The sequence below is a fragment of the Silene latifolia genome, chromosome X, assembly GCF_048544455.1.
Source record: "Silene latifolia isolate original U9 population chromosome X, ASM4854445v1, whole genome shotgun sequence".
Classification (NCBI taxonomy): domain Eukaryota; kingdom Viridiplantae; phylum Streptophyta; class Magnoliopsida; order Caryophyllales; family Caryophyllaceae; genus Silene; species Silene latifolia.
The window spans coordinates 56,829,169-56,901,257 of record NC_133537.1 but is presented as its reverse complement, the minus strand read 5'-3'; the positions used below and the strand labels follow the sequence as shown (position 1 = coordinate 56,901,257).

Below are 72,089 nucleotides of genomic sequence, written 5' to 3'. Positions count from 1 at the left end.
TGTATGACTTGAGTCATATATATACAAATAATAATGGCATGTGTGTATATTTATGAATTAGTGTTTTTGAAGCAAAAAGAAGATTATGTCCACCTGGGAAATATGAAAGCAACACCGATCCCAATTTTATCACGCCATTAGTGAGTGTATTCTTAATAATTAGTCGTATCATTTAATTTATTTTTATGTGAGAGGTTGATTATGTAATTCAGGTGATTTGTGTGTGATTTATATAATAGTCTCCTAAAGCACCAGACGACAAACAATGCGCCTTTTACGTTTGTCTGTCCATGTGGGAGGTTATCAACGGAAATTATTCTACCTTCCGATACGGGTTAGTGTGATTTAAAAACTATTTCAGACGTAAATTGAGTTCAATTCTGCATACTTCCATGTATTATATCTATTTTGATTATGTATATTTTGAATTGTTGTTTCCACTAATACTGAACAAAGCCCCAGAATATTCGCCAGAGGACATCACCCAAGTGAGAAATATGTGAGCCAGTTATGTTATTTCATTGGCAGAGTCTCAATAGTTTGCTCATGCTTTATGTACGTGTTTATATGTAACACCCGCGAATTTTCCATTTTTGACATTTATAATTTAATTAACCATTCTATTGTCTTATTCATATTTTAAATTATTTAATTTAACTAATTTCATTTTTAAGCATGATTTTTAATTAATTCTATTTTAAAGCTTAACTTATATAAAAATATACTTTTAGTCGGATAGTAATAATAATGATAATAATATCCGTCTTAAGTTTGTAGTAGGTTTGAGACGCATTTTAGTGTATATCGACTCAATTTTACATTTTGGGCCTAGTATGACTATTGGGCTCACATACTACTCTTTCCTCCTCATAAAAATCATGAAGGAAACTCTAACTACATCTTCTTCCTCAAAATTTCAGCACACCATCTTCAACAACCATCGCCATTTTTACACATTTCTCTTACAAATCTTCAAAACACCATAACTTGCTCAATTCTCATCCGAATCAAGTGATTTTTGCGTCTATTTCTTCCCCTCATCGCCCTCCATCTTTCTAGGTAAGAAAGGAACCGAATTTCCTCCATACATAGGGCTGCCGACCCATAATATACATGTTACTCTTTTTCTAGTTTCGATTCTTAGTCTTAATTTGTGTTTTCTCATGTTTAGGAGAAAGATTAGTTGACCCGGAAGTGGATTCTTGCAAGTAAGACGATTTCATTAGAGATTAAGAGCTAAAAGGTAACGGTGATGGGTTACTCGACATTATGTCAAATTTGTGTGTTTATATGTTGTAGTTTGTTCATATGTATGTTAAAGTTTGAATCTTTTCTTGTTTCACATGTTTGTTGTTGAATGAGTTTGTATGAGAAACCATCTCATGGTTGGTTGAAGAAATTTCCAATCTTTTGGGTTACATGAGTGTTTACATGGATGAATTAGTAAAGAAACCGTCTTATTCATGCTTAATAATTGTGTTTAATTATGTCATGAAGTTGTTAGTTTGGAATTGTTTGAATTTAAATCGAATCTTGTGTTTTAATCCCTCTTTTATGCTTTGATTTCACCCTTAATACTTGTATAAAGTTACTTGGGTAATATATGGTGCAATTGGGATGGTAATATTATGATAAAAATTGATTTGAGGATGAAGATGAACTTGTTGTGTCGTGCAAATCAGTGATTTGCGCAGGCTGCGCATCTCGGCGCAGGCTGCGCATCTCGGCGCAGGCTGCGCCATAGCTTGGACCAGTCTTCGTAAAATAGCCATACCTTCTTCGTTACTTGTTTGGTTGAGGATTATGACCTACCATTAGAACCGTAAGAGGATAAGCTATCACCACCAATTGTTTTCACCTCATTCTCATATATAGAACTCAAGCTATGACCGTTTGAAGTTGACCCTTGTTGTAGTCGAGTACTAAACTTGTTGTTATAGATTGGGTTTTATGTTTCTTGTTGGGTATGCATCTTAACCTTGGTTCTAATGATTTTGTATGGTGTGGTGACACTCTTTTATCATGGGAGCACCTAATATTTGTCATACTCTCGTACTTATACATGCTTCACATGAATTGTTTACGTTATGATTGTGCAATCATTCTTACACTTAATTGTGACCCAAGTGTGACATTTTAAATTGTGTGACTACTTTACATTCCTTATTTCCTCTTTCGGACCTTTGGTTACGGATATGTGTGCCATGTTTCCGGATTAGGATACCCTTCCACCCCTTTCGGACCTTTGGTTACGGATATGTGTGCCATGTTTCCGGATTAGGTTATCCTTCCACCTTTTATCGGACCTTTGGTTACGGATATGTGTGCCATGTTTCCGATGTGAGGTTACTCGACCTTTGGTTACGGATATGTGTGCCATGTTTTGAGTCTTGGATATGATTAGTATATCATTTGTCGAATCGGGTGACGTCCATCCCGAGAGTCTGGATCCAGGTTTAGACTAGGACCGTATTATGATCGTCGTCCTACCAAGAGGTTGGAGTCTAGGTTGGCTGTCTTGTTTAAGTCTATACTTTGTATATGTCTTTCAGGGCAAGAGTAGTGCCTTGTATTATTCGGTTATGAGAGTCTTGGTCCTATCGGATACTAGAGGTGAGATGCAAGCTTCTAGTTGCGATATGATCGCCGGGATCGATGTTCCCATCCGTTCTTATGGTGAGATGCAAGACATAAGTATGAATGCGACATTAGTAGCCACGTCCCGTGCAATGTTTGTTAAGAGGTTTTTAAAGTAATGGCTATGGTTTCCATCCATGTATTTTCTATTTAATTGACCCGTTATTTATCTTCTTCATATGATTCGATGCGTAATCTCATATCTATGTTATATTGCCTTGAAATTCGTGCTTTTGTCCAAACGTATTCGTGTCTTCCATATTATTTTAATTATCTCACATGAATAGTTGAGTTGAGTTAATATGAAATTGGTTGACTTAGTTATTCTACTCCCTTGAATGCATATTTAATATAATGTACCGTGCCTATCTCATTATGAATGTAATATGCCTATCTCATTATGATTACCGTTTATATCCCCTTGTTCATTATTATTCAAGTATGATGTATGATCAATATGTTTAATTAAGTTCTTGCTTACTTGCATTTTGACATATTGTGGCTGGGAGAACCCTGAGTTACTCCCCACTGACTGTGGCGTTCATGTTTACATGAATGACAGGTTCGTGATGCAGATTATATGGGGAAGGCGTGTGAGCTAGCGAGAACGTTGACCCTTGGACTTTAGTTATCATTTTCATAAACTCACCTATCTTTAGATTTGTGCTTATTCGTGGGATATCTTTTCCCCAACGCACTTTGTTTTTAATTATAAAACTTAATTATATTACTTTTCATTTCCGTTTGATTACTTATGGTGGATTTCGCACTTTAAAATTTAAAAAGTTTTAAAAATCTCGTACTTTCCGCTTAGATTTATTAATTCTCTTTTGATGCCCTATCGAGGGGTGTCACAGTTGGTATCAGAGCCTATGTTGCTCCCGACGCAAACACGTGTACCCCGAATTTAATTTTGAACTTCACCTTAAATAATAAATGAGAGATGGGTAGAAATAAGGGCCTAAGTTGGTAGTCTCTTAGTGTATGCTTCATGGTAGGTTCTAACATGTTTGTTGATTGTCAATTATTTCTGTACCCTTAGATCAATGACCGTGAGCTTACCTATGTGGAGATCAAGACTTGGTGCCTATTGCCGGAATTGAAGATTTATTCAACTTTTGAAGAATGCTTCTATTTCCTCGAAGATATTTCTCATTCTTTGTGTAACTTGCCTCATTCGTTTACTTCTTGATGCTTATTTCCTCTTCTAAACTTTCTTTTCTTTTTCCTTGGAAGTTACTCTTGTACCCTCCCAACTTGTCCTTTGTTCCTAGCTTATCCTCCTGCTTTAACGCCTTTTTATAGTTCTCTTTCTTTTGTGGGATGTTAACCTTGGTTGGATATTTTGGCTTTGTGGAGTTTGTTTGTGGTTGACCAATAACCCTGGTTTTGAGGCGTTGTGATGTTAGAAAGACTTAGGTTGTGTGATGAGGCATACTTAGTAATTCTTATACCTAGTTCCTTGATAAAGTGAGTATGGTTGATTAGTGGGATTATTTGTGTTGTCAAGTGTGAGTTGCATTTGTTACTAAGGTTATGAAACTTGGCTTTGTTGTTTATGTTTGGGTTTGGAAAGGCTTGGGAAGTGTAGTGAGACGTGTCTTGGGATACTAGTGCCTAGTACTTGACTTAGAATGGGTGAAATTGAATGGTGGAATTGAAGAGGTAAGATTGACTGAGTAAGTCGAGTTTATGATTGAATTTCGTAATCACTTTGGATATGAGGGTTTGATAATGTACATGTGAACATATGAGAAATGTTAATTGTGGGAGTATTAGTTTGTCTAAGTGAGTGATCTTGATTACTACTTGAGGTATGGTATGAGAGTGAGACCAAGCTACATTGTTGGGGAGTGTTAGCACTTGTTTTAGGAGCTAGAAAGGATAATGGTATGGTTGACGCCAAATGTTAAGTTAAAGAACATAGTTTCAATTTATTGAGTTAGAATGTGGAAATATGAAGTGGTAAAGTGTGGTTACAACTAATACCTTGTTTCTTGGGAACTCGATGGTAAGTAAAGTTCCATGATATCGGATTTGAAAGAAAATACATGGGGATGTTGATGACCGTAACGGATTGGTGATGTTATTTGATATTAGTTGGCTCATAAGAGTTCTTTAGTTGCGAGAGACTTAATATTGAGAAGTATTTGTTAACCCTATGGTTTTATAAACTTTGAGGTTGTATTGAGTACTTGAGATAATGGGATGATGTTGTAGATGAGTGTAGTTCTGCTTTTGCGAATCCGTAATAAGTAAAAGGATAGAAGGACTCGAGATCCTATTGATTTTTCAAGCTTGGGTGATTATGTATCTTTCTCAAAAGAATGTAGAAGAGTGGACTTTCATGAAAGGAGTTTTTGGATTGGCATGTTAGTACCTTGTTTTGAAATAAGAACCTTGTGGAACATTTGAGGAACCTTTTCTGGGAATTTAGAGCTCGGAAGGAAACACCTATAGGACGTTGTTGGCCATTGGTGATGAAAGTGTTACTTGGAAGTTTGAGTTAAGCTTGAGGTTAGCATAGTCGGTATACTTTTGTGAGTATTGTGATGATTACATAAGAACCATGTTAGGCGAGAGTTGTTTCTAGTCTTGGAATCTCATTTGGGTATCCACTTTGCGGTAATGAGGATTAGTAGCCAGAGTTCTTGAGATGTGATTATAAGTTGGGATCGATAGATGTTGAGCTGGGATGAGTTAGATGTTTTGGGTGGTTGTCTCGTAAGTTGGAGAATGTCACCATCTATGCTTTAGGTTTCGAGGGTATAACAAGATCTCTTTGGGATGATAGAATGTGCAAAAGAACTTTTGAATTTGGTTTTTTGATTGAAGGTTTTACCATTCTGAGAATCTCATAGTTGACACTAGTTGGATATGAGTATAGCTTTGTTAGAAGCTTTGACCTTGACCTCATGGAGGTTGTTTGTAGATGTTTGAGAATTTGGAGTGGTGAAATCACACGTATAGTGAACTACCTCGTTTCATGGAATAGCTTAGGATGAAGTAACATAAGTGTTTTGAGAAAATCTTTGGGAGTGATGTGGTTATGAGTTTTGTTGTTAGGAAATTTTCGGAACCGCTTAGAATGATGTGGTTATTGAGATTTGGGTATCTGGCATTTCCTTGTTGTCTAATCTCCCTTTTTCTTTGACCATAAGTGTTACCGTTCATACCTCTCTTCCTCGCTTCGTCGTACTCCTCCTTTAAGTTTGATACTCATAATCTATGAAACTCTATCTTTGACATCCTTGTTGACCTTACTTCAACTCTTACCCTTAGGAAGTTCATCATAGCTCTTTTGTTGGTTAAGTTTGGATTCTCTTAGCGTACTTTGTATTTTGATGTTTGAGATACTTTTCAATTCGTACAATTTCTAAAAAATTCAAGCTACCATTTTTGATTCATTGTTAAGAGTTTATGCTACTTTCACAAAATTTTAACTATTTTAAAGGTTTGAAAATGAAAATTTGATTTAGTCTCCCTTTTGTTCTTTGAGTATAGACTTCCTTATCATGATCTTTGATTGCTAAACTCGAGATTGCTTTAATTTCGCTCAATTTCTAACTAACTTTAATGATTTCTTTATCAAAGTTTGAAGTTATATTTTAAAGGACTTGACTCCTTTTTTAGTTTAAAAATGAAACTCTTATTTTTGTTTTGGCTTTTGCAAAAGAAAATTTGAGTGGATTATCATTTTCATTTGGTTTTAACGTTGATGGGATGTTAGGACTCGTTATTAAAGGCGTCTAATAACTTGCCCTATGCTTAACGATGAATGATTTTTTGTTTTAAATTGTCTTTGACTTGGAAAGTTAGCGCTCTTGTGTGCACGACAAGAGCAATTTTGTTCCATCAAGGAGACTTATACTTTTGAAAACTCTCCATAAATATTTTTGGAAGTATTTTGATTTTGGATTTTTGCAAATGATTCCATTTTTGGCCTTGTCTTTGATTTGGAATGTGATGTTCTTGAATGCGCAACGAGAACACTTCCGTTCCTTTGACGAGAATCTGATACTGTTGGAAAATTCTACTTGAAACTTTTGAAAGGATTTTAATTATTGCAATAAGTAACCTTTAATGTTTTGGTTGCCGATTTCAAAAGTCCGACTTTGTCTTTATAACCTTTCATCTTCTACTTTCAAGTTTCGAGGACGAAACTTTTTAAAAGGTGGGGTGATTGTAACACCCGCGAATTTTCCATTTTTGACATTTATAATTTAACTAACCATTTTATTGTCTTATTCACATTTTAAATTATTAAATTTAATTAATTTCATTTTTAAGCATGATTTTTAATTAATTATATTTTAAAGCTTAACTTATATAAAAATATACTTTTAGTCGGATAGTAATAATAATGATAATAATATCCGTCTTAAGTTTGTAGTAGGTTTGAGACACATTTTAGTGTATATCGACTCAACTTTACATTTTGGGCCTAGTATGAGTATTGGGCTCACATACTACTCTTTCCTCCTCATAAAAATCATGAAGGATCTTAACCAAAAAAAAAAAAATCATGAAGGAAACCCTAACTACATCTTCTTCCTCAAAATTTCAGCACACCATACACTACTACAAATCCAGGCAACTACAACGCCCCTCTAACAACGGTTATCCACGAAAATCACCATAAGACGTTGTAGAACGGATGGCGCGAATTTTACTAAAACTAATTACAACGGTTATGGTTCCATAACCGTTGTTATAGGTCTTAACAACGGGTCAAACATGCACAACTGTTGTTAATAATTTGGCGCAAAATTGGCGCAAAGTTAGTGAAAAATAATTACAACGGTTATTTATAAACCCGTTGTTAATACTTTTCAACAACGGTTTACTATGGACCCGTTGTTAATATTTTCTGTAATGACAACGGGTTTTTGTTTAACAACCATTGTCAATACTTTCCATACTATAAACCAAACAAACACAGATCAGCTACAGCCACACCACACAAACACAATAAACATACACAAACACAAACACACTTTCTCATCGTCTCTTTCTCTCTTCCTCATCGTCGCTTTATCATCTGGCCGTCACTGTTGGTTTCATCGTCTCTTACTTTCTCTAATTATCAGGTAAATATGCATGATTTAATTTAGGTTTTGTCATCTCAGTCATTATTTTCTTTCTCTAATTATTTCATTTGCATGTGTTTTTATCGATCATTATGTTCTTTCTCTAAGTATTATTCACTTAATTAGTTTTGTCACTGTTGTTTTTCTGCGTTTATTAGTTTGTAAAACAAATTAAATAAAATAAAACAAAGAAGAAGCAAGATGATAGAGAGGAATGCATGATAAACTTAATTAATCAATTAATATATATATATATATATATATATATATATATATATATATATATATATATATATATATATATATATATATATATATATATTAAAAAAACAATTACATTGATAAAAATGAAATTCTTAGATATGCATAGAGTCTCATTCTCTTCTATGATATCCATCCTCTCCTCCTTAGCTATTTGGAGGTTTCGTTCGTGCGATTGCTATATCGTCATATAGTCTGCAACAACTTGCTCTGTCAAGCCATTTTTTTGGCGTCCTTGAGTGCGGTTCGAGCGTCCTTAAGGTAGCTCATGTACCTGTCCTCGATGTCCAGCAACCGGCGGATGAAACTCTTGTTATGCTCGGTCATAGTAACAGTCTTACGGATGGTATCATTCATTGTTGATGAAGTTTGGAGTTTGTTTGAAAGATTTAGGGTTTGGAGTTTGTTTTAGCAGTTAGGGTTTGGAGATATATAGTGAGATAATGGAATGGTGGTTGAGATAATGCATGTATTTATACTAAGTAATGTGTCTTTTGAGTTGTTTTTTAATTAATATATGTTTAGGAAGTTGTGCCATCATATCTCTTCTTCAAATCTTATAACCCTTCTCATTCCATATATTGTCCATTCATATGCAGGGATTGGCTGTAATAATGCATGCATCGGAATTATAACTGGCCGCCGTAATAATGCATGCATCTAGTAATATTTAATTTAATTTTTTTTTGGAGGTAAATAAACAACAACGGTTATTTAAAAAAAAAACATGTTGTCTTTAGTTATAACAACGGTTTTTTATACTGTAACCGTTGTTATAACTTTCCCACCAAAATTTAGTCACCCTTTCCACAACGGTTTTTTCTACTTTAAACCGTTGTCAATAGTTTTCACAACGGGTTTCTTAGAAAAACCAACCGTTGTTAAAACCTACTACAACGGACGCTTTAAAAACGTCCGCTTTTTTATATAACAACGGTTTTTAACCGTTGTTATAGCCTGTATCTGTAGTAGTGATAACTTGCTCAATTCTCATCCGAATCAAGTGATTTTCGCGTCTATTTCTTCCTTTCATCGCCCTCCATCTTTCTAGGTAAGAAAGGAACCAACTTTCCTCAATATATAGGGCTGCCTACCCATAATATACACAGTACCCTTTTTCTAGTTTCGATTCTTAATTTTAATTTGTGTTTTCTCATGTTTAGGAAAAATATTAGTTGACGCGGAAGTGGATTCTTGCAAGTAAGACGATTCCATTAGAGATTAAGAGATAAAAGGTAACGGTGATGGGTTACTCGACATTATGTCAAATTTGTGTGTTTATATGTTGTAGTTTGTTCATATGTATGTTAAAGTTTGAATCTTTTCTTGTTTCACATGTTTGTTGTTGAATGTGTTTGTATGAGAAACCATCTCATGGTTGGTTGAAGAAATTTCCAATCTTTTGGGTTACATGAGTATTTACATGGATGAATTAGTAACAAAACCGTCTTATTCATGCTTAATAATTGTGTTTAATTATGTCATGAAGTTGTTAGTTTGGAATTGTTTGAATTTGAATCGAATCTTGTGTTTTAATCCCTCTTTTATGCTTTGATTTCACCCTTAATACTTGTATGAAGTTACTTGGGTAATATATGGTGTAATTGGGATGGTAATGGTATGATAAAAATTGATTTGGGGATGAAGATGAACTTGATGTGTCGTGCAAATCAGTGATTTGCGCAGGCTGCGCTACAGCCTGGACCAGGCTTCGTAAAATAGCCATAACATCTTCAATACTTGTTTGTTTGAGGCTTATGACCCACCGTTAGAACCATAAGAGGATTAGATATCACCTCCAATTGATTTCATCTCATTCTCATCTCTGGAACTCAAGTTATGATCGTTTGAAGTTGACCCTTGTTGTAGTCGAGTACTAAACTTGTTGTTATAGATTGAGTTTTATGTTTCTTGTTGGGTATGCATCTTAACCTTGGTTCTAATGCTTTTTTATGGTGTGTTAACACTCTTTTATCATGGGAGCACCTGATATTTGTCATACTCTCGTACTTATACATGCTTCACATGAATTGTTTACGTTATGTTTGTGCAATCATTCTTACTCTTAATTGTGACCCAAGTGTGACGTTTTACATTGTGTGACTACTTGACATTCCTTATTTCCTCTTTCGAAGCTTTGGTTACGGATATGTGTGCCATGTTTCCGGATTAGGATACCCTTCCACCCCTTTCGAATCTTTGGTTACGGATATGTGTGCCATGTTTCCGGATTGGGTTATCCTTCCGCCTTTCATCGGACCTTTGGTTACGGATATGTGTGCCATGTTTTGAGTCTTGGATACGATTAGTATATCATTTATCGAATCGGGTGACATCAATCCTGAGAGTCTGGATCCACGTTTAGACTAGGACCGTATTATGATCGTTGTCCTACCAAGAGGTTGGAGTCTGGGTTGGTTGTCTTGTTTGAGTCTATAATTTGTATATGTCTTTTAGGGCAAGAGTCGTGCCTTATATTGTTCGGTTGTGAGAGTCTTGGTCCTATCGGATACTAGAAGTGAGATGCAAGCTTCTAGTTACGATATGATCGTCGGGATCGATGTTCTCATCCGTTCTTATGGTGAGATGCAAGCCATAAGTATGAATGCGACATTAGTAGCCACGTCCCGTGCAATATTTGTTAAGAGGAGTTTAAAGTAATGGCTATGGTTTCCATCTATGTATTTTCTATTGAATTGACCCATTATTTATCTTCTTCATATGATTCAATGCATAATCTCATATCTATGTTATATTTCCTTGAAATGCGTGCATTTTCCTAAACGACCGTATTCGTGTCTTCCATATTATTTTAATTATCTCACATGAATAGTTGAGTTGAGTTAATGTGAAATTGGTTGACTTAGTTATTCTACTCCCTTGAATGCATATTTAATATAATGTACCATGCCTATCTCATTATGAATGTAATATGTCTATCTCATTATGATTACCGTTTATATCCCCTTGTTCATTATTATTCAAATATGATGTATAATCAATATGTTTAATTAAGTTCTTGCTTACTTGCATTTTGACATATTGTGGCTGGGAGAACCCTGAGTTACTCCCCACTGACTGTGGCGTTCAGGTTTAGATGAATGACAGGTTCGTGATGCATATTATATGGGAAGGCGTGTGAGCTAGCGAGAACGTTGACCCTTGGACTTCAGTTATCGTATTCATAGACTCACCTATCTTTAGACTTGTGCTTATTCGTGGGATATATTTTCCCCAACGCACTTTGTTTTTAATTGTAAAACTTAATTATATTACTTTTCATTTCCGTTTGATCACTTATGGTGGATTTCGCACTATAAACTTTAAAAAGTTTTAAAAATCTCGTATTTTCCGCTTAGATTTATTAGTTCTCTTTTGATGCCCTATCGAGGGGTGTCACGGTATATATAGAGTGATTGTGTATTGGCTTCTTTTGTTTTTTTGAGGAAGTTGTGTTTTGGCTTTTGATCATCCTGTTTGTACTGTTTTTAAACTGGGTTTAATTGATCATGGGGTATAATATTTTGATGCAAGATTGAATTTTTGCAGTGCACAGCTGCTGGAATGCTATTTTTCAGCAGCTGCTAGAACGCTGCTGAAAAAATAGCATTTCAATAGCTGCTAGAATAAGCTAGAATCATTTTTTTTTAAACAATAATTAAAAACGATAACGGTTAAAAACAACCCGTTGCAAACAATTATTTGACAACGGTTTTATTTAGATAAATAACCGTTGACATATTTTCCCTCCCATTCAAACCGGCAAAAATATAAGATAACGAATGATAACCGTTGTCGAATTCAAAACTTTTACAACGGTTTATTTAAGCAGAACCGTTGTAAAAGTTTTATCAATAAAAATAGATAACGGTTACATACCGTTGTCAATAGATAAATATAACAACGGTTTTGCATGCAATAAAGCCGTTGTTAAATTTTGACATTCAAGTAAATAAGATAACGAAATGAACCGTTATCATATAGTATAATATTTAACAACGGTTTTGAAACGATAAAACATTGTCAATAGTAAACTACGACAACGGATTTGAAACCGTTATTAAGATTTAATAACGGTTTCTTAAAAGTATACCTGTTGCCATAAACTTATTTAACAACAGTTTTATAACGGTTCTTGAGTTGTGATAATGGTATTATAGATCCGTTATAGATGTTATATAATGGTCGCGTGTTTGTACAACCGTGGTATATATTTAACAACCATCGTTGCAATAACGGTCCCTTATTTCCATTTAAAAACGTTAATTGCATTATATGACCGTTATTGAAGGTCTTATTTGGCTTAGTGAGGGTTTATGTGATTGGCTTTCATGAATTGTTTACGTTTGACCATAGTACTTAGTGTGTTATTATTGCTTGTAATGTTATGTTATTATTTAAAATGTCATTAATCGAGGTATATTTAATTAACCAATAGCAACGTGACGTGACTACATGGACAACGAAAGCATGAGATAATCTATGTCACATGTAATGGTTCAATGACTTTATAGTGAGCGACATTGTGAATTTCATTATAGTTGCTTGTACACCAACGAATCCTGTGATGGATATAGACGGAATACTTACATAAAGTACAAATAGACACAAATACGTGTGAGATCATGTGATACATCTGACGTGATATATGTGTCACATGAGGATAGTAAGTGAGTTATACTAGAATACGCAACCTATTACGTGGTGCCCGTCATTTCGTTCCTTGTTATATGTTCGTAGGTAGTTTATGAGTTTATCCATGTGTTCGAGCATTGAACTTCGGGACGAAGTTATCTTTTAGGGGGCTTGAATGTAACAATAAAAAGTTAAAGAAAGAGTTAAAGAAAGAAACTAAGCGTTACAAGAATGACAATGTCAAGGGAACCTTGAGTCGGGAAGCGATTGTATGTAAGAGAGTAAATATGGTAAAGGCTTGGGAAAGAGAGGATACTAGCACTACTACATTTAGATTCTATAGCAACACTTTGCTATTGTTGCATAATGTCATATAAATGTTGCAATAGAGTTTATGCAACACTTAATCAAGTGCTACATCAGGTCTTGTTGCATTAGGTCATTGCAACGCTTAATGCAACACTTTTTAATCTGAAGCAACACTTTTGAAAAGTGTTGCATTGGTCATGTTTATGCAACGCTTTTTCAATTGCAAAGGCAACATTTTTTATCTTCTAATGCAACATTTCTTATGTAAAAAAAGCAACACTTCCTGAACTAATGCAATACTTTTCATGTTGATAAGCAACACTTATATCAAATTAATGCAACATTTTTATTTTGGAAACGCAACACTCGTTACGTCCCAAAACAACACTTATAATAAACAAATGCAACACTAATTTATTCAAAAACAACACTTAACAAAGTGCAACGACATAAGGACTTGTAAGGCACGCAACAATTGTAATTCTCTCTAACTGTGCATTCAATTGATTCAGTCTCAAAAATATATGTCAATTACATTTCAAAAAAGGATCAAAAGTAGAACTTCGATCGCAAATGTTCAATTATTTAACTAAAACAAATATAACAAATGTTTAAATAGAACAAATAATAATTCTTAACGATTATTTGAAAGCTACTAATTATAAGTCTTCATTCTTGTATTGTGAGCACATATATGTTGCCAACCGGACAAAAAATCAACCCGTCATCATTGTTAATACCTCAAATGCAACCTGTAACATAAAAAATAGAACATTATTAGATTTGAGGATTCAAAGGCTCAATAGGCATAGATGATACGTCACACTTAATTATCACGAAATAATAAATAATGCATTAAAGAACAACTAATTAACAAGGACGTGCAGAAAATAGAGTACGTGATTGTACACAAGGTGTAGCCTATGTGAAACCTTTGAGTTTGATCTGCAAAGGTAGGCCTGTCCAGCCATAATAATCACACCAAAGACTCAGAGACCCTCTGTTCTCGATAGTCAGGCCATTTTTCTACCTTCACAGGATAAGCATACTAACCTGCCTTACACTAATAATTCTGCATCATAAGTTCCAATCATAGCAGCCCTATTGACTACTCTATCTACCTACAGAATTTACTCTAACTACATACTCTGCCTCATGCTACTAATAAGGTTTATCAATGGTCTGAATGGTTCAGAGGTACACAAGCATGCACCAGCATAGGTGACCTGGTACAACGGTTACGGAATGGGTGGGTTAGTTGTGCCAAAAATCAGTTTATGGGATGACAATATGCACTAGAAGCTCTGAATACGAATGACAAATGACAAACTGATCAAGTATGACATGGATATTGAGGATAGATGCTACTTTTGTAGAATTAAGAACATATAGATGTGATAGGAAATATAAGAAAAACACCCTTCATTCCTCTTTGACTTGTTAGAAATCCCATCAAAACGGAGAATAATGAATGATATATACCTTGAGAGTTAATTCAGCACCAAACCATATACATTTCCAGACACCTTGAAGCTATCTAGATCAATGATACTAGGAAGTAGGAATAGACTTGAGACAGCTCAAGAATTTGCTGACCTGTTCATCAAATCAATTGTTAGAAATAGCTCAATGAAATATTAACTCTTTGTATGAAAAGAGGCGACTTCCACCACCAAGTAGGACAAAGCATTTTTGAAGTCTTGGACTTAATTCATATGGTAGGATTAGCGGGATTAGCTCTAAGAAAGCAACAAACGACATTAGTGCTAAATCAACAGAAGTCGTCTCTCAATTATAAGTTTATAACACTAGATAACTGAAAATAAAGAATCGCTCCCTAGCTTATCAGCACATGACAGCCTCATAAAGTTCTATTATACATGTAATATCAATAAATTTGATCCTCAAAGTAACGCATTTTTAATTTCAACAACTACAAAGAGGTAAACCTTGGATCTTCATCGAAATATTTCCATATTTTATGTTCTAGGTGCTTAAGTAACTTGTCATTCAGATAGCAAAATCAAAAATTATCTAAGTTTCAACAATTTTTAATTGAATTGCACAATAACCATCAGAAACCACTTCACCCCAGATGAAGCAATAAATAGGTCACAATCAAAATGAATTTCACCAATCTCACAACCACAAGATAATTAAATATCACTAATTATATTAATGCACATTTACCAAGCCAATGGTAGAACAAAAGTTATACTGGAAGTATAAATCTTACTTCTACAGAAGGCAAAACGAAACAACTGCTCATACTCCTCAGTCCTCAGCGGAATCGACAACTGAATGCAAATTGGAAGCACGTCAAATTCAAATATCGTAAACCAGCACAAATTCAGAAACAAAAGGGAAACTAAAGTAACAAATTCAAACTCAAATCCCACTCAAAATTCACCAAAATCGAAGGAAATAAACCTAAAACAACGGATTGTCACGCCTCCAGGACATAATTTCAGTCACATAACCCAGATCAAATTTAGAAAATATTAAAACAAAATAATAACCTAAAATTAACATAATCAGACTCAAATCTAACGCAAAATTTGCGAAAATGAAGGAAAAAATTAAACCTGAGAATAAGAGAATCGAGAAGATCCAGATAAGCAATTAACCAATAACCCTAATTCATATTCTACCAAAAATCCCTAAATCAATACAACTTAACACCAAAATTAGTCATAATTACAATCAACAAATTACCAATCCTAATAAATTCTGGAAAACTAAGAAGGAATTTATGTCTAATTAAAAAGAAACACAAAAAAAATTTCGAATAGAAAAAAGAAAGAGAGAAAACGGACCTTAACTTGAAAGGATATCAGAATCAGACGACCGTAGTGGTTGGCGAGCAAGGCGGCTCGTGGTAGTTGAAGCGAAGTGACGGTGCAGGGAAGATGATTGTCGAGGATGATCTAAAATGAAGTGTTAACTGTAAAAGGAGATGGTAATCTTATTTTTAGTTGGGTTAAGTATGCGTCACAACCCTCACAAGAAAACCGCCCTAGTATTCTATCTATTTTCAAGAAGAAAACACTTGCTATTGATGAAACATTGCCATAAAAACCTTTTTTAAGCGATTTAACTTAGATTTGATTTGGGTCACAAACGATTGTTTCCTCGTGACCACTCTGGACCATTAGAAATTGCCAAAATTAATGATAACGCTGGATACTTAACTAACAAGAATGATGCCACCAGCCAAGTTGGTGAGCTGCTTTGCGCTTCATCCGTGTTTGTCTTGACTAAGATTTTTGCTTGTTTTAATAATTAATACCAACAATGCGCACCTATCGCATAGAATGCTACACTGTTGCGAATATATCCAACAACTAATGCCACTTCAGACTAACAATTGGCTATAAAAAATTAAAAAAATAAGGTTCAAAAGCTCTAACAAGTAACAACTCACATTAAACTTAAATATTAGTTTAAGTTATTAGCACAAAGACTTGACCATTCGTTAAATATCTTAACCAAATTACCTATGCCTGCAAAACGTCCCCCAACGTCACTGAAATGCCTGACTGAAATGTGCTAATGTAAATTTTATGACATAATAATAAAAATAATTAAGAACCACAAACAAAACATAACTAAAAGAAGCAATGTGCAAGATGATTGAAAAGTGAACTGCTAATTTTGCACTTACAAATGAAGCCCATGGATTAGATTCGCTTCACCTTCAATTGACACATCCTTTGAAGAATTGATACATAGAATTTGGCAGTCGTTCGAGCCAACTGTATTTCTCATCTCCATCAAAATCTTTGATGCTCTGAAATGGATAAGAGAACATAACTAGTTAACATCATCAAAGGAAAAGTCATTGTGTGAGCTATTCTAATGGATAAGTCATTATATGAGCTCATCAAAGGAAAAAATATTCTCATTTATTTTCTGGGATTAGTATTATATGTGCAAAAGCAAGAACACGGAAACAAAATTTTTATCCCGAAATACGTGTATCGTACCTCGTTAGATGCTTAAAGTTGTACTCAAACTAATGAGCAATGAGCATCAAGTCTTTGTATAGTTGTAGTGTTACTATGATTACTTATAACTATTAGATGGACAACAACAATAGATCACACTCCAAATAAAAAAGTTACAAAAAATTACCAAGTACATAAAAATGACAGAATACTACATTCCCGTATAAGGGTATGAAACCGCCTCAATTATCGAAATAAAATCAAAGAAACCCCCATCAACATGATTCTAGAAATACGACAGCTATTTAACAAGTAAACTTAAGTCTTAACAGCTTGAATGAGTATGAAACATATTCCACCGAAGTGTAAGCAAGACGATGAATGTAAATTTCATTTGCCCCATGGTCGAACAAAGAGCAAATTTAATAGAAATAGATGTCATTTGATCATGGGGCAAATGGGTATCGATTTCATAGCAAATTTAAGAAAGATGATCTAGAAATAGTTGTCATTTGAGCATTTTTGTAAATTTCACTGAAATATAGGCGTGACTTGTGAATTATGATACAGAAATGAAACTAAAATAAAGCTTGCAACTGATGAATCGAGTGTGGCTTTCCCATCTGGGAAATTTAAGCCAAATGCTTCAATCACAACAACAATTATGTTCTATTATCATTAAATAACAACAAATATCATACCACATTGGAATGCAACTAATTAAGCACAAATCAAATTACCCATGAAACCCTAACTAATTAAATTGAAACCAGTGAAAAAAAATGAGTACCTATTAAGAGTATTACGGAGGAATCGATTGAATGGAGGCGCACACGATACGATTCGACAGTGGCGGTCGGCGTGCGGCTTGGTGAGTGGCGAAGATAATTAGGAGGGTTTCCTACATCGTCAAAGCGAGTTGCCGCGGTGGACGAATTGGGGCAAGACCAAGGGGGTACGGTTATGGCCGAAAACATGAATATAAAAAGGAAATCGCATCCTTTATGGTTGAAACATGGGAAAAATAAGAAACCGGGTTTTAGTTTAACACATTTGTTACCTTTTTCTAAGAAACCAGTTTAAGAAAATCAACGGTATCTTTTGTTAAGAAACCGGTTCTAAAATCTAACAAGTTTCTTATTAATGGTTCCTTTGATGATTTTTGTAGTAGTGTGTGTACATTAACCAAATTCTCTTTGTTACAGCGTTTATGTTAAACTGAGTTTCACATCGATTTTAACAAAACCGATGTTAGAACTGTTGATACTAATATTCTATTACATTGCTTTTAAAAAGTAACCAACATAAATAAAAAAAATGCAATCAATTGACATCGGTTTTTGAAAGAATCGATGTTATTTACGAACATTTACATCGTTTCAACTAAAAGCGATGTTATTGTGGCGATGTCAATAGGACTAATTGTACTAGTGATGTTGCTATTGTTGCTTAAAGTGTTGCGACAAAATGCAACATTTGTGTCAAAATGTTGCATTTATAACAATACAATGCAACACTTCTCTTAAAGTGATGCCCTATATCAATAAAAGCAACATTTTTGAATAAAGTGTTGCATGATTAACTAAAATGCAACATAAAAAACAAAGTGTTGCAGATGAAATGTTGCATTACATCAATTTTTGTAGTAGTGTAGAGAGTAGTAGCGAGATGGAGATGGAGATCAGACTTGAGAGAATGGTGGGGAGAGAGTGAGGCGAACTTTGGGGACGAAGTTCCTCTAATTAGAGGCCCTTGTATTTCCTGAGTATCCCGGATGCATAAGGTCCTCTATTGCTTCATTTAGGTGTCAGCACTCGTCTGTATGATGGTCGTTCCCTTTGTGTTAGTCGCAATATTTGTTCTTGTCACTCTCCTTCATCTAGAGGGTTTTCTCCACTTCACATTGTCTTTTTCCAAAGCGTACACTTCTGACATTCTCCTGTTCAGTGGGGTGTGATGTTGGAATCGTGGGAAATGTTCTCTGTCTTTCTTTTCCAATCCCAATATTTCTTTGGCGCTATTTCTGCCTCTCCTATGAGGAGGAGATAATCCTTTTTTCGATTGTCGGGGAGGTGACGCCTTGATCGGGCTCCTTCCTCGCACTAGGGAAGTGTTTATTGTCGTGAACCTTTTCTGGTAGTCCTCTTCTCTGATGTATCTGTCAGCCATTTCCCGAGCCCCTACGAGACTCTTTTGGTGGCTTCCGGAGCATTTCGCTATTTAAAGCTCCGTCTTGCAATCCATGAGTTAGGGCCAAGACGACAATTTCGTTAGCGAGGCCTTTGATCTGCTGAGTTTCTAAGTCGAAGCGGTGGATGTAGTCCTCCATTCGTTCTTCGCTACTGCTTGAGTGTAAGCAACTCGATTGTTGTCCTTTTGCGCCTCCTGTTGCAGGCATACTGGTCTTTGAAGTGTTGGCGTAGGTCTTCATAGGATCCGATTGATCCTTCTAGCAAGCCTTTGAACCAGGACTGTGCAGGTCTAACTAGGGTTACCGGAAAGACCTTACACCTAGGGGTGTTAATGAGACGAGACAGCTCGCGAGCTACTCGAGATCGACTCGGTCAAGGCTTGGTCAAAGTTTGGCTCGTACGAGCTCGGCTCATGCTTGGGCTCGGCTTAAGAGCTTAACGAGTCAAGCCGAGCAAAGGCTGGCTCGACTCGAAAAGCTCGCGAGCGGCTCGAACTTTTGTGATTACATAAGATATTGCTCATATTTTATAAAAATATTTTATCATGATTATATTTTTTTATCACACATATTAAATGTTTTGCTCATTTCCCAAATATTTTTACATATAACATTCGAGCCTTGTTACTGAAAATATCGAAAAAAAAGGAAAAGAAAATAAACAATTTTATATAGGCTCGAGTTGGGCTCTAGTTTGGCTCGAGCTCGTGTTAAGGCTCGCAAGCTTTATTACGAACACATTTTTTTCAAGCTCGGGTAAGCTCGAGATCGGCTCGAGCTCGAGTTTTGGTTCTTGAGCATAAGCCGAGCAAGGCCAAGCCCGGGCTCGGCTCGGCTCATTAACACCCCTACTTATACCACACAACGTCATTTGCGTCCCACATCTTCATGTGACTCTCCTATGCTGTTTGGTGGTCATCTGGACCCATCGTTCCGTCAAATTGGACTGTTGGTGGGCACTTTTGTCCTTCTGATTTTTCCATATAGTGGGTTTGGCATTGGAGGATGACTCACTTTTGACAACCGCTCCTGAGGTTGTCGTGTGGTCATCTTCCTCTTGGCTTTTTCAGTCAAATGAGAGAATACAGATTTAGTTTTCTTGCTCAGCTTGCCTCTCTTGGAAGAGCTTCTTGGGGGAGTGTGATCGTCGTATGGTGATGCGGTCGATTTCTGCACTGTGTGAGTGTGGGTCTTCTCGCGACGCTTGTTACTCCCCACCTCAATTGGAGTCTTGTCACTGAACATATATCTGGGAGTGATGCGGGTTGGGCTTTTCTCAACGTTCTCCTTTAGTGGAGGGGTTGAAAGGAACACCTTGGCTTGTTGTAAAGCCTTGGTCAATATGGCTAGCTCATTTAGGGTGTTTTGATCAGTCGTGACCATGGGTTGTGCTGGTGTGCCATGTGAGTCGTTATCCCCTTAAAGCGAATGTCTTAACGGTGCTAGGATTTGAGAGTACTTACTATGCTTGGAATGTCCTTCACCGGCGTTTTTCGATAGAAGCCTTTTTAGGGTGACTCTTGTAGGACTTTTATGTGAAGATACCCATAGACGGCGCCAAATAGTTTTGGATTGAAGGTTATCTAGTCAGCTTGGTTCGGGTCAACGCGCTCCTTTCGTATGTTGGATGAGATGGGGTCCCTCTGCCTCAAGCTTTGCCTGCACACGTAACACAAAGAGTCTAGGGGTGCCCTCTCCGATGCCTAAGTTAGTATGGTATCCTTAGATGTATAGTCGAGACCTTTGGCGTGAGGCTCGATCCTGGTCTCCCTCTTAGATTCTTTAGGTAGTCTTGCATCTAGAGAGATAATGGAGTTGTTGTTGTTGTTGTTGTGACTGACTGAATATCGTTGTCTTTCCTTACAAGGATCTTTTGTTTCTATTCAAGTAGTATTTCTATAATGAAATGTTGCAATTCCAGATAACTAGAAGGAGTACCATTTACTATATGCCGCTTTTTTTTTTTCAGATTTTTGTTTTTTCTAATTTGATATCTATGAGTATCAATCTCATACTCACCGCCCCCGTCCTTGGGTATGAGAAACCATATATGGGTTTGAGTCTTTGAGGTGTAGGTATGAAATATTTACATTTGTCAAACAAACACCCGGTATGAGTTTGACTAGAGGTGGCAAATTGGGTCAATCGGGTCGGTTCTGGGTCGGGTCAATTTGAGCTGGGTCATTTCGGGTCTGTGACATATTTTGGGTTGGGTCAGGTTATTTCGGGTTTCAGTTTAATTTCGGATGACTTGTTATCGGGTTATTTTGGGTCGGATCACTTTCGAGTATGGGTAGTTTTGGGTCAGGTTGTTTTCGAGTTAATGTCTAAACCACTCTGGTTAGTACTATTTTGATTAAGAAATATTATTTTGCAAATTTAACTATTTATTAGTGACGGTTGTAACCAGTGAAACTTTATTTTGATATTTATAATATCAATATGACTTAGTACATGTCATTCGGGTCATTTTGGATCACTTCTAAACATTTTGTATCGGGCCAATTATGGGTCGGGTTTTTTGGTCGGGTCAACATTAGGTCAATAAAAGATCGGGTTGGGTCGGGTCGGGTCGGGTCATTTGGATCTGACCCATTTTAACAAGTCTAGGTTTGACTCGTTACAAAGCTATATCTCATACCTTTATGGAGTGAACTGTTTAGGTGATATTTACCAAGTTAATTATGTTAGGTTAATGTGGTCTTACTCGTCGTATGCTTGTTTGATTATTGATGTTTGATATTGAATGAAGAGATAAAGTACGAAATTGACACGTAAGATTTTGCTGACGCGGAAAACCCAATGTGGGAACAACCGCGGGAGGGACGGTACCCTGCCAAATACTGCACTATCCTTGAATGAGGGAATGAATACAATTGAGACGGAATGTAAGTTCTTCTAGCACGAAGAATTATGTATGAGATCTTGAATGTCCTTCTTTGATTGCTTCCTTGGCTATTTATAGGGTAAGAACCCTAGTCGTGTCCTATCACGTTTATGGAAAGGAATATTACTTCCATAACAACTTTTTCCTTAACGCACCATCTCCCTCCATTGTCCCTGATCTCCCTGACTTCTCCCTGAAATCTCCCTAAGAGCTTTCTAAAACGCGGCTCCTTATTTTCAGTGGGCCTTACCTTCTTCTGTATGCTCCTTGGCCCATTTGCTCTGGCGAACCCTCTTTCGTCCGTGGGCTCCCCCCTTCTTATTTCTTCCTCATGGCCCAACTCTTTAATTATCTATCAGGTGGGCCTTCCCCATTTAGGTCATTATGCAAATTTTGACCCAAACAGTTTGCCCCAAATTCCTTGCAAGGTACGTCTTGAGGTGTCGAACAAGGAATTTACGCAATTGATTTAAAAACCCTAAGCCGTCATTTGCACTCTCTCCCATGCACTCATCATTGCTCTACAGCCCATTTCCTCATTTCTCGCGCCCCTCTCTCTCTCTTCCTTTATAACTCCAACCCCCTCTTCACTTCATTAATCACTTCTCCTCAAAAACTTCCCTCCTTCCCAAACTTTCCCTCTCCCCTGTCTCCTCCCTCGCCGGATTTCGAGTGCCATTCCTGCCGTTTTCTTTACCAGGTATTTCCTCCTCTCCTTCTTTCCTTAATTTTTCTTTCTTCCTCAACTATGGCCATAACCTGACACGCCTCTTCAACCTTTACCCCAGTTGACCGAAACCCAGACCCCATCTCCTCTTCCCGGAACCTCTTCACCCATCCCCACGACTGCAACTTTGCTCTGACTACCGCCGACATTCCCTTAATCAAGGGTTTTCTCGGTCTTGGTGATGGGGTCGACATAGCCATCCCAGAACCGGGTTAAAAGGCCGACGCTATCCGGCCTGGGTGGGTTTGTCTTTATCTTTACCCATTTAGGTATGGCCTGTTGGGTAATATATTAATCTCATTACACTCAACATATTCATATATGTTTCAATTTATTTAGTCATAAAATAAATTTTAGATCTTATGCATGCAAACATAAATAGAAGTAAAGAAGAAATCGTTTTCCTTACTATGTGATTTCGGTTTTATGGGCACCAACAAGATCTCCTTCTTGTTAGTTCTTGAGCTTTCCAACAATGGATGAACAAGATTCAAGTTTAGAATCTCTCCCAAAAGCATATACTCACGGAAACCTCTTAATAACTAATATTATTTTGTACTAGAAATAATACAAGTCTTACATAAAATTGACACAAAACAAATTTGTATTTCTCTTGAAAATTTCGGTCAAGAGGAATGATATGTGAGGTTTATTTTTCTCTAAGATTCTTCACAAGATGGAGAAAATAAATTTTCTTACACTAGAAAATTATATGTGAAGTTATGAATGAATAATAGAGAAAATCTCTATTGTACACCAACAAGAAAACCGGTTGGGAGGGGGTCAATATTGAGGAGCCAATGCATGGTCTTGTTCTTCTCAAGGCAAGACTAGGCATGCATGGCTAGAGGTAGTCTTTTATCATTATGTTTTCCACTAAGATAAAAACACAATATATAAACCTTAATCCCCAATATTTCGGTACATATGAGATAAAATGGGAGGCCCATTTTATTTTGTCATTTGTCAATTGTGACATATGTGACATGTTACTTGACATGTGAATTTGCAACGTATTTTTAACATATTAAAAATCAACATACTCATAAAATATGTCATATACAAAATCGACTAGTAATTCATAATTACTTGTACCAAAATGGTTTATCAAATTATAAATTACAACGTCTTGTATTTATAATAAATTATTCATTTAATTTCAATTTGTTTCGTAAACAATAATTTAATCTAAGTAACAAGACAATTTGATTACTTAGACCGTATCTAATTTAATCGAATTACAATAAGACACGTTAACTTTACTCACAAAATCATCCGTCAATTTTTAAGCAATTTAATTAACTCGTATCGGCATACGATTAATTAAATAATCAATTAAGACTATTTCCCTATAGGTATGACCTAAGGGGATCAACTGATCACCACCGTCGCACGACAGTAATGTCAAACTCTAGACAGCCAATCATTACCGATATGTGTGGACCAGTTGACTGTAAAATAATACATCCCACATGTATTCTTAAAACGAGATTTAAACATGTGATCATCATGATCAACAGTTGTGATCGCATTATTGTCGGAGGACACATATTCCAACATGGCCTCCGTTTCCCTTTTCCAAAGCTTATTCAAGACTTCATTTACACCAACAATTTCGCCATGGAACAAATTTCTGCCACCATCTGGAGGGTTCTCCTCTACTCTTTAGCCGCCTGCCAGAATACTGGCAACTCCATCTCCCTGGGCGATCTGGCCCATATGTATGACATCAGGTCCCTGGGAAGAGGCCAGTTCTCCCTCTAGGGTTCTGGTGAGACTCCCTTCAAGCACGTGTCAAAGTCTAGGGACGAGAAATGGTTTGAGGACTTCTTATATGTGAGGAAGGCTTCTATCCAGCCGCCTGCTGACTACATCTTCGAGAAATGGGTTATTACTTCGAGTAAGTAGCTTTCCTGACGCCTGACTCGTTCATCTTTATGCTTACTGGCTTACTCTGTTGCTTTCATGCAGGTCCCTGCTACCTGACCCACATTGGTGCCTCAATTCCTGCTCGCAATAAACTGTTCTGCATCCCTCTGTCTGAGAGGAAGTTCCCTGACTAGCTACCCGGATACTCGTCTGCTTCCTCCTCCAACCCCCTACAGTCAGCTCACAGCATGTCTTCAGGTAAGCTGCCCTGGGCCATCCTTACCTGCATGTAATCTTGCTGACTATCTAGCACCTTCTGACACCTGAAATTATATCTGCTCGCAGGTTCAAAGGTTGACCCCTTAGAAGCCATCCTCCAGAGTGCCAAGACGAAAAGGTCCACCGCGAGTCCTGTCGTGGCATCTGCTTCCAAAAGGGGTGCCCCTTCTGCCTCTTTCCAATCACCTCCTACTCATTCCAGCTCTGCTCGGACTGAATCTCTAGAGGTCAGCTCTTTGTCTCGACATCCTCCTACTCCTCCTACCAGCTCTCGTGCTTCTGCCAGTGGTGGCATCATTGCCCACTTCCCAGATGGCTTTGGAAACATCGACAAGGTACCATACTAGCCTGAGATTGACCAGTTACTCTTCCCCTCCTTGGTGGACACCTTCTCGAGGTTTGCTCCCAAGGATATGGCTGAGAACGACGTGCACAATGCTTTTATGGTAAGTGTCCTCCTTCTTCCGCCTATTCCAAGTTGCTTATCTTCAATTCCTGCTAATTTCAACTTTCCTTGCCCCCAAGCCTTCCAGTCTGCTCTCTACAATAGGAAGATGATCAATATAGTGCAGATCACCAGTCGTGCTACCAGCGCCAAGAACAGGGAGCTGACTGGATCTTTTGCTGATCTGGAAAGGCATCGTGCTGATTTAAGGGGACGGGTGGCTGAGCTGAAGGCAGATCTTGCTGGCACGAAAAAGAAGCTGAAGGAAGGAGCTGATCAGCTGGCTCGCACTCAAGAAGTCTGCAACACATTCTCTGACTCCTTGAAGCGCTCTGAGGAGAGGATCAGTGAGTTGATCACCCTGGCCACAAACATCGTTGCCTATGCTACCTGGCGGGGAAAGATCAGCGGGATGCGTGCTGCCCTCGAGGAACCTCTAACTCTGCAAGCTATCGAAGAGGAAGAGAGGCAGCTGGAGACCATGTACCTGGTTCAGTCTGATCTAAGTATCCTGATGCCTGAAGTTGGCGAAGTGAACTCTCCTGTACTGGCTGAGCAAGCTGCTGCTGAGGATGAAGGGATGTCTCAGGAGGCCGCTATAGCTGATGGAGCTCAGGAGGCTGAGGTAGCTGAGGGCGTGCAAGCTGATCCTGTACCTGAAATAAATGATCAGCAAGGAGAGATAGAGGAGGTGCCAGATGTGGAGGTCATTAATATGACCTAAAATTAAAAAGTTTTTCTTTTTATCTGTGAACTCTTGGTAGTCTGACCCTTTGCTGGCAGACTTGTAAAAATTTTAAACACTTTGCATTTCTGGCAGTTCGGCGTGGTGGCGATTTGAACTTGGGCCGTATTTTGGCCAGATTTTGAAAATGCCCCTTGCCCTAGTTTGGCAAGTTTTTATTACGTATTGTGTGTTATGTTTCAATTTTCTTAGCTTAGGTAGTTGTCGTGTCAGCCTACTCACTACTTTAGGCGAGTCATGTCATCCTGAGGAGGCTGACTCAGACTCAGTTAGTTGTCGTGTCAGTCTGCTGACTGATTTAGGCATGTGCCGCATTGTAGGGAGGGGTGGCCATGTCAACCTTAGAGGCTGATTTAGACCAGTCGTGTCAGCCTGAGAAGGCTTATCTAGACTCAGCTAGCTGCCATGTCAGCCTGACGGCTGATTTAAGCGTGTGCCGCAATTTGACTACTTAACCTTGTTCATGACGCAAGGTGTGTTCATCATGTTTTAAGCCAACAGGGGCGTATCTTTAGGCAAGTTTATCGTCGTTATAGGACCAATGGGACGTTGCAAGATTCTGGTAGCTCTGATTGACAAGAGTTGGTCGTCGCACATCCAATCAAACACATTTATCATACTCAACAAACAACTAGTTAGCGGTAAGTCGAGGTCGATCCATGGGACGGTGTGCTTTGGGTTCTAAGTCTATCTATCTCAATTTGTGCTAGTGTCACAATTGATGTGGTTTGTAGTTGTATTCTAGACTAATGAAAGTAACAAAGTAAAGCAAACAATGAACTAAGAGATGTAAACAATTGATTAAAAGCACTAGGATGTCATGGGGTCATGGGGGACTCATGGTGTTGATCATACAAACATGTTTATAACATTGCAAGCAATTAATTTTGTAAAGGAACCGAGTTGGTTTAAGTCTTATGGTTCATAGGAAGAGTTGGGTCCCGGAGCCGAATCGATTAGATTGTACAACACCTACAAGTCGACTTACTTTCCGCCTATTCAACTTCTATGCATGGTCTAATAAGACTCGAGTTGGTTTATATCTTACAAGTCAAGTTGAGTAGATAAGAGATGGTAAAAATGCAAGGATTCATAGGCTTAGCATTTCATCAAACATAACATGTGCATAAAGTTGACATCACAACAAGCAAGCAATTTAATTATGAAAACATATTAGATTAAGCATGATTAATCCCATGTTGGTTTTCCCTAATTACCCACTAATCCTAGCTAAAGAAACTACTCACTTATTATCATGGTAAACATGTCATTAATGGTGTCAATCATCACAACAAATATAAACATGATAATAGAATGAAGAAATGAACAATAAAGAGTAAAGAGTAAAGGAATTATACCAAACTTGAGATGATCCAAATAATAAAGCAAAGAATAATAGAAGAAACTTGATTGATGAAGGGTTGTCAATCCTCCAATAATAACCCAATAATCTTCAATTACCCAAAAGTAATAAGCTTGAACAATAATTAAGGAGAGATAAATGTGTAATTTGTGGAAAGATTAAAGAACAATCTATTCTAATCTACTCCTAATTGAATCTAAGAGGAATTTTTAATGTAGAGGCTTAACCTAATCTCCCACCTCCTCCCCTATGATTATTTACAAATGGGGTATATATAGTAGAGCTTCATTAGGTTAACTAAGGCTAAATTAGTAATTACATTTTTGAGTTTTAAGCAGGTAAATGCTAGTCTTTTTGGAGGGATGAGCATCTCGGCTGAAGACGCTGCGGTCCGTCCATCCAGAAAAGGAAGACGCTCGGATTCTAGAGGGGGCGCACGGGCGTCTTTCTGGGAATCCGCTCGGATTGTAGTGGAGGAATCCGAGCGTCTTTGTTGCTTGGACGCTTGGATTGTCGTTCTGGACGGGCGTCTTGCCAGTGAGGCGGCTCGGATTCTGTGACAGAATCCTTTCCTTCACTTTCTTTTTATTCTCGTAGGATTGGTCTTTAGTTCTCGCTTCCTCTTCATACTAGTCCATCAAACATCGTCAAAATAGCTTCCAAATATGCACGAAAGACGGGAATTTCCGCCTTATTATCTTCTTTCCTACAAAACATACGAAATGCACTAGGAAAGCAAAATAGAAAGTATTTGACGGATAAAATGGTCATGGAATGATATAATAGTATGCAAAATAGGCTCAATTAGGGGACTAAATACGCTCAAATAATGGTCACATCAAATATCCCCAAACCGAACCTTTACTCGTCCCGAGTAAAGAGGTGACAAAAACTAGACCTTTATTTAAACTATCCTTATATAACCGATATGAGACAATTAGCGGGTCTCAGCCCGCCCCTTCAACTCACAACAAGACAACCATGAGGTAGGATGCCTTCTTGCAAGGCAAGATGGGTCTTGCCAAAATGGCGGCACATCCAAACATTAAGCACACAAAATCAAGTAATGGATGCATCTACAAAAGAATAGCCACTTTTCTCATCTAAGTGGCGGAAATTATCTACAAGGGAAGCAATTCAAGGGTACACACTCCTTCATAAATACAATTTCTTCAAACTACTAGACCTAGAAGGATACCAATAAATTACCTCCAAGTTGTGTCAAGCTAGGGTACCTTTGTCCTCAATCGTTAAATGCTTTTGTCAAGAATAGACTCCCTATGGTAATAGAAACACGGGAGGATCGCGGAATTCCCCCTCTTGCGTAGACAAGAAGAAGGGTCGTCCCCTCTCTACCATGCACAAAAATGGATACGATGGATAAAGGGATCAATAGATATTTGAGTTTCATTTTGGGAGTTTGCTTTTGTTTTTGTTTTCCCCCCAATTTCTTGTGTCATATAACATTTAAGAACACTTTCTTTTGCTATTTCTTTTTTATTTTTGGCTTTTCAACACTTTACAACTTTCAACTTTTCTTTGCATTTCTTTTGAACATTTTCAAAGTCACCCCATATGTAGTGACGGTGCCTTATATTTGAAGCTTTAGGAGTCTATTTTTGCTCCTATTTTCTTTTGATGCAAATTTGCAAACTTTCTTTCAAATTCATTTCATTTCTTGAACTCAAATTTTTGAACAATTTCTTTTTGTGCCCATTCCCTTTGATGACAAAAATGTGGTAGAACATGGATGATGGATGTATGCATGGTTTCAAGGGTCACCTTGGAATAAACGGTAGCCAAGTAGTTATCACACCACAAGGTACTCTTGACTAGGCCTTAATCCATGGGTCAAAGGATACTAGTATGACACATCCTAGGGTGTTTTACAAGTATTCTAACAAGCAAAGTCTTAAGAAGAAAAAGCATCTACTAGGGCCTATATATACTTGTCAAACTTCCCAAGTAGACGGTTTCGCAAAATTTTCTAACATGCAAACTACATGCCATGATGCAACTAACATATATACATCCTAATGCAAATGATTCTACCAACTAATATGCCAAATAATTTAAATGCAACTCCTAACAACACATAGATACACAAACCGCAACAACAAAATACACCACATTCTCCTTGACATGTAAGCCCATCCTCCTCATATGAATAACGAAAAAGAAATGGAAGGGAAATAGAGATTAGAACGATCATACCAAGCGGTCTTCATTTTCCCTTGCTAATGCCTCAAATGTAGTGTTGTATCTATGTAAGAAGAGAACAAAAACACAAGTATATACAATTCTACACTTACTAAATTAAAGAACATGTTTTTGGTTTTTGAAATTTTCAAATTTTTATGGGTTTTTGTTTTTTGAAATTTAAAGACATATTTTTGTGTTTTTTCGAAATTTTTCATTTTTTATGCATTTTTGGAATATAAATTCCCATCCCCCACTTTATTTTGGACATTGTCCTCAATGTACATGTAGGAGTAGGGATAAAAAGGAAAACATGTTTTTGGATTTTTGATTTTATGGAAATAAAGTACAAATGCCATGATATGATATGAATGAATGCATGCTTTAACTAAATGCAATTCTATATGACATATATAACAAATGAATGCAATCTAAACTATACTATATGATGCATGTTTTCTAGTAAACTATGGTCATCTATGATCAAACCTCCCCACACCGATTTAAACACTATTTCTAGTGTAGAAAAGAATAGGTTTGGTCATTAATTACTATGCATGTATTCTAGTCTATATGCAACTAACTATATGAGTCATGTGAGATATTTTACAATGCAACTTATACTACATGAACTAGCTAATGCAAATGAAAAATGATACAAATGCATGCGAAAGCTACACTAAATGCAATGTATATACAAAAGAGAGAGGGAGAGAGGAGTATCATACAAATAGAGGTGATGAGGTAGGCCTCTTTCACTCGTCATCCTCCTCGTCTTGGGGGTAACTATACCGGTGAGAACTCCCGGCTTGGTCATACCCTCCTGCTTGGCCCCAGTACCCTCCTTGGTCATGCCCTCCTCCTTGGCCCGAATACCCTCCACCACCGAGATTCCAAGGTTGGTCCCCTTGATTAGGGAACAAATGTTGTGGTTGGGCCCAAGAGGGCTTAGGACCATTGGGGTCAATATACCCTTGTTGAGCCATGTTATAGTATTGGGGATAAAGGGCCAAGTAGTTGTCGACCCTCCCTTCATGTACCCCGAGGTCCACTCTATTCATGAGTTTCATCAAATCATTAATGCCCGGGGTATTGGGGATTTCCGGTCGGAATTGGGTAAAAGGAGTAGGGTATGGTGGGATAGGCACATAGGAAGGTGCGCGAGTAGGCCTTGCCGGTACCCCACGAGGTACTTGTTGTTGGAGGGGCGGCTCTTCCCTTTGAGGGGGATTGTCGAGGATTTGGATATCAAGGAGGTAGCTTGGTGGAGGCGAATATGGGCTCAATCTTGGGTCGGTGCCCGGTATATTCCAACCCTCAAGGATGATGGAGGTGCACCCTTTTGTGAGCCATTCTACACGCCCTTCTTGAGTGTAGTTACACCACCGGTGGTGGGTGAAGACGGCGTGTTCATCAATTAAAGTACTCCCCTCAAGAGGAGTATAAATCCCTTGGGAATTGAACCCGGGGCAAAGGTATTTGGCCAAAATAGTAACTAGATCTCCCATTACGAAGGTCTTGAGTTGGGTGGTCCCTTGAGCAAAATCATGAAACCTTGTAAGTATCTCAAGGGGGGTGTTGAAGTTATAGCGCCTCGTCCCCCGAACATTCAAATAGGACTCAAGAAAAGTTAAATCAATGAGAGTACACCTATCTTGTTCGTACCTCCCATTGATGGTACCGGCCACAAAGCGCTCGGTGATCCGAATCACCGGATGTTGGATGGCGAAGGTATAGCATTGCTTTAAACCGGTAAAATTCCTCCCGGAAATAGCCCTCCAAAGTAGGTCCACATCGAAATCAGCAGGGTTTTCGGTATAGTTGGTGGGCACTTCAAGACCGAAAATGAGGGCAAATTGATCAAGTGTAAGTCTATGGTCTAGGTTGTACAACCTAAACTCCATGCCCACATTTGTTCGAGTGTTCGTGACAATGCGAAGGCTACTCAAAAATTCCAGGGTGAGACTAAGGTACGTCTCCTCATGGGCATGGAAAAGTTTTCCAATCCCTAAGCCATCAAAGAAAATCTCGGTGTGGTACCTTATCCCAAGGACTTCCAACACCTTAGGGGGCGTTTGGTTGGGGGGAATAAGGAAAGGGAAAGAGAATAAAAATGGTTGATTCCTTTTGTTGTTGTTTGTTTGACACAAAGAAAGGGTAACCCATACCCCCCCCCCCCCCCTTACCCCCAAAACCATTCTCATCCTTACCCCTCCCCCCCTTGGGTAAGCCCATAACCCCATAATCCCTTCTTCCTCCTAATCCCTATTTCCACCACTCCCACCAACACCCACCACACCCTCTCACACCGTCAACCACTGCCACCTACACCCTACACCCACCACACTGACACAACCACCACCAGGGACGCCGACACAACCACCACCAACGACGCCGCCTATCCACGCTACCCCATATCCTCAACCACTAAACACCACACCAACACCTTTCAGTAACTCTCCCACCTCACCAACCACCACCAACACCTTCCTCGGCCACACCACTGCAACCGCCCGACGCCGGCCACACCAGATCTGGTGTTTTAAAGGGTGGGGGAGGGGTTTTCGAAGGGTTGTGGTGGATTTTTTAGAATGAATAAGGTGTTTGGGGTCGGGATTGTGGTGTTTGTTGAGGGCGTGAGGCGCGGTGATTAGGTTTGTCGTGGGGTACCGTGAGGAAGATCGTCGGCGCTGCTACTTGTGGTTGTGTCGGTGTAGATAATGGTGGCAGGTGGTGGGTAATGGTGGTGGGTAATGGTGGCGGAGGTGGTGGATATTGGCTTTTAATTCCCTTTTCCTCTAATTGTCAACCAAACACCCAAGTATAATATGGGTGATCCCATTCATTTCCCTCCCTTACCCTTTCTTGATTTCATTCTCTTACCCTTTCCCGTACCAAACGCCCCCTTAGTATCTATCAATTGAGTGGGTTCATAGTTCTTCCCTAGCAATTTGACAAAGTTCTTGCAGTGGGCATCGAATTCGAAGAGTACCTCTTGGAAGTACTCAAGTTGCTCTATTCCTCCTCTTATGATGGGACGAAAGTTCCTTGGTGGCACTACCTCTCGCGGGGTTGAAGAGGATGATCCCTTGCGTTTCCTTCCGATGGATTCAACAAACTTCTTAGCCTTGCCCTTGAGGTTCATCATCTTGAAGTTGAGGAAAATGGGGTTTTTGTTGGCTTTTGATGTGAGGGGAGTGTTTTTGAGGATGAAGATGAGTATTTTAGGGTTAGATAAGGTGAAGAAATGAGGGACAAAGGGGGTGATTTTATAGAAGAAGAGGGGAAGCCGAGCGGATAAGGGTGGGACCCAGCCGGATTGTTCAAGAAAAAGACCCCAATCCGAGCGTCTTTGTTGCGGGACGGGCGTCTTTAGCTTGTAGAAGTCGAGCGTCTTCCTCTAAATCCGCGCGGATTATGAGACAGAACCTCAGCAAAATCTGGACCATGCATAAGACGAGCGTCTTCTATTTTAGGACGGGCGTCTTACTCGGGATGGGCGGCTTCTCAAGAATCCGCTCGGATTTCCTGGCAGTTTTAAAACTTCATCTCAGGTGTCTTCCAAGACGGGCGTCCCGTGGGGAATACGAGTGTCTTGAGGGGAAGACGGGCGTCTTGTGCTGAATCCGCTCGGATTCTGAGACAGTGCTAAACAGTAATGCGATGAGGGCCCTGGACGGGCGTCCAGGCCTCGGGACGGCCGTCTTTGGCTTCTTTTCTTCTTTTTCTTTCTTTTCCTTGCACAATCATACCCTTTCACCGATTTGTTATTCCTCCTTATCTTTTTCTGAAATTTGCTCAATAAAAATGTAAGAAGACTCTCTCTCACTACTCTCATGCAAGAAATCAAATACAAATGCAAAAATGTACAATATTATACAAAGTAAGGAATCCAAGAAATATCTTACAAATGGTGGTTTAAGATAGGACTCCACCAAACTAGTTCAAATTGTAGAAATTCTTGTCCATAGAGCTCAAAGCTCTTAATAGGAGATCAAAAGTTTGTGAACAAGCTCCAAATAAACACAAGTATGGGTTGCTCCATTTGAATATGAAATTTGGCCAAGGAAACTTGTAATATGTTCTTTCTTTCGCTCTGTCCTCAGCACTAGAGCTTTCCCAATGCTTCCAATAAACAAGCCCATGATTCTTGTCAACACTAGGTATGAAGTATGGTTCATTTTCATCCGTAGACTTCCACTCACCAACTTCTTCTTCAATCTTGGTAATGATGATAGCATTTGAATTTGTCAATCCTTCAAGAGTAGAAGGAGAATTCTCATAGCATTGATGATCGGATACCTTAGGAATTGATGTTGTGGGTGCCAAATTTCCACAAGCAAGCTCATTTTCAAGTTTCTCTTTGAGCTTTTTCACCAAGTAGCTTTTGTACGATGCTTTGGCCTTTTGAAGAAGGTCCACCATGTCCTCTTCAATGATCATTGGCTCCATGATAGGTGTCAAGTAGTCTTTATGAGGAATAGAGGAAGGACGTTCTTCATCATGATAGGGTATCTCAAATGTCTCAAGGATAGGCTCCTCAAGCAAGGTGATATTACAAGTCCATCCTTTAGGCTCATCATCATTGTTGCTATCTTCATACGAATCATAAATGGGGGCTTCATTCTTCTTCTTTATTTCTTCCTCCAACATCTTAATACTCACTTCAAAGGATACACCCTCATACTCACAATGGTTAAGAGTATTTGGCTTACTCAACCTCATGTCTTCCTTATCAAACACAACACTTTCATACTCACAAGAGCTTACGGAGATTGGCTCTTCCCATTCTTCATTTTTCATGTCAAAAGTTACTACTTCAAATTCACATTCATGATCAATGTCCAAGGATTGGTGGGGAGTGGTTTCTTGGGATTCTTTCAATTGGGTGATTTGAATCTTCAATTCCTCACCTTGGGCAACAATGCCTTGAAGAACATTGTCCCTCTTTTGGCTCTCCTCTAGCATTTGTTTGAAGAAGTTTTGTTGATCTCCCATCATTTGGAGAATTACATTTTGAATGGGTTCATCTTCTTGTTGTGGGTAGGTGTGAAAATGGTTGTATCATGGCAATTGAAACTCATTATGAAGTGGGTATTGGGCGGGTGGTTGTTGTGGATATTGGATGTGGTGATTTTGGTAGGAAAATTTGGGGTAGTGGTTAGGATTTCCATTGTACAAATAGTAAGGTAGGTTTGTGTTGACTTGCTCCTCAAACTCCCCACACCCATAGTCATACTCAAAAGATCCACCACATACTCCATATGTCAAGTCTTGAGCCATCATAGCTAAGACAAGAAAACAACTACAAGCATGGAAACTACACAAAAATGATAAGAACAATCCTTGAGGAACAAGTTCCTCAAGGTGAAAGCAAAATCAAAATAGACAAACAAGTAAGAACTTAATCACATACCACCGTCCCCGGCAACGGCGCCATTTTTGACGTGGGCGTGTCGTTGTACACCCAATCAAAGCACATTTATAATACTCAACAAACTACTAGTTAGCGGTAAGTCGAGGTCGATTCATGGGACGGTGTGCTTTGGGTTCTAAGTCTATCTATCTCAATTTGTGCTAGTGTCACAATTGATGGGGTTTGTAGTTGTATTCTAGACTAATGAAAGTAACAAAGTAAAGCAAACAATGAACTAAGAGATGTAAACAATTGATTAAAAGCACTAGGATGTCATGGGGTCATGGGGGATTCATGGTGTTGATCATACAAACATGTTTACAAAGTTGCAAGCAATTAATGTTGTAAAGGAACCGAGTTGGTTTAAGTCTTACGGTTCATAGGAAGAGTTGGGTCCCGGAGCCGAATCGATTAGATTGTACAACACCTACAAGTCGACTTACTTTCCCCCTATTCAACTTCTATGCATGGTCTAACAAGACTCGAGTTGGTTTATATCTTACAAGTCAAGTTGAGTAGATAAGAGATGGTAAAAATGCAAGGATTCATAGGCTTAGCATTTCATCAAACATAACATGTGCAGGAATCTGATCGCCTTTGTTGCTTGGACGCTCGGATTGTCGTTCTGGACGGGCGTCTTGCCAGTGAGGCCGCTCGGATTCTGTGACAGAATCCTTTCCTTCACTTTCTTTTTATTCTCGTAGGATTGGTCTTTAGTTCTCGCTTCCTCTTCATACTAGTCCATCAAACATCATCAAAATAGCTTCCAAATATGCACGAAAGATGGGAATTTCCACCTTATTATCTTTATTCCTACAAAACATACGAAATGCACTAGGAAGGCAAAATAGAAAGCATTTGGCGGATAAAATGGTCATGGAATGATATAATAGTATGCAAAATAGGCTCAATTAGGGGACTAAATACGCTCAAATAATGGTCACATCAAGCTCAGAGATCTCTGCGTTCCATATTTGTGTGCATGCATGCTGGGGGTCCTGATTAATTGCGATTAGTGCGAGCTAGGTCCAGTGGGTGGTATCAGGGGTAGTTGAGTAAGCGTTCAGCTGTCAGCCAGGCTCCCTTTCGTATGTTCCACAGTCCGCCTGGTGAGGGTGCTCCTTAGTGGAGAAAGTAGGTTAGGCATGTTGGAGTGCCATGTGCCTTGTCACCCCACATTGGCAGTTGACAGTCCTGCAAGATATACTTTCAACGTACCATAGACATTAGGATTCAGAGTGATGCATCTAGAGAAGCCTGAAAAGAGAAAATGCAATCAAAGTGATGTGAAGTACCTGATGCCATAACATGGGGTACAAGAGCAATTGTGGTCCCAGGAAGCTGTCAGACCACACCACTCCAACGGTATCTTTTGAAAGTTTGAAAATAAAGCAAAAAGGAAAACGTGGTGAAACTGGTAGTATGCCTACTACCGGATTTTTATTATTTTGGCTTTTCCTAACACATTAATCTGTATACCAAAATCTACTTATTATTAAAAGTAATATCTCTTCAGGTGAAGTATGTTCCATGGCCGTTGTATGATTTGACCGTCCATAGTCATCAATCTGTATGCACCATGGCTAACAACTCCTTCTACCTGGTATTGTCCTTCCCATTTTTAGGCGAATTTTCCTGCCTTTCGATTCTTAGTGTTTTGAAACACTTCACGGAGAACCAGGTCTCCTACCTCCAGGAGCCTGACTTTCACATTCTTGTTGTAACTCCTGGAAACTGACTGCTTGTAGGCAGCTAGACGTATCTTTGCACTTGCTCGCAGCTCGTCTATTGTGTCCAGGCCCCTGACCATCTCTGCGTTGTTCAGTTCCCCTGTCATACATCCATACCTATGGGTGGGAACTAGAACTTCTGATGGAATGACTACTTCCGCACCAAACACCAAGCTGAAGGGCGTTTGGCATGTTGTTATCTTGGGCGTCGTTCTGTCTGACTATAACACTAGTGGCAATTCATATGCCCACTTTCCTCCTAACTCCTGTAACCTCCTTCTCAGATTATCCATGATAATTTTGTTGCTGGACTCAGCTTGCCCGTTAGACTTTGGAGTCCTGGGTGCTGATTTTTTAAGAGTACTGTTCCATCAGGCGCAGTATCTCTCAGCATCGTTGGAGATGAATTGCGAGCCGTTGTGTGACACCCCTATACTCCAAGTGCCTTACCAAGACCACTCAGGTATAAGAACGTCACCATCTCGGTTTCCCGAGGCAATGATAATCAAATGACAATAAAGAAACATAATTTAAATAATCAAACTGTTTAAAGTGATTACAAATCCAAATCCAAACTGACAAAAGGTACAATACATGTTCTCAAAAAACCAAATGTCTAAACAACTAAAATACGACAGCGGAAGACTCTAATCAGCTCATGGTGACACATCCCAGCTAGCCCAAATGCCTCTAGTCAAACCTGCTCAATAACTGCTCACCATCCCCGAATGGATCACCACAGTTTCTAAAACAATTAAACGGGGTCAGTACTAATTACACAAAACAAGATACAATACAACAATTACCAAACAGCTCAATCATCACATCAAACCCCGGTCTCCATAATCAATCTCCACGTAACTGACTACACACTAAAGTGTGTAGCCCTGCCAGAGTACCCATCGCAACAGATACTCCACAACGCCGGTGGGGGACAGCAGCCGTACCCACCAAATCCCCGCTCATCTCCATCGAACGATAAACCCAAGTCCATTAATGTGCACATCCCTTATGTGGCAGTTTCCACAGAAGGCGAATCATGGGCGTGAAGCCACTCCCGCAAGTGACTCCACTCAGCCAGGGACACGCCCCGAAGAATACAGACAGACAAATAGTAACCACAACACCAAAATCAACAACCGTCTGAACCAAACAACAATCACTAACTACAGCACAATTCACCACACATAACATGTAACTAATACTAAGTAGGGAAAACCCTACCTGAAATGCAATCACAAACAGCAGACGATCTAGCAGCTGTCTCAAAATCGTTCTTCTACGAATCCTCCTCCTATTCACATAATCATATAATCACTACCAACACAACAAATCATAAAAACCCCCAATCCCAAAATTAGGGTTTAAACAAAGTCAACCAAACGCTATAAAAATGGTATGTAGGACTTACCCTTGACGCAAGGATCACAAAGACACAAAGAACAATGAAATCCGACCTCTCAAGCTCCGGGATTTTCCAATAATGCGGATGAAGAGAACAACGTAGTTTGAAATCTCCTTTGAGTGAATTAGGTTTATAAAAAGTGTTTATTAAAGATGACGACATAATATATATACGAATCCGCATTATTAACAAAATCCGTCAAAACAGAACCCGTCAACCGAGCTACTCGATCGAGTAACTAACGTACTCGATCGAGTGCCACTTACTCGATCAAGTGCCAAGGCTACTCGATCGAGTAGGCTACTCGATCGAGTACCCTACAGACAGAATACTGTTTTGTAAACCAAAACACCCTTACTCGACAGAGTAAGGCCCACTCGATAGAGTACCCAGAGACCCATAAAACCGTAGTATTACATGTCTGCCAGATTTTGGATAGCTGGGCTGAAGTCCGAGACAAAGTCTGCTAGTGCTTGTGATTTGATTACTGTCCTGGGGTCATATTGGATGTCATACCCACTAAGGTGCACAGACCATTTTGACATCCTGCCTGACAGCTCAGGTTTCCTCATGACGAATTTCAGCGGGTAGTTGGTCACAACGTGTATGGTGTGGGACTCAAAATAGGGGCACAGTTTATAAGATGCTACTACCAGAGCTAGCACTAACTTTTCAAGAGATGTGTACCTGGTCTCTGCTGGCAGCAGAGACTTTCTTACATAATAAACTGGCTTATGTTCCTTGTCCGGCTCTCTGACTAGAACGGCGCTTACTGCTACCTCTGTGACAGCTAGGTAGAGGAACAGCGGTTCTCCTGGCTCCGGTTTTGACAGCAGCGGTGGGTTGCTGAGATAGTGCTTCAGCTCCCTGAATGCTTGCTCGTGGTCTGCAGTCCACTCAAACTTCTGGCTCTTTCTTAGTATGTCGTAGAATAGTCTGCATTTGTCTGAGGACCTTAAGATGAATCTTCTCAAAGCTGCTACCTTGTCGGCTAGTCTCTAAACGTCCTTTGGTTTTTCAGGTGACTCCAGTTGTAACACAGCCTTGATCTGCTCGACGCTGGCTTCTATCCCCCTCTGGGTTACGATATAGCCTAGGAATTTGCCAGAGGATACTCCAAAGGTGCATTTGGATGGGTTTAGCTTCATCTTGTACTCCCTTAGGGTGCTGAACGTCTCTGCCAGATGTTGTATGTGATCTGTAGCTTTTTCTGATTTCACCACCATGTCATCAATATATACCTCCATAGTTTTTCCTATATGTTCTTTAAACATGCGGTTGACCAGTCTCTGGTATGTGGAACCTGCATTCTTTAGGTCGAATGGCATGTGTAACAATATATTCCTCTTTCGGACATGAACGTTGTTTTCTCTTGATGTGCAGGATCAAAATTCTCTTAACAATTTCTCAAGAGAGGAGTTGGGGTTTGGTGGTTCAATGTATTGTTGTTGATTTTGTATTTTTTTTGAAGAAAACACCCCAAAGGGTATTAATGCATTAATGATAAATCATAGACCGCTGCCGAGTTTGCACACGGAGATAACATAGCTGACCACACAGTTTTACCGATTGTCCTAGGAACTACATGTGCTAGCGCATGTGCTACAGAGTTATTAATACGACTTGTATGAGACCACACTACCGACTGAAAACTACTACAAAGCAATAAAATGTCGTCAACTAAAAGAGAAAAAAGACTCCTCCCGCTGCATCTCTCCTTAAGCGCATCAACAACTTGAAGACAGTCACTCTCTACCACCACTTCTCGAATGCCACGCCTCTTTGCCTCCTCGAGCCCGTCGTATACCGCCATCGCCTCTGCATATCTGGGATCCCAATCCGCCTCCCGAGCCACCGTAAGCCCCCACAGCACAGCCCCAAGATCATCTCGACACACCACACCCGTACACACTCCTTCTCCCTCCTTTACTCCTGCATCCACATTAATTTTAACAACACCTCCCATAGCCGGCCTCCATCCATCGTTTTCTCGCTCCCGTCTGTCAACCCCTCGCCTGCCCACCTTGCTTTGTCCCTCAACTCCAAATGTGACTAATTCAGCGAGAATATCACGAGTACGTTGAACAATCCGTGCCGGGTCCATCACTTCATTTTCGAAAATCACCTTGTTCCTGTGCTCCCATGTTTTGTATGAAGGAAGAGAATTAGGCAGAAATTCCCGTCTCCCGTGCATATTCAGAAGCTTTTTGATGATATAGGATGGACTAGTATGAAGAGGAGGCAATAATTATGACCAAGGATGTAGGAATAAAGAGTATATAGAAATATCATAGGCTTAAAAGCAAGGATGACGAGAAGGAAGACATTGTAAGAAGATATTGCTCGAAACCCAAACCAAGAGTTACTCCTTTGTCTCTAAAAGTATGCTAGATGAAACGGCGTCGAAAAGTCAAGTGGTCTATGCTTTTGAATCACTCCAATATAAGTCCAGATGAGGAAATGACGTCCGTTTTACAATCCGAGCTCAAATAGACAAGTTGTCGCCAAGACGCTCGTCCCGAGACCAATCCGCTCGTCCCAAGCTGCAGTGCCATTTTCATAATAGTCTGCTCGTGGATATGCGCATCCCGAGCTCAGGATGAGCATCCTAGTCCTAGGATATGCGCATCTCCTTGGAGAGGAGCACTTCCTGAACTCAACACTTAGCATTGTTATTTACTAATCAACCCTTGCTTAAACTAATGATGTACCACTATATATACTCCATCATTAATAATCAAACCACCAAGTTTCCTTAGATTAAATCAAGTTCTCTTAGATTAGATTAAACCTTCATTAGGAGTAGATTAGAATAGATTACTCTTTAATCTTTCCACAAATCACACATTAATCTTTCCTTAATTATTGTTCAAGTTTATTATTGGGTAATTCAAGTTTATTATTGGGTAATTGAAGATTATTGGGTTATTATTGGAGAATTGACAACTCATCATCAATCAATCAAGTTCTCTTATTTTATTCTTTGCTTTATTATTTGGAATCATCTACATAGTTATAATCTCTTTTACTCTTGTTTAATTATTGTTAATCACATCATTTATTCATCATGTTTGGCTTTGTTAGTATGATTGACAACCTTATTAACATGTTAAACTTGATCATCAGTGAGTAGTCATTTAGCTATGATTAATGGGAAATTAGAGAAACAAACATAGGGAATGATTCATGCTTAATCTAATATGTTTTCATAATTAATTTTCTTGCTTGTTGTGATTCCAACTTATGCACATGTTATGTTTGATGAAATGCGAGCCTATGAATCCTTGCATTTTTTTTACCCATCACTTACCTTTACAATGAGACTTATAAGACATAAACCAACTCGAGTCTTATTAGATCATTCATATAGTTGGATAGGGAGGATTAAGTCGACTTGTAGGTGTTGTACAATCTAATCGATTCGGCTCCGAGACCCAAACCTTCTTAGGGATTGTAAGAAATACACTAACTCGATCCCATCACAACAACAAGTCCTTGCATCTAGTAGAGAACATGTTTGTATGATCAACTCCCATGAATCCCTTATGAACCCATGATATCCTAGCATTTTTAGTCATTTGTTTACATCCTTCCTTTAATTGTATGTTTTACTTTCCATTGCTTCTATTAGATTAGAATCTTCAACCTATTAAAATTGAGACAACCCCAAGCACAACTATAATTAGATTGAATAATTTGAGTACCCACCGTCCCATGGATCGACCTCGACTTAACTACTAACTAGTTGTTTGTTGAGAATATAAATGTGTTTGATTGAGATCCCCAACGACACTCTCATCAAAATGGCGTCGTTGTTGGGGACGGTGTTGTGTATTTGAATCGTTCTTTTGTCTAGTTTTAGTTGTGCTTCTTTTTCTTGCGTTTTATTGTACTTGTTCTATTTCACATGCTCCACATGTCTACATTCACTTTTTGGCAACATGAAAATGAGTCTTTTGATAAGTACATTGCTAGATTTGAAGATTATATGACTCTTGCTTGGAATCATGGTTTTACTATTTCAAATTATGAAGCATGTTGTTGTAACACCCCCATTTATTCAGGAGCCTTTAGCTAGACATTCCCAAATAAATAGGACTGTTACCATCTCGGTTTCCCGAGGTAGTGAATAAAAAAGTACAACAAACCAAAGTACAACAAACCAAAGTACTTTAAATTAAAACTTTAGTGAATACATGTTTATTACAATTTAACTAACTAAAACTTAATATAAAATACTTACAACTCACAGAGAAAATAAATAAAGTGATATAATAATCTATGTGATCTAGACTTCTAGGTAGATTGGCGAAGTCCTCACGCATCCCATAGCTCCCAAGTCAGCTAATCTTTAATACCTGTCAAATCTGCTCCCCATAAAACGGTTCACCGCAGGTGTTCACGAATACACAGTCAACCGCGAGGTTGAGTAAGAATAAAATACTAACAACAAAAACACACGATAACAATCTAATTTCCTTTTTACATTGCACAACCCCCTGACAACGTGCTCCATCTTTTTCTTAGCACACCTCCCTTAACAACGTGCTCATTTACTTTGGTACCCATCCCTTAGCAACGTACCACCATTATGTGATAGTACCCCTCCCTCACAACGTAAATATTACCATCGCCCCAGTGTACAAACTCCCTCAACAACGTACAACTGACTGTCGCACAACTTTTCACAATAATCATGTTCACAACCAACGATAACAATTCAAGTCACCTCATCACAATTTAACCAACACAATTCAATATAATTCACCCTTCCAACAATTACGATATTGTCAATCAACATATGCAATATAATTCTCCCTTCCAACAATTACGATAATATCAACCAACACAATACAATATAATCAATTCCACATTAACATAATCCATCCATTATGCCACCATTATTGAGTAAAAGTTGAGTAGGATTTATCCCTACCTGGCAAGCGATTCCGAATAAGCAGCTTAAGCAATCCAAATAATTAAAGCAATCCGATTATAATTCTTCACAACCGTCAACTAATCAAAATATCATAATTCAATTCAATTTAATTATTTATTTATTTATTTCGTTTAGTATATAAATTATTCAAACCAATTTATTTATTATAATTATTACGGTATTAAAACCCGCTTACAAAATAAACCCGAGTCACCTGAATATCCAAAATAAAACCCGATTACAAACAACCCAACCACACCCATTACACAGTTTAACATCCCTCACAAAAACCCACCATACCCGACACCACAACTCCCACTGTGAACACCCAACCTGCCACCTCCTAGTCCACACCACGACTCACCCAACCACCCCCTTCAACTCCTGTAAAACCACCATCAACAACCTAAAAACTGTGCCCTAACCAGCCCCCTCACAGCCCGTCATCACATCACCAACCACCCTCAATCCCCGTGTAAAACACCCCTCTCCAACACCACCACAGCCACCCAAACCACCTATGGCCACCACCATTGACACCACTGTACCATGGTGGTTCAAGGGGTGGTCCCCACTTCCCCAATGGTCCCCTAACGAAGACACGACACCCGTCTTAAAACAGCTGCGTCAAAACCCCTGCTCTCCCTTGTTCTTTGCGATTTCCAGCCACCACCAGCACAAACCACCACCTGCCACCACTCAGCCACCACCAACCAGACCGCCCACCGTCCCCCATCACAACCAACCCTTGCCCAGGTCACAACGGGTCAAAATAAGGGTTCAACTACCCATCCCAAACCCACGGTCAAACCCGCAGCACCCCTCCTGACCAGCCACCTTTAGCCGCCTCAAAACCTCTCCAACCCTAGTCAACAACGGTCAATAACGGTCAGGTCTTAATCTTGGCAGTCCAAGGTTGCTCTAGGTCCAAATCCCGAGTCCTATGGTGGTCTAGTTATCGAGTTATAATATGCTAAAGTGTATACATAAGATGGTCTGAAATATTACCTTGAGTCGATTAATTGGTTTTGTTAATTCCTTCTTCTTTCCGTCTCCTAAAGCTCCCCCTCTTTAATTTGTGATCAATTTCTCAGATTTAATAGGGTATTTATAGTGTAAGATTAGAGAGAAAGCGAGGTCAATTAGGAAACTATTATAATTACCTTATTCTATTTACTATAGAAATTGCCATTATTATAATTACCATTATATTATTATTATTATTACATATGTTAATCTTACCATAAATAGGATTCCCTCATACAATATTTACTAATTTATTATTTGCCATAACTTATTATTATTGATATAATTATTATTACTTTTATATATTATTATTTCCATATTATATTATTATTAATTCCCGATATAAATCCCGATTACACTCATACCAATTTAATAAATTTCGGCCCAATTAATCAATGGCACATGGTCCAACACTCGATTATCAACTAAGCCCAATTCACGACTTGGATTATTAATTTATTAATTAATTATCGTCTTACTTGTAATTATTATTAGAACTGCCTTTAACTAATTATTAAATTACATAAATTATTCTTATAAATTATTATTAAAATACGGGGTATTACAGTATTCCCTCCTTAAAATGAACTTCGTCCCGAAGTTCGCCCACAACTACTACCACAACATTCACTGACATCGCCATAACTAAGCACTATCCCACAGAATTATGCATTTTACGATAATCGATCACGCCAATCTTATCACAAGGTATAACAACAATAACTCAAAACATTCGTAGTATCACATTCCTTCCCCCTAAAAATAAACTTCGTCCTCGAAGTTCGGAATATCAAACAATAGGAACAACCACGTCATTGTTGTAATGCTACCAAATAAAGAATACACACTGTAACATATATACAAGCTTAGGGCAACACATTCCACATATTTACTAGACATGTCATCCTACTTCACATATTTTACAACATCAAAACATCATTGTGCAACAGATAAGAAACAAAACTTACATTTTTCAAGGCTATGAAAACATTTTATAACTTCTAAAAATCATAAATACATAAATACATAATTACTTATTGAGAACATATACTTTTTAGAAAATACAGAGAGTTAGTAATCCATGAGTAAAAGAATTAAGTCAAAAACTCATAAGATCAATTTATGATGCATTTTACAAACTACTTGGTCGAAATAGAAATTTTACAGCAACTTGTCAGAAACTTAGGTCAACTTGTAAAAATCACAATAAATTGTCAAAATATTTTCATACAACGTGGCTTATCAATTTAGAAACATATACGAGTCTTTTAAACAGTGGAGTATGAATCATGCCTAATCAATAAGTCGTTTTTAAATGGAAAATTTTACAAAAACATGGCGCGAAAACATTACTGTACAGGAATATTTCGACCACTGTCCACAAAATAATTTATTTCTCCTAAACCGTATATTATTTGAATATGATACCAGTGGCATATGAAATCTAACTCACAAGGGTATTACATATAAAAATCTCGTATAAGAATTTTAAACAGGTAATAAATGACAGCCAAAACAATCAAGGGTAAAAATCTTGTGAAATCAACCAAAATCGCATTCTTCACAATTCCACACAACAATTAATACTTCACATGCTTAATCATATTCACACCTTCCACATACATGCCAACATACTTCCTCATATGAATATACTTAAAAGAAATCATATCACATCCCTCCTCCGTAAAACAAGGTTACGCCCCCGTAACCGCAATCATTAATGACAACAATATGCAACCAAGACAAACAAAATTCCTAAGAGAAATATACTATATTTATTTTCAATTACCCCACACTCTTAAGTATTCTCTCAAGGTTTCCGGTTCAAAACTGGAAGGACCAAGATACAAATTAGGCGTGGTTTCCTAACGGTACTAAGAGGGGCTCATAACAGTTTCTACCCGGGGTTTATTTTATTTAGACACATCCTAAGTTCATTATTATTCATTGGTTAGGCCTGAGGATTGTTTTGCTCTGATACCACTTTGTAACACCCCCATTTATTCAGGAGCCTTTAGCTAGATATTCCCAAATAAAAAGGACTATTACCATCTCGGTTTCCCGAGGTAGTGAATAACAAAGTACAACAAACCAAAGTACTTTAGTTTAAAACTTTAGTGAATACATGTTTATTACAATTTAACTAACTAAAACTTAATATAAAATAATTACAACTCGTAGCGAAAAAAAATAAAGGGATATAATAATCTATGTGATCTAGACTTCTAGGTAGATTGGCCAAGTCCCCACGCATCCCATAGCTCCCAAGTCAGCTAATCTTTAATACCTGTCAAATCTGCTCCCCATAAAACGGTTCACCGCAGATGTTCACGAATACACAGTCAACCGCGAGGTTGAGTAGGAATAAATACTAACAACAAAAACACACGATAACAATCTAATTTCCTTTTTACATTGCACAACCCCCTGACAACGTGCTCCAACTTTTTCTTAGCACACCTCCCTTAACAACGTGCTCATTTACTTTGGTACCCCTCCCTTAGCAACGTACCGCCATTATGTAATAGTACCCCTCCCTCACAACGTACATATTACCATCACCCAGTGTACAAACTCTCTCAACAACGTACAACTGACTGTCGCACAGCTTTTCACAATAATCATTTTCACAACCAACGATAACAATTCAAGTCACCTCATCACAATTTAACCAACACAATTCAATATAATTCACCCTTCCAAAAATTACGATATCGTCAATCAACATATGAAATATAATTCTCCCTTCCAACAATTACGATAATATCAACCAACACAATACAATATAATCAATTCCACATTAACATAATCCATCCATTATGCCACCATTATCGAGTAAAAGTTGAGTAGGATTTATCCCTACCTGGCAAGCGATTCCGAATAAGCAGCTTAAGCAATCCAAATAATTAAAGCAATCTGATTATAATTCTTCACAACCGTCACCTAATAAAAATATCATAATTCAATTTAATTTAATTATTTACTTATTTATTCCGTTTAGTATATAAATTATTCAAACCAATTTATTTATTATAATTATTAGGGTATTAAAACCCACTTACAAAATACACCCGAGTCACCCAAATATCCAAATTAAAACCCGATTACAAACAACCCAACCACACCCATTACACGGTTTAACACCCCTCACAAAAACCCACCATACCCGACACCACAACTCCCACTCTGAACACCCAACCTGCCACCTCCTAGTCCACACCACGACTCACCCAACCACCCCCTTTAACTCTTGTCAAACCACCATCAACAACCCTAAAACCGTGCCCTAACCAAATTTCCCCCTCACAGCCCGTCATCACATCACCAACCACCCTCAATCCCCGTGTAAAATACCCCTCGCCAACACCACCACAGCCACCTAAACCACCTATGGTCACCACCGTTGACACTACTGTCCCACGGTGGTTCAAGGGGTGGTCCCCACTTCTCCAATGGTCCCCTAACGAAGACACGACACCCGTCTTAAAACAGTTGCGTTAATACCCCTACTCTCCCCTGTTCTTGCGATTTCCGGCCACCACCCGCACAAACCACCACTTGCTGTAGGGATTCATTAATCTCAAAAGTTTACATATTGAATATGTGATAAATTAATTTAGTCGTAAAATTAATTCTGGATCATATGCATGCAAAACAAAATACAAGAGTGAAGAAAATCGGTTCCTTACATATGTATTTTCGGCTATTAGGGCACTAGTAAGGTCTCCTACCTTACTTAGTTCTTGAGCTTTCCAAATGGATGAACAAGATTCAATTTAGAATCTCTCCTCAAGGATTGTACCAAGAAAACCTCCTTAATACAAATATTAATTTGATTACAAGAATTAATATTTGTATCCTTAAAAATACTCTAATATTATAAGTATACTACTTCTAGTATTAAGAGAATACTATTAGTGATTTTGTGAGAGCTTATGTTTTGTTCAACAATAAGAAGTAGAGAGATAAAGTTGTATTCAAGTGAATGAATAATATAAGAATGAATTAGTGTAAGATAAAAACACTCTACTTGAGTGTGTATAGAGGAGGCCACCGGTTTTTGGCATGGGTAGAGTGCCCAATGCATTAGCATTTTTCTCTTCTCAAGAGTGTAGATAGGGAAGCCTAAGATTAGTAGGTAATCATGATGTTTTCCACTAAACAAAACAATTAAGCACAACCAACCTCCTCTCCTTCATTTACACGGCACCCTCAATATTATAAGGGTCCATTTTAAGTTTGTCAATTTGCTAATATGTATTGTGTGACATATTGGACATGTTACTAGACATGTTGTTTAAATAATGCATTTTAAACAAATTTAAATCATTATATAAACAAAATAAATCACATACAAAAATTAAATAGTAATTCACAATAACTATTACTTAAAATGGGTCATATAATTATAAATCACAACTACTTGTATTTATAATAATCATTTCATTCTTATTACAATTGTTTCATAAACAATAAATAAATCTTAAGTAATAAAAGAATTTAGTTACCTAGAACGAATCTTATTTAATCAAATTACAATAAGATACGTACAATTACTCACAAAAACATTTGTTCAATTTTAAGGAATTAATTAACTTATATCGTCATACAATTAATTAATTAGTCAATTAAGAATGTTTCCTTAGAGGTATGACCTTAAGGGATCAACTGATCACCACCGTCGCACGACAGTAATGTCAAACTCTAGTTAGCCAATCATTACCGATTAATGTGGATCAGTTGACAATAAAATGTTACATTCCCTTATGTATTCTTAATATGAGATTTAAACATGTGATCGCATTATTGTCGAGGACACATACTCCAACAATCTCTCACTTGTCCACGACAAGTGTGCGTCACCAATTCTCTTGTCCTATTACAATCTCCCACTCAATGCAAGGTGTCTTGCAGGTCGTACTTGCATTTGATCATATCGTGAGTGGTTTCCTCGATCTTGAGAACAACTGTCTGACCGGAGTTATCTACCATGGATACCTTCCGAGCTTGGCCACGCATTTCCAGTTCATTACTCCTCGAGTGGCCTTGAGATATAAGATAACCCTGACGGGGATGGAGAATTCTTATTGCACTCTTCCCTTCGATTAGCCACAGCTCATCATGACCCAAAACATGCCCATTAGACCCCAATTACTAAGGTCGCCGAACATAAATCAAAGTCATTCTGAAACTGTGCCATCTTAGGCGAACAGTCATTAGTCAAAGAATTGACTCATAAGAATACCATAGTAGCTCTTGCCATGACCAGGCTATAAAGAAATTGCCAAAACTCTATAAACGGTCATAGGTCCGACAGAGTGTCCTCACAAATTTATGTGATCGACTAGTCATCTCTTATGACTCTATGACACTTGAACTTGCCATCAATCGCATCACATTCTAGTTGCTTCGAGATGTCACCTCATGTAAGTAACTAGGGACGAATACTATGTTAATCTAGTTCACTTTAATGGCGTTCAATATTGTACCAACAATCCCATTTGGATGTAACAAGGTATAAGATGAGTTAATAATAACTCAAACAATAAATGTGATTATCACACATGAGTAGTCAATGCCATGTTGCTACTCCATGTCTTATAATCATTAGTGCCCTTATGCACTTGTATGACGCAGTAAAACTTTAGTTTGTGAACATACCATGTGTCCATGTGTTCAAACATTCTGAATTGCATTTTCCTTCAACTTCATGTTATCCCTTATAGCATGAATTTTACTAAGTACATGTCTAGACTTCATACTAGACATAGGTTCTTAAGCTTAAAAGAATTTATTAGTGTTATCACATAACTTGTGATGTGGATTTCGGTAGACAACACTACTTATAGTTTTAACGTCCACCCTTTAATCACAGCGCACTTAGGTTCATTTCGTAGAAACTTGCAATGGATGACAATAGAATACTCTTTTCTAGTTGTGTACTCCTTATGTCAATAATCTGCCTGTGATTTACACAAATCCAAATGAGTTTGGAAACTTGAGTTTGTGTAACTTCTTAACACACAACTTATTTCTCTTCCAAACTATAGAACAAATCATTAGTTCTCCTAGAGAATTCATGACGGTTCCTTAAGGCTTACCAACAACTTTCATATGGGTAGACTTGTTATCGACTTATCATGCTCCAAGCATTTAATTCATCTAGGACATATGCATAATGGTGTACATAATTATACTAATGGCGGAAACATTAGTTGTAACACCCCCATTTATTTAAGGGCCTGGACTAGGACTCCTCAGATAAAGAAGGGTGTTACCATCTCGGAAACCCGAGGCAGTAGATAACAAAGGAAAAATAAACAGTACTTTAAATAGAAAGTTATAAATGTTTACAACTCAAATGGAACATGTCTCAAAACTAAAAATAAGTCTGATAGCTAAACTGAAATAAAAATGGGCTAGCTCTAAGTCAGGTGATCCATGCTCGCTCCTCTGCCAGCTCTGTATGTCTCAACAACCTGTCAATCTGCTCCCCAGTAAATGGATCATCACAGGCGTACACGAATACACAGGGTCAACCGCGAGGTTGAGTAGGTAATACGATATAATAAAGAATGCAATGATATGATCCTCCAATCTCAACTCCATCACACACATCCCCGAACGCCCACCATACCGATCCCCTGGACTATATCAATCGACCGTCGTCGATATACCAGCTAAATAGGCTGAGGACACCAGGGCAAGTCCTGCAGAACCCGCCTGGGCCTTAATCGCAATAATCTCATCTCCTCCAACTCCAACTCCGATGCAAATGCAATGTATGAAACGTATGAAACAATAATGCTCAACAAGATAAATAAGATAATCAGATATGTCATATAATCACCGAACATGTCAACTCTTTATAATCGTAAGAACTCAATCAGTGTATTCCCCTACCTCAGTACTGCAGTCAAATAGTCGGTGCTCGGTAATATTCCACAACAAACTCGCCCTCTCGATATATAGCAATAAGAATTTAATCCAAAGAGATGATTTAAATACTCGACTCGGAAATCACCACCTAATATTAATAGCATACGATTACTAAACCGACAAGAAACTTAACCCATTTTATCAATTAATCATGCACCTAAACAAGACTCATCATAACTCAATAGAAACCTTAACTTATTGGACAAATTCGACTTTTCTTATTTTCCAGAACCGGACAGACTTGCTATAAAATACATAACTAATTCTAGGAAAATTAAATCGATGCGAGGCCAATTGGGTTGGAACCATAATACTCTAATCTACAGTTGTTATCTCATATACCTTTCCCAAATCCAAACATATCGATGGTTTCCAGACTGATTTCCAAAGGCTGACATAATTCGGCGCATAAAAAGTAAAGACTCATAAAACGAGTTTGACAAATGATTTTTAAGTAAAACCAACGCCTAACTCATCCAAACTCTTTAAATTAAATATATGAAAAAGACTCAGCACCAACTCAATATCTACATTATGTTTTAGAAGTAATCTTCTAGCCTCTACTGATTCGCGGACTTTTTTAGATAGACGTTCACAAATAATTTATTCAGGAAAAACTACATGGTGAAATGCTACCAATTTTCACAGGCATAAACTAGGCTTGGAATAAACATGAGTCTATTCTTTAACGTTTTGCATCCGACGACTTTAAGACAGGTAAAACACTCAAATAACACAGACCAACGAATCAGAAATTCTGTAAACTATTTTATTCATTTATCTCATACAATTTATAATCAAAACCCCCAAACCAATTTCTAGGGTTACAAAAATTATTCCAATACTACTATAATTATGCTAATGATTGAATAAAAAGGTAATAGGATAGTCTACTTACGAAATAGGATGAGAATAGGCTGAGAAATCGCCTCGCAATGCCTCACGAGTTCTTCACACACGGCTCCCTCTTCTCTCTTTTCTCTCTTTTCTCTCTTTTCTCATGGTTAAAGTGAATATGGTGATAGGGAGATTAGGGTTTGGTTAGATGAGTTATACGTATAGAATAGGTGCTATTAAGACGATACGGGCCTAGCCTAGTTAGATTAATTAAAACCCGAGTCACATAGTTACCCGAGTCACAAATACACTACACGACCCAGCTGGTAACTCGGCCTAATATAATATCATATTAAAATACCGGGTATTACATTAGTAATTATATTCATGTAGACAACAGTTCTTAGGTTCATGTCAATAACCATAACACTATGATAATTCAAACTTCATCAACATGAACAACCTACTTAACTGGTTGATTTTAGAAGGATCATTATCATCATAAGATACCCATCTACGTGTCAGTCCAACATCCCATGTTATAATACATATGCATAATGTCTAATTTCATCCAGAATTGAAAACCTATTTGTACGTCATTTTTAAATGAGTAATAAGTTATACAATTCATGAAGGATGATTTCTCCCACTAAACTTCATGTCTAAACATTAAAGTCTCTTGCTCCCACTCAAGTCCATGTGTAAACATGTTTCTCCATAGAAACATTACATAATGGAATGTTCATTGCTTTTCTAAGTATTAATCAAAACCATAAATGTCATTCACATATCACTTTCAAAATACCCATTTAGGAAGTGGCTTTGATACTTTACTTCCTTTCATAATGAATAGCAATGTTTTTAATCCTTAGCTTGGTTAACAATTAACTTAGTTCTTGTGGACATCGACATGCCACTCTATGCAACTGTTAATCATAAACTTCTATTCACTTTGGATTGGTCTCAACAATCCCAAATAAATCCATTTAATTGCATAGATATCATTTTAGTTTCATAGGGCTCTTAAGTAAAATGTCGAATTTTAATATCTTTTGTAACTTCATAGATCATAATCTAAATTTCAAAAGAACTCCTTCTTTTGGTGTCCTCATATAGTTTCCTCAAGAACATCTTCTTTTGGTCTCCAAGAGTAGTATCCTTAAGAACATCTTCTTTTGGTCTCCTCGCGTAGTATCCTCAAGAACATCTTCTTTTGGTCTCCTCGCGTATTATCCTCAAGAACATCTTCTTTTGGTCTCCTCACGTATTATCCTCAAGAACATCTTCTTTTGGTCTCCTTGCGTATTATCCTTAAGAACATCTTATTTCGGTCTCCTAGCGTAGTATCTACCATCTACCTTCTCAAGGCTTGTGGCTAAATTACTCCCACTCTATCTTTAGAAAAATATCCTATTTCTCCAAAGATAGCTTTTGAGCCATAAATAATGATGGTTAAGGAGAAAAATAAATCATATATCTATTTAATAGTGATTTAGTCGAGACATTTTAAAAGGATAACTTAGACAAGACGATATGAGTTGGATAGGTGAATCAAATGAGGCTCGTAATGTTCCCTTATATGAGTTCAACAACTCAATATTAACTTCATAATTGATCTTTCATAAGTAAGTTGTGACTTTTAGTCACTATGACATAAGGAGAATCGAATTCATAGCTTATGGACATATAATGGCGTGATCATTATAATCGTCTATATAATTAATTTAAGTCGATAATCTTATGTTTCTAGATGCAAGTAATGTATGATGATAAATTTTAGAACAACCAATACGATAAAGTAAGTGACTTGGGTTGCAAACCAAGTCACCAAAATCCAAAATACAACCATTGTTTTAGGAAATAGCAAATTCCCAAGTCGGACGAGGAAATTGAAAATAGTTCTAAAATTCCAAAATACAACACAAAATAAAGACAAAATAAAGCCAAGCTCCCATTGATCTAGCACCATGGGCGGCTACATCTAGCTTCCCTCAAGATCTTCTAGGCTTGCTTTTCTTTGCCCTTGTCCTTGCTCGAATGCCCTAATTACAATAAAAAGGGAATTATCACAACTTGTATTACAATAGCAAAGTTGAGATCGAAACATAAAAAGATAGGGATAATTAAATTACCTACTGGAATAACTTTTCCAGCTTTGATGTCGCCTAGATACTTAGGACAATTCCTCTTCCAATGCCCAATGCCATTACAATAGTGGCATTTGTCCCCGGACGGGGCACCCTTCTTGGGCTTAGAGGAGCTAGCTTCACAAGCTTTTCCCTTGTTCTTAAAGAGGGTTGGCTTCTTACCCTTTGTGCCACCTTTCTTGAATTTTCCCTTGCTCTTTTGATTGATGTTGAGCACATCCTTGATGGTGCTAGCATTTAGCTCCATATCCCTCTCGGCTTGCGCAAGCATTTTGTGCAATTCATCGAGGGAAACTTTCAAGTTTTGCATATTAAAATTCACCCGGAATTGAACATATGCTTTAACCTTGTTCAAGGAATGAAGAATTCGGTCAATGATGAGTTCTTCGGGAATGTCTACCTTTTGCATTTTCAACGTCTCAACATGTTCCATTAACTTGAGCATGTGAGGACTAGCCTTTTGGCCCTCCTTAATGTTGAGATCGAAGAATTCAAATGCCGCTTCATATTGAATGATCCTCGGAGCATGTGAAAACATGGGCACAAGCTTCGTATAGATCTCATAGGCGTGCTAATCTTTATAGCACTCCTTTGGAGTTCGGCCTCCATGGAAAAGATCAACACATTTTTGATCGCGGACGACTCCTTTTGGTAAGTCTCATAGGCTTGTCTAGCGGCGGGAGTAGACCTAGCGGTCGGTGCGGCGGGAGAGGCCTCGGTGAGGTAACGAATCTTATCGTCACCCTCCGCTGCTAAGCGAAGTTGGGCGTCCCAATCGGCGAAGTTTGACCCATTCTTTTCTAGTTTACAACGATCCATGAAGGATCGGAGCCATGAAACATTGGTGAGAGTGTTCGAGCTAGTGGATGCGTTTGAATTTGGAGTTGCCATTGCAAATGAGAAAACAAATTTGACTACAAAATGAAAATGAAGGAATTAATAAACATCTATTGTTTTAATAATAATAATAATAATAATAATAATAATAATAATAATAATAATAATAATAATAATAATAATAATAATAATACTTGTTAACATTTTAAACAAGTTTTAAGCATTTATATAGTGACCTCTACCCAACTATTATAAATGATCCCGAGATCCAAATTCATATTAATTCGGGCACGGTGAGCCGATTTATCCCTTATCAATATAACTCGGTGGATTAACCTTTTAATCGATTCTACTTCTAGAACTCTCGGTCGATAAAATTACTCTAATATTTATCTTTAGCCCGGCTCACATGCGACTACGGTCACGAATACTTCCGTTGAGCTCAATCCAAATTTCGATGTAATAACATTTTATTACCCACTTACCCAACGTAACAAGGTTTGTATTACGGTGAAGCCAGCTTAACTCCCTTAGGAAATTGGGGCTCATGGTTCTACTATTTGGTAAGGCTAATTCTCAATTATTATTTTAGCGAGAGGTCATGTCAATTTATTATCTATCACGTTTTAAGTGAACTAAAGCGGAGAATTACGATAATTATAATTGACACGGTCGAAGACTCGATAAATGATATGCATGAGTAGTTATGGCGATTTGGCTATGCATGCAAACATATAAAGAAAATGCTAAGCATAAAAATAAAGTCCTAGTATGGCCTTTATAAAAATAGTAAATCTAATAAACTATTACAAATTCGGAAACCAAATCCTTTGGTCCCTTGAACTTCGGTCTTGGCACGCATCTTGAGGTAACACAGTCTTCATGGAAACTCCGGGAAATTACAAATAATAAATAAAAATTACATAATTTCCTATTATACATTTTTAAATAAAAAAAACTATTAAATTACAAAACGGTGATACGAGATCACAATAATTACAATCGAATCGATATTCCCATGCATTTCGGGTAATATCAATTAAAAACTAAGGCCATACTAATTAAAATTACATAATTCAAGATTATATAAAATAAAAATATGACAATCATAAATAAAATGCAGCATTATAATATGTATGAACATGCTTAATTTTATGCCAAATCGCTTTTTAAGAGCCAATATCGTATATTCATCGGTTTTTATGGATTTGCGTGATTATAAACTTGTTAAAATCAGAAAGTGTCTCATAAATTCATATTTATGTTCAAGTTAATTACCCTAACCATCTTAGGACTCAAAACTTAGTCTTCACTATTATTTTGACAATAACTCAACTTGATTTCTTAGTATTGTTCATTATGGACCAAAAATACAATATTATATTATAAACTCCAAATTAAATTATAAAAATTCCAAATAATTTCAAAATTTGAAATTAAAACTCATGAACATTCTGGAAAAGTACCATGACACTCATAATGTTCAAAACTTAGGTTAAAAATTTCGAAAAATTTTCGAGAAAGACATCGTTGCGGTTTATCGGTTTTAACAACCATGACCATTAAACTATGAGAAACATAATTTTAATCAACTTTCCACTTTTAGATCTGAAATTTGGGATAAAATGCAACATATGACGTTTTTCTATAGTCATGAAATATGTTTTAGCATTATAGGCTAATTTAAGTCACTATTTATTGAATTGTTACTCAAAAATTCATAAATCATGCATAAGAAGTACAATACGTCTAAGATTTTTACACACACAGATTAAAATGCATGTGACAACATATAAAATTTCCATGACCATATTCGAAATTTAACTCATATTAACCTAATAAACCCTTTAAATTCAATTTAAGCTTATAAAATCCATATTTAATGCAAAATAACTTAGTTATTCACGACATTTAACATGCCATCAGTAGATAATATATGTGAAAACATATCCAAAAACCACTGAAAAATTCGAAGTTTAGCTATTTTTCGTCCAAAAATGACATGTTTCTCATAAAAATCACATTTTAATGCCAATAATATATAAAATGAACAATAAAAAATCATAAATCGTCCCCTATGACCTAAACTCCATTTAGGACCAGAAACTTTTAACATACAAAATTATTTCATGATTTATCTTCATAAATCCTAAATTACAAGTTTTATTTGTTAACAAATTAACTCGGAAAAACTAACCCGATTTTGCATGCAACAACCGTGTTGCTATGATACCACTTTTAGGGATTCCTTAATCTCAAAAGTTTACATATTGAATATGTGATAAATTAATTTAGTCATAAAATTAATTCTAGATCTTATGCATGCAAAACAAAATACAAGAGTGAAGAAAATCGGTTCCTTACATATGTATTTTCGGCTATTAGGACACTAGTAAGATCTCCTACCTTACTTAGTTCTTGAGCTTTCCAAATGGATGAACAAGATTCAATTTAGAATCTCTCCTCAAGGATTGTACAAAGAAAACCTCCTTAATACAAATATTAATTTGATTACGAGAATTAATATATGTACCCTTAAAAATACTACTAATATTTTAAGTATACTACTTCTAGTATTAAGAGAATATTATTAGTGATGTGTGAGAGTTTATGTTTTGTTCAACAACAATAAGTAGATAGATAAAGTTGTATTCAAGTGAATGAATAATATAAGAATGAATTAGTGTAAGACGAAAACACACTACTTGAGTGTGTATAGAGGACGCCACCGGTTTTTGGCCATGGGTAGAGTGCCCAATGCATTAGCATTTTTCTCTTCTCAAGAGTGTAGATAGGGAAGCCTAAGATTAGTAGGTAATCATGATGTTTTCCAGTAAACAAAACAATTAAGCACAACCAACCTCCTCTCCTTCATTTACGCGGCACCCTCAACATTATAAGGGTCCATTTTAAGTTTGTCAATTTGCTAATATGTATTGTGTGACATATTGGACATGTTACTAGATATGTTGTTTAAATAATGCATTTTTAACAAATTAAAATCATTATATAAACAAAATAAATCACATACAAAAATTAAATAGTAATTCACAATTACTATTACTTAAAATGGGTCATATAATTATAAATCACAACTACTTATATTTATAATAATCAATTCATTATTATTAAAATTGTTTCATAAACAATAAATAAATCTTAAGTAATAAAACAATTTAATTACCTAGAACGAATCTTATTTAATCAAATTACAATAAGATACGTACAATTACTCACTAAATCATTTGTTCAATTTTAAGGAATTAATTAACTTGTGTCGTCATACAATTAATTAATTAGTCGCACTTATCATACTCCACTATCTCCAAACCTCTCCAAAGACACTCCACCCATTCACGCACTTCCCCCACACTCCCCGCTTCATTCCCTCCATCCTGCCAGTCCACCCCTAACGCATCCCAAACCCATCTAGCCACACTGCAGTCTCGAAAGAGATGTAAAGAAGACTCGGGGTTAGACAAACAAAAATAACAAGGGGAAAGGGACTCACCTCGAACTCGAGTTGCAATGTTTTCCATCGTAGCCAAAGCTCCACTGCACAGCTGCCAGAAGAAAAGCTTGATGCGAGGCCAAACCCGAACTTTCCACAGCCGATTCCATAGCCACCGTTCTCTCTCCCAATTCGACGGACCACCCGCAGCATGTATGTCCCCAACAATACTCGCATAAGCCGTCTTAACTGTATACTCCCCCTCCCTTTCCAGACTCCAAAACCACATATCCTTTGGCACATTAGGACTGATGCGAATATTAAGGATTCTCTTGACTTCAAACGGGAGGAAAAAATGGTTTAGCATCGTCTCATTCCACTCCCTCCCATTCGGCTCAAGCAGATCCGCCACCGTCATCAATTCATTACCCGGTCCACATGGTGAAATAATCTTCCCACTCTGCGACCCCGCAACCCATGCCTGCCCCCAAATTCTCGTATCCCTTCCGTCACCAATACGTCTTCTCAGACCCCGCTCCAAAACACTCCGGGCACCCATCACGCTCCTCCAGGTATAGCTCGGCCTTTGGCCCAAATTCGCACTCATAAAGTCTTCTGTGTGGTAGTATCGAGCCTTCATTACGCGGGCCCATAAACATTCGGGTTCCGCTATAAGCCGCCACGCCTGCTTCCCTAGGAGAGCATCATTGAAAAGCTCGAAATCACGGAATCCCATCCCCCCTTCACATTTCGGACGACAAAGCCGCTTCCACGAGACCCACGAGATACCTCTCTTCCCTTCCCCATGTCCCCACCAGAAGCGAGAAACCATCGATCGGAGCTCGTTACAAAAATTCGCCGGGATTTTGAATACACTCATCACATAGGTAGGAAGTGAATTGGCAACTGCCTTTATAAGTACCTCCCTACCAGCTCTAGACAATGTTTTCCCACGCCAACCTTCTAACCGCTTACTTAAATTGTCACAAATGATATCAGTAAGAAACTTTTTGGATCTCCCAACTACCGTAGGCAAGCCTAAGTACCGCTCCTGGACCTCCACCTCGCTCACACCCAACTTACGAACCACCCCATCCCTTCTCCTTCGTGAAACACCTCGACTAAAGGACACTGTGGTCTTGTCCAAACTTACTAGTTGCCCCGAAGCAGCTTCGTATCTTCGCAGTATGTCACTCACAACTTCCGCTTCATCTTCCGTTGCTTTAACAAAGAAGATGCTGTCATCCGCAAAGAATAAATGTAAGATAGTCGGAGTAGTGGCCGCAATACGAAGCCCGTGAAGAGAACCGTGCTCAATAGCCCTACGCATCAGATTAGATAAGGCCTCCGCGCACAAGATAAAAAGGTATGGTGACAACGGATCACCTTGCCTTAGTCCCCGCTCTGGTCTAAAACCCTCCGTCCGAGTGCCATTGATGAGGACCGAGAAGGAGACTGATGATACACACCCCATAACACGACTAATCCACCCGCGGTCAAAGCCCATAATCTCCAAAACCCGTCGCAGAAATTGCCATTCGATCCTATCATAGGCCTTAGCCATGTCCAATTTGATGGCCATATGACCATCAGCCTGGTTCGAACACTTCATATGATGGAACATCTCAAAGGCTATAAGCACATTGTCCGTGATAAGACGACCTGGGGTAAAAGCACTTTGATTTTCGGACACAATCTCCCCCAGAAAGACTTTGAGGCGATTTGCTAGCACTTTTGAGACAAGCTTATACACCACGTTACACAAACTAATAGGTCGAAAATCTCGAATTTTATCCGGCGCTTTCTTTTTGGGAATCAAGACAATATTTGTCTCATTAAATTCTCCCGGGTCTAATTCTCCCCTTAAGATTCCCAACACCGTAGCAATGACATCCGGCCCAATAATATGCCAATAAGATTGAAAATGTCACACTCATTATCTTCTGTTTGTACTGGCTCATATGGTCAAAGGGATCTGTCGTGCCATCGAAGATAGGCATGTTTGGATTTGTGAATCCCTTTGGCATGGCTGTAACGGATATGGCGTCCACAAATGGTGAGTCGGCATAACTTTCAGGTGCCGCCTTATCAAGTGGAGGTGGCAATCCTTGGACCCTGCTTAGGATCTCCCTTAACTCCAAGTATTGCTGGTTACTTATGCTTCCTGAGTTTGGGGCTTGCCTGTCATCTACCTGCTGATTCAGTGTGCTGCTTCCTGGTCCAAACTCTTGAAGGTTCTGAGCTAAGGAGGTCGAAGTCACGAGTGTTCCCTGTTGCCAGTTCACCTGCGGGCTACCTGTGGACCCTATGCCAGGTGTCTGATTGGTTATTATGAAATTACCAACGGGGAGGCTACCTGACCGTGCTTCCACATGGCTGGTCGGCTGCCAGCTATCTGGTGTGAGGTATCCCAACCCTCGTGGGGTTATCCTTTCCTCTGATGATACTGTTGTTAGGTCCAACCTCGTCACCAGCTCTGCCGGTATCTGTCGAAGCGGATTCCTGCTGCCTGATGCCCCCTACGTTAGATCCACTACTGGAGCCCTACCTTCACCCTCTTTGCTTGCTGATGTGACAGACTGCTGCTTCAGAATGTCTATCTGCGCCCAGAGTTCTCTGTCTCTTTTCCTTGCTTCAGCTTCAGCTTTCCTCTCGTCCTCTCGCATATTTTCCATGACCCTTTGAAGATTTTCTACGCCAGCGAGCAAGATTTGCGTTGGACTGGGTGGTGGGTGAGGCCTGAGCTTGTTGTATTTTTGTCTGATCTAGCTTGGGTTGCGGCAGCAGGGTTTTGGGAGGTAAAGAAGTTTTTGCCACAGGTGTAATTCTTGAGGTGTGCCCAGGAGCTTGAGTTGACACCGTTGACGCCGGGTTTTGAGTAGAGTTTGGTGCCAACGATGGTTGACTGCTCCCTGACACAACTTCTGACGCTTGCTTATCCATTACGTATTTGGATTACCAACGATTGACGACCACAATGCCCCACGGTGGGCGCCAAACTGTTTAGGTGATTTTTACCAAGTTAATTATGTTAGGTCAATGTGGTCTTACTCGTCGTATGCTTGTTTGATTATTGGTGTTTGATATTGAATGAAGAAATAGAGTATGAAATTGACACATAAGATTTTGGTGACGCGGAAAACCCAATGTGGGAACAACCGCGGGAGGGACGGTACCCTGCCAAATACTGCACTATCTTTGAATGAGGGAATGCATACAATTGAGACGGAATGTAAGTTCTTCTAGCACGAAGAATTATGTATGAGATCTTGAATATCTTTCTTTAATTGCTTCTTTGGCTATTTATAGGGTAAGAACCCTAGTCGTGTCCTATCATGTTTATGGAAAGGAATATTACTTCCATAACAACTCTTTCCTTAACGCACCCTCCATTCTCCCTGATCTCCCTGAAATCTCCCTAAGAGCTTTCCAAAAGGCGGCTCCTTCTTTTCAGTGGGCCTTACCTTCTTCTGTATGCTCTTTGGCCCATTTGCTCTGGCGAACCCTCTTTCGTCCGTGGGCTCCCCCCTTCTTATTTCTTCCTCATGGCCCAACTCTTTAATTATCTATCAGGTGGGTCTTCCCCATTTAGGTCATTATGCAAATTTTGACCCAAACATGAACCAAACAAATAGAGAAGAAAGATAATCATGTAATGGAGTACACCCTCCAATTCACAATAAACCTCTCATTTCATTTTGACACAAAAATTAAGAAAATACACTACCCCACCATATAATTAAATTTGGACCACACAAATACATTACCCCACCATACAATTAAATTTGGACCACACAAGCACTTACAAAAAAAGGGAATAGGGAGGTTATTGTGAATAACCAAAAAAGGAAATAGAGAGGTTTATTATGAATTGGAGGGAGAGTATATTTTATAGTGTGTATAATTAATGAAGGAATAAGTCTATAAATTTAAGTTTGCTAACTTTTCCAGAAAAATATGGAGGCACATTTGCATTCAATGGTGGAGCACTCCGAAAAATTGGCAAATTGACATAACAAAACCCGACACGGTGGATTATATGATACTCCCTCCAATTCACAATAAACCTCTTATTTCATTTTGGCATAAAAATTAAGGAAATACACTATCCCACCATATAATTAAATTTGGACCACACAAATACACTACCCCCACCTTATAATTAAATTTGGACCACACAAACACTTACCAAAAAAGGAAATAGGGAGGTTATTGTGAATAACCTCCCTATTTTTTTTCCCTTTTCTAGTTGAACCCTCTCTAGTCCAGTAGTCCCTAGTAAGCTTCTCCAATTTCCCCACGTAAAATCCGGGAGATCTTGTACTCCTATACTTTAAAGGGCACTCCGAAAAATTGGCAAATTGACATAACAAAACCCGACACGGTGGATTATATGATACTCCCTCCAATTCACAATAAACCTCTTATTTCATTTTGGCATAAAAATTAAGGAAATACACTATCCCACCATATAATTAAATTTGGACCACACAAATACACTACCCCCACCTTATAATTAAATTTGGACCACACAAACACTTACCAAAAAAGGAAATAGGGAGGTTATTGTGAATAACCGAAAAAGGAAATAGGGAGATTTATTGTGAATTGGAGGGAGTATTTTATAGATTTTGAGTGACTAGAGTAATTGAAAGTGTTATTTTGTACATTACGTCACTGCATTCCTCCACGAGTAAGTGACTAATACAAAATCAAGACTAATTAACGCTAAAAAAGATTTAAACCTAAAAGTCTAGAACTCAAGCTCAGTAAACCAACGGTATAATCACGGATTCATGGGTAGCTGGACGGAGTGCTATTATTTTGATGAATCAAACCCCCTAAATATATTGCTTTAAGTCATACTCCTTCTTAGTCGCTCATTTTTTTTCCCTTTTAGAAAATAAGGAAATGATTTTGGACCACACAAACCACTCTACCCCGCATGCAATTGAACTTGGACCACACAATACTTTCCAAAAAAGAAAATAGGGAAGAAAATCCGACTAACCTGAAAAAGGAAAGAAATAGGAAATAAGCAACTATAAGAGAATATAAATACTTTACTTTTCCAGAAAAATATGGAGGCACATTTGCATTCAATGGTGGAGCCATTAGATACTTATGATATATAGTACACCAAGGGAAAAATTACCGAACGTTATAACTCAAAAACTTAAAATATCCCTGGTTTAGAACTTAGGAGGACGATCACCTATGTTAACCCCTCTAAATCCACCATTGTGCGTATTGCTGAATTTTTTAGAGTCTACACTCTTTAAGTAAACCAAAACCTTTTATACATTTTGTTTAATTTTAAATAAGGGAATCTACAATTCATGATTTATAAAATTATGCCCAAAATTCACCCTATACTAAGAATTAATTAAGTATAAACTCTTGTTTAAGATGATCGGAGTATCCGTCTTAAATTTAAAAATGGTCAAATATCTTATCACTTTCATAAATAAAACAAAAACAAAATGTTTAGATATTAACAAAGAACTTGTATTATCTATGCAAATAATATGCTATTTGATACAGTATGTTTTAATTTAAGACGGATATAGAGATATATCAATCAGTTTTAAGAGAGACTAATTAATTAATTAATTAATTAATTAATTAGTTAATTAAGTTAACACAAAGAGGAGGAAACTCATAGGAAAATGTTGAAAAAAAGAAAAAAAAAAAAAAAGTTCATATCTTGTGACTCTATTGCACAATGTTCACTCGTATTATCTCAAAATGTTTCTTTTGGTTCAAAAAGACATCCACCACAAACAACTTTATTTACTAAACCATATTTCTTTTTTCTTTCTTATTTCCCCCCTACATTTAAAGTATCTTTACACAATTACACTATAAATACCCTCATGTTTAGCTAACAAACCACTTCAACATTCATCATCATTTTCCAACATATACCAAATTAATTAATTCATAGAAATAGTAAAAATGAAGCTAAATAAGCCATTTCTAGTAGTGTTTCTTATACAAACCATATACGCGGGCATGTTCCTCTTCTCTAAGGCCGCGTTCAACGTAGGCATGAATAATTTCATCTTCACTTTCTATCGACAAGCAATTGCCACCGTCTTCTTAGCCCCCTTTGCCTTATTTCTTGAGTGGTATGTAACATGCCATTTTATAAAATTTGCGTCATCCAGTTTATTCGAGCTGATGGAATAACAAGGACGACAAAACTCCGGTTCATTTCCGCTTAGAAATTTCGTACATCTTTTTTTTTTTAGGACTAGAGTACTTAGATTTTTGGTGGTTTGTTTATGGTATAGGAAAAATGCACCCCCGCTTACATTCAAGGCGTTCTGGCAAATATTCATCATGTCTCTGTTTGGGTAAGACTTCTGTACTCCGGAGTATATTCTAGAGGTGATCATGGGCCGGGCCAGTGTGGGCTTGGACCGGGCCTTTCTAACAAAAACGGTCTATTTGTGTGGGCCGGGCCGGGTCAAATGTGTGGGCTTATTTGGCAAGCCCAAATTCTGCCCTTATGAGCTAATTTGGGCTTTTGGGCCTAAATGGGCTTTTCGGGCCCTAAAATTTACGACTTACATTAGAAAATAATTAGCATAATACCTTCAATTACTACTTTAAAAACATACGTAGTTTATAAAATTGTACAAAATATGATGAAATGCTTATAAATTGCTCTCCAAAATAAAATAAAGACAAACACCTCCACTTTAGAATGCTTAATCATGCATTCGTGATATAATTTATGTTATATACATATTGTTTTATAAATCTAAAAAAATATACTTCAGTTTTTAAAAAGTTGTTTATAACTTAAACACTATTTTAATAGGTTTTATAAAAAAAAAAATATTCATTTATTAATAAATATAGGCCGGGCCAAAATTTGGGCCAAATGCTTGGCCCAAACCCGGCCCAAAAATATGTTGGGCCTTTTTTGGACCAAAACAAAAGGCCCAAGCCCTTCTAAAAAGCGGGCCGGGCCGGGTAGGGTCAATGGACTTGGGCCATTTAATCAGCTTTAGACTATATTCTCTATGCTATTATGGTCGAAATAACACATATCCTCACTATAATTTCTAAATTGAAATGTATCTACTTAAAATAGTAAGTTCAAGTAAACATTAGTCTTTCTTTTTATATTGTAGGGGACCTATGTCATTTACCAATTGATCGTACTTTAAAGATTTTGTACTGCAATTTACAGTATATTTCATAATTCAGATGACCAACCAACGATAGACTATTTTTTTTAAAACGTGTTTCTCTAGTCCATTTAGCAACCAGCTTCGTCCTAATCATTTATTTACCTGTAATTAATACCCTCACAAAAAATTAAAAATAAAATAAAAAGATAAATAAATAATTGGGACAAAGGGAGTGATTCGTTTAAGATGGTTATTGCATGAATATAACATAAATGAGGTCGATTTAAATACGAAATACAAAAATCTTTTTGAAAATTTTGTAAAAGCTAATTGTATGTACGTGTTGCAGGATAACATTGAGTTTGGACTTGTATGGAATAGGGCTAACTTATACCTCAGCAAGCATGGGTGCCGCAACAACTAATTGTCTTCCTGTTATCACCTTCTTTCTCGCGGTTATTTTTGGGTAAACTCGCCAAAGTTTTGCTCTTTTTATATCTGTCTTTTGTTTTGTATGAGCATCACACAAAGCATGCTAGCCAGGCCACCTTATTTCTATGCTCATTGCGCATTCAATGACACTACTATTAAAAGTTATTGTTAATGTGATCCGACTATTTATGTATTCTTCCTCTACTTTCTAGTGCTCCCTCCAATAATTACGATAGTCACTATTTTCTATAGTATTATATAAATAAAAATTATTAGTAATAGTTGTAATGAGAAAATAAGTACAATGAAGACCAGCTGATGGCGGTATGTTCTGTTAAGAAACCATCTCAATCAAAAACTTAAGTTGATGGTTGAATTTTTAAGATCGGTTTTATAATTTAACACGCCTATCTCACACGAATGCCCTTTGGACTTGAAATGTGGATGCAAGAGCTAAAACTCCACTTTAGAAGTGAGGGTGGTGAGAGATAACATGCATGTCAAAGAGATCATCTCAACCAAAATTTTAAAGTGATGATCGAAATTCTAAGATCGATTTTATATTCTAACATGTTACTCAAAGCTTTTCCTATTCTCTTATGTACCTGGCATATATGATGTATCCAATATGCAAGTATGCAACACGAATTATGATTAAGACACTTGAACATCTCATTTAAAGCCAATAATGTAAATTTTTCATAGAAAAAGTTGAGCCTGACACTTGATCACATCCATATCAGATACTTATAAACGAAATTAAGTGACATAGGTAATAAGACTTGTTGTATATATTATCAAAAGTGGCCATTAGAAAATGTATATCTGATTCTGACTCATAAACACGTACATAATCACAACCCATTTGCTCAATAAGGGAGTTCACTACGCACTTATTCTCCGTAGTTAGTTAGTTACTTAGTTTAATTAATGTGCGTGTGAAAATATGAAACAGATTAGAAGTGTGGAGAATAAAGACAGCATCTGGGATAGCAAAGCTAATAGGAGTAGTGCTGTGTTTGGGTGGTGCAACAATACTAGCACTTTACAACGGCCCGCCTCTTAATTTTTTTAACCATGTTCACCTATTTGGGCACCCAACAGTTAGCCACGGCCCGCACTTCCAAACACATTCGAGCCTTACATGGATCAAGGGCGTCTTTATCTTGTTATCGGGCAACACCTTTTGGGCTCTCTGGCTCGTTATGCAGGTATACTTCTACTAGTAAGTCTTGTTGTATCGGTTTTAAATTTTAAAATAAGTTAAATACTACTCCCTCTGTCCCGGTTATTTGTTGTCCTTTTCCATTTTGGGTTGTCTCAGTCAATTGTTGTCCTTTCTATTTTAAGAATGTATTTGATGAGTAGTGGTAATAAAGACAAATTTTTTGACATGATCTAAGTTTGATTTATTCACAGTAGCCTAGTAGGCTTAATAAAAAAAAATCTCATCTAGTTATACTCGTACATGTACTTAGAACACAAAAACTAACGTTATATAATCATGATGACTATATTTAGTAAGTTGACTTATTTTTATTGAAGTATTTTTATTTTTTTTGTTGAAGGATATATATTATTAAAGTGTTAGTAAAGTATTTAATATTTAACAATTTCCAGTCATTTATTGGGTATATATTCTTTCAATTGTAGATGGCATTTGATGACACCGTCTTTTAGGAAGTTGGATCCGACAAATACTCCGTACATTATAGTTGAATATTTATACTCCGTATGATTCTGATTCTGAAAATATGAATTGCAATGTCGATTTGACAAAAGCATACAACACTTATATATGATTCTGATTCTAAAACTTTGGATGATAATATTTTTTTTTTTTGATAATATTGTTAATAACAATTCCATTTTAATCCGACTACCCGATCCATTGATAACATACAACTATACAAGTACTTTTAATATGAAAAAGCTATTAGTGTCCTTTATCCAATCTTTTGACTTGGACTTACTAATACTCTGCATTACGAATTTTTTTCTGAATTAGTGCTTAAAATGAAATAAATTAACACAATAGGGTCAAGTTGAGGCTTATTACCAAAGTGGTTCCACGTAGGATCGGGATTTTGGAAAAGGAAAATTACCCAAAAGGAACTTATTACCATTATGACTCGGCTTACAAAAATTTCCGGTGGGACTAATCTCAACTAAATTGCACGTTAATGATTAATTGTTAATCATTGGGTTAGAATTTGGTTTAGATGATTATTATTGAGCTCTACTCAATTTAGGTTTCAAACCCCAATTATAAAAATTAATGCACAAATTGCATGGACATGCACATTACACTATAACCACCCGTTTAGACTAATAATAATTTTGTTGAATAAACCTTAAAACAAGTTAAAGAAAGAATCTTATTATTCTACAACTAGATATTTGTTAAAAATTATTATGTCGTTAGTCTCCCTTAGAACGGAAGTATTCATTTAATATTAAAACTGGTGAAATATCACCTCACTTGAGCCTATATAACAAGTTTGTTGCTTTTTTTATACTTTTTGCTCTTGTCTTATCTATACTACCTGATCCCGTCTTAAGCTAAAAACAGATACACCAATCCTAAATAAGAACTTGTGATTAGGAAAAGACAACCTAGTTACCTAACCAGCACAATGATGAAAAGCGTGAGTCGAAATTTATATATGATTGATGTTATAATCTACTCATGACATAATGTCAGTGATTAACGTGTAATTAGCACTTTAATTTCTTGTCATATGTGTAAAATTGAAACAGGCTCTAATTATGAAAAGCTACCCATCAAGGCTTTTGTTCACAGCACTAAGTTGCTTCTTGAGTTCAATTCAATCATTTGTCTTAGCCGTTGCTGTTGAACGTCGTCCTTCTGAATGGATGCTTGGATGGAACATCCGTCTCTTAGCTGTTGCTTATTGTGTACTTTCTCCTCTTCTCTACTCTATTTCTAGTTAATTTAAATTTCTTAGATTTTAAGAAGTGAAGAATTTTAAAATAAAAATAAAATAAAAGTGTCTACTCTTTAAACTCTTAATCTTATTTGTGAATACTTATGTTAAATCATCGGTAAGAACTAAGAAACGTGAGCACATAGATCAACTGGTAAAAGGTTGTTAATCAGAGGTCTCGGATTCGAGTCCTGAGAATGCAACAAGGCTAAAACCCACGAGGGAGAGCATTGTTGCCCTAATAGTCCTACCTGGCTCGACTCTGGACTAAAATATACATTAATAACCTTAAATGGGGTTAGTGAGGTCGGGACTCCTCTAAGTATAACTTGGGTCCTCCGCGGATCATAATCCTAAAAATCCCTAATAAAATCTTATTTATCTTGTCAAGATCATGTCGATCACCAGATATGTAATGTCCTAATGCTTTAAGTGTAATTGAAACAGGGGATAGTAGTAACGGGAGTAGCATATTGTTTACAAGCATATGTGATTGAGAAAAGGGGGCCAGTTTTCCTAGCTCTATGGACTCCTATGGGCCTTGTTATCACTATGTTTTGTTCTGTGCTTCTTTTGGGTGAAATTATCACCCTGGGCAGGTAACTTTATAGCCTGTCTCTCTTTGAAGTTATTAGGTTATTTTATTCTGATCCATTTAACATTTTACTTTCCGTCGACTAAAACTCATATAAAACCGTTATAATTATAGTAGGGGGTCTTTTCATATTACTATATACGGAGTACTTTAAACTTTAAAGCGTCTCATAATTGTATTATTGACCAACTGTATTTATACAAGATTGATTGTTCTCGAAAAATTTGAGAAAAATATTCAATCTATTTCTGTAGGTTAAGTAAGTTACTACTAATTTAGTACAAAAAAAAAATGTTTGCTGAAAATTTAGTCAAGAAGTGTTAACTCCATTAGAAGTGATGTTTTGGCCTCATATCAATCTTGATGATGCTAATTACAGAATTGTTTCTTTTGTCTTGTTTCATTATTCTTAATGTAGAGTACTAGGTGGAATTTTGCTTGTCGGAGGACTCTACTGCGTTTTGTGGGCAAAAGGTCAGGAGCAAAGGATTCTTCCAACAACCTGTTCTTCGATCGAACCTGATAAAGAATCATTAGAACTTAAAAGCATTGATTTCACTAAAATGAATTCTCCGGTCTCTGTCGTTTATATACCTCAGTGAAGATTTCGTTACGAAAATTGTTTTTAAGTAATGATAATATTAGGCTAAATTTGAGTCACAACTTTATTTTGTAATGTAATTGAGGATTTCATAACCGTAGTCTAAGTCGACCTATATGACGCAACAACTAAGATTAGCATCGATAAATGACGCAACGGATGTGGGTTACTCTGCGGCTCTGCTTGCTTCTCCAATGTAGCAACTGATGTTCGTCACTAATTGTTGTATAGGATTAATTAGAGATTATGTGCGTGTAATTTAACGAATTGTACTCAATTGATCAGAGTCGAGAGAATATTAGGTTGGCACTCCTTACTTTGTTGCATAAGTGTTGTCATCTCTTTGGAAATTAAATTAGTCTTAAACCCGCGTACTACGCGGGGCTGTTTTTAAAAATTATAATATAATAGTGTTAGGGCGACACCGGGTGTTACCGAGTTTCGGTAACACCCTAATAAAAAAAATAGAAAAAAATGAAAAATTAAAAAGTAGTTTTAGTTTTTACGCCAAAATTGTAGGGATAAAACCGTAATTCACAATTAATTATTACTGATAAATTAATAAAAGATACTAATTAAAACTAAACTACACCTAATATTATACAACAATAAATATCATAACACACATCTTCATCTTCCTCTAATCATACATTTATACCAATTACCAGAAAAAAGAAATAGTAGCACAATTTAGAACTATTGAATGTTTACTTTAATTTTGGTGATTTAATTTACATCATTATCATTATTGTAAAACTTGATTTGTTTAGCACGGAGTATTGATACATGTAATTAGTTCATATCTTCGTGCTTGTAAATTAAATGGATGCTCTTTCGCACGACGCACCCGAAGAATTAGCCCATTACTCGTGTAATGGGTGAATGATTAAATGAAGTAGATCTTATTTTATGAAATTGGAAAGAGATGACTTGATCATATTAAGAGAGAGTTGTGCATCTTATGCAATATCTGCACGTTATTGATGTCCATGGAGTACGTACAACTAAATGCCTAAAAAATTGGTTTGATAACAATCATTAAAATCTTTTAGTTACCCTTCTTTAAAACAACTTTTAATTTGGTTAATTAATTATAATACTTGAATTGCCTTAATTATCCTTTACCATTTTACTTTTTAAATTTGAAAATACTTGAACAATTTACCATTATACCTCGTGTAACACCCACGAATTTTCCGTGTTGACATTTATAATTTAATTAGCCATTTTATTATTTTATTTATATTTTTAAATCCGTTTTTATAAAATACGACTTTACATGTATAATAATATTAATGTTGATAAAAATATCCGTCTTGAGTTGTAGTAAGCTTAAGGCGTATTTCTAGTGTAATATCGACCCAAAATGTCAATTTGGGCCTAAGGCAACTATGGACCTTTCTCTTATGTTCTTCCCTCCACTCATATAAATGCTTGAAAGCCTATCTTCTTCCACCTAACAATAAATTTCAGCAACACCACCACAAACACAAACACCATTTTTTGCATCTTACACCTCTTCCACTAAAACATCCATAACTTGCTCAATTTTTATCCGATTCAAGTGATTTTCGCATCTATATTCTCCTCTTTCCGTCCTCCATCTTTCTAGGTAAGAAAGGTCTCAACTTTATCCATATTTCTCCTCTGGTCGTGACCTTTAGAGCACGAGTACCCGTGTTAATTTCGTTTATTTGTGTGTCAAGTTGCGGATTTGGGCAACCGGAGTAGCTTTGGGTCGGAAACATGCTTATTGAAGAGCTAATGAGGTAACGGTGATGGGTTACTCGGTATTATGTCAATTTGTGTGTTTGTATGTTGTGTATTGTTCCTTGTTGATATAAATTGTTAGTCTTTACGAATTGTTCATGTGGTGTTGGTTGAAATGTTTTTATACATGTTTTCCATGTTTAATTTGAGTAAAGGTTGCAACTTTGGATTCATGGTGGAATATATTTATGAACTAGGTAGTTTAATTGGGTGAATTTCATCTTTTACATTCTTAACAATCTATCTTAAGACCGTTTCAACATTTTTATATATGGCTTGTTGGGCGT

General features: G+C 37.5%; 2 protein-coding genes and 2 long non-coding RNA genes across 4 annotated transcripts in view; 2 read left to right on the top strand and 2 right to left on the bottom strand.

Annotated features, from left to right (window-relative positions):
* Positions 1 to 13,416: 13,416 nt before the first annotated feature.
* On the bottom strand, positions 13,417 to 17,920 carry LOC141621408 (uncharacterized). Its single transcript, XR_012532302.1, has 5 exons — positions 17,670 to 17,920; positions 16,597 to 16,722; positions 15,169 to 15,229; positions 14,415 to 14,528; positions 13,417 to 13,684 (listed from the first exon to the last, which is right to left on the bottom strand). It is a non-coding gene; the product is annotated as an uncharacterized LOC141621408 (long non-coding RNA).
* A 21,704-nt stretch (positions 17,921 to 39,624) lies between these two features.
* Positions 39,625 to 40,329, bottom strand: LOC141617410 (uncharacterized). The gene has a single exon (XM_074434603.1). The coding sequence runs from the start codon at positions 40,327 to 40,329 to the stop codon at positions 39,625 to 39,627; it is 705 nt and encodes a 234-aa protein (XP_074290704.1).
* Positions 40,330 to 64,200: 23,871 nt separating this feature from the next.
* On the top strand, positions 64,201 to 70,346 carry LOC141623319 (WAT1-related protein At5g64700). Its single transcript, XM_074439429.1, has 7 exons — positions 64,201 to 64,442; positions 64,608 to 64,670; positions 65,806 to 65,922; positions 66,844 to 67,099; positions 68,649 to 68,807; positions 69,284 to 69,435; positions 69,850 to 70,346. Exons 1-7 carry the CDS (start codon positions 64,270 to 64,272, stop codon positions 70,031 to 70,033), a joined length of 1,104 nt encoding a protein of 367 aa, XP_074295530.1. The 5' UTR covers positions 64,201 to 64,269; the 3' UTR covers positions 70,034 to 70,346.
* Positions 70,347 to 71,488: 1,142 nt separating this feature from the next.
* LOC141621407 (uncharacterized) overlaps positions 71,489 to 72,089 on the top strand; it is a 2,729-nt gene continuing 2,128 nt past the window's right edge. Inside the window, exons 1-2 of the long non-coding RNA XR_012532301.1 lie at positions 71,489 to 71,644; positions 71,739 to 71,801. This is a non-coding gene — a long non-coding RNA (uncharacterized LOC141621407). The remainder of the gene's footprint in view (positions 71,645 to 71,738; positions 71,802 to 72,089) is intronic.

Excerpts from the sequence above, each read along its gene's own strand:
- LOC141617410 (XM_074434603.1), bottom strand. The coding sequence starts at position 40,329 with ATGCACGGGAGACGGGAATTTCTGCCTAATTCTCTTCCTTCATACAAA.
- LOC141623319 (XM_074439429.1), top strand. The coding sequence starts at position 64,270 with ATGAAGCTAAATAAGCCATTTCTAGTAGTGTTTCTTATACAAACCATA. Across the intron at positions 67,100-68,648 it reads CTCTCTGGCTCGTTATGCAG|GCTCTAATTATGAAAAGCTA; the intron begins GTATACTTCTAC and ends AAATTGAAACAG. Across the intron at positions 69,436-69,849 it reads GAAATTATCACCCTGGGCAG|AGTACTAGGTGGAATTTTGC; the intron begins GTAACTTTATAG and ends TTCTTAATGTAG.